Raw genomic sequence first — 68772 nt, 5'->3', positions numbered from 1 at the left:
TGTGAGTGATTGTTTTCCTATTATTTACTGAAGTACTGCAGTGGAAGCAAGTCTGCTGTGCATTAAAAAGGTCAAAGTTAATGGAAAATGACATCCATGGATAATTTTACATCGCCAATTTTCAATGTTGTTTGTGTTCCAGGAGGTGTGTATTTTAGGATGACATGCTGTAATTTACTTTTTCATTATATTATACCTGCCTTATATGTCAGGCTATTCTCACAAACTGTCCATACTTCTTCCTACAAAAGTAAGAAGTCTTTGCTGCTGCTGTCCCTTCCTTAGGCTTTCCATGTAGGCACATGCTATCCTGACTGAACTATAAGTGTTGAAAGGAGATCAAGTTCTCATCACAAGTTCTTGTTTCAATATTGTTAAGACTGTAACAAGCAGCCATGCTAGAAAAGCTGTTCACATTACCCTAGTGAACATTTCAAGTTGGATAAATCTTGAATTTCTAGAAAAAAATCTCACACTAAGTGAAAAGAATTATGTGTAAATGGGTCACTGACAACATGGCTGGTTGTTTTATCTAAATAGAATCCAATGTTAACTTAATGTAGACTTTATAACTCAATTCACAATGTTTGTGTGTATCTGGTTTACTTGTTAATAAAAGCACTACTTTTACATAACACAACAAAAGTAGCTATTTTAAGCTATTTTTTTCTGGCTAGCAGTATGGAGCAGTAGTATATGGAAATAAATTACGGCATCATTGATATTGGTGAGAACTGATTGTAGAGATCATAGCGTTTAACGAAGAATGATGTCGATCTGTGTGTGAGATGAAAAAGGTTAGGGGTGAGAGAGGAATGAATGAGTGTAACGGGTAGCATATTATTTTTGAATTATTAAACAGTATATCTCCTTAGCATGGCTCCCATTTGACATGACGGAGGGTAATGTCAGCGCTGCAGATAAGGAGGGCTATGATAACGTGAATGAGACTGATTACATGTTGAAGAGGGATGTGAACGGAGAATCACGGTGGTGGCAGTGTAGCGGAAAATGAAAGCATAGTGAGGAGATAGAGATGGAAGTATGAGAAGGAGGAGAGAGCCATGACAGAGGTAAGAAAAGGAGATGAAAAAGAAAGAGGGATAGAAAGAGGAATGGAAGTAAATGAGGAAAACTGGGAGGTGAAAGAGGAGGAAGAGTTTAAGGGGGAGCTTTTGAATCAACCAAAACTGAGTCAAACTGATGAAGACAGAAACACACACAAAAAAAGCACAAAATGTAAACTTACATTACCACACAATGGCAACGCTGTCCCCGAGACCTACTCATTTAATCTACTGCCATCTGGGTGACGATAGTGTCCTCATCTATTCTCTAAAAACAGAGCCAAGTCTTCATTTGTTCTACCAGCCATTATGTTTTTAAACAGGTCATGCACTAGCACCTTGTCCCATGCACTGTGGCCCTTTGTCCCTGCCCCAAAATATGTCCAGCTAGTCTGCTCTGGTTCCCCCCTCCTAATATTTGCATGGGCATATGAATGGGTATGTCTGTTATCTCTACATAGGTCTATTGATGATTTTCTTCAGATATATGAATGATATAATCTAATAATATGATATATGATATATCAAACACCAACCAAACCAAAAAGGTTCCACCAATATGTCTACCCTGCGAGGCGGAAAATTGGGCACCTCAGATCAACTCGCCAATCTGGCTCTGTGTGTTTTACGCTTGCAGCTTGCCGGCAAATGGCCCAACATTCGCCGAAAATCTGGCAGTGTAAAAGGAGCTACAGACAGAGACTCATTCCATTTTAGTTAGAGTTGTCTACCATCGTTATTACTATAAACAATAACGGAAAACCTTACAGTCATAGCAACAGTTACTAAGAGGGATAGGGCTTTGCAACAGTCAACTGGCTCTTTGGTTGCAGAATGTGTACTGGCGTGGTGCAGCATCAATACCAATGCATTTTAATAAATTGATGGTGGTTCTTCACTTCAATGAAACAACAATAGGTCACAAAGATAAACGTTGGTTATCTGGAATAGTGACAGCCTTTTCATTACAATACGTCTGATAAGTCAGTATTTGTAAGTGTTATATATACTGTATTATTTTCTTTTCTGGTTGTCAGACAAGTTTATGATTATAAAGACAGATGTGAGATTTTTAAGTTTTTTCCATGGCACAACAGAAACTGTTTCAGGATACTTGGTCAACCAAGGACACAGAGCACAGGGACAAGCTGAGCAGCAAAATATAAATTAAAAGTCCAACAAAATAGGCCAGAGATTATTTTTATTTTTGTTTTTGAATATCCCTCCCCAAATGTCCATTCTTGTTTTGTGTGGAATCAAGGAAGCACCTTTTATTTGCGTGTCTGTCCCTTTGTTTGTTATGCATTTTATCCATCTTATTTTACATGTTCAGTTGTATACTTAGCCATGTGTTTCCATGTGTGTGAGGAACAAGTGAATGTCAGATGTGTTGGTCTGCACAGGTGTGGCTCTGTGTGTACAGGTTCTTCTTTGTGTATTTTTGTGTGTTTGTGTGCCATCAATAACCCCAGCAAATCTGCCATCTGCCCCCATTCTGTCACCTCGGCAGTAAAACACATACACACACACGCACACACACACACACAATAATGCAAAACAGCTCCTGAATTTCTGCCACCTTGTCACCACACAATTGTCTTTTTGAACATTAAGGGTCAGTCTGTAATTTATTTATTTATTTATTTATTGAATATTTCATTAACAACAATAAACCATTAAGGCTGAATGCATGAAAAAAGAAAGTTGCCTTCTGAAGACAACATGTTCATGTCTTTAAGGAGTTATAACCTATACTGTATTGCACATGTTGAATTCACAGTTTGGGTCACATTGCTTTTAAGTTCTATGTTAAGTGAAGTACGCGTTACTGTAATGTGTCGTACACAAAACGCCAACATAATGACAGAATGAGGTTGAAAGAGCTGGGGACGCAAACACTGGCTGTTGCTGAGATTCTATTTGATGCATTTGTGTGTGTGTGTGTGTGTGTGTGTGTGTGTGTGTAACTACATGTATTAAAGTCTGAGAGGAAATTTCCATAAAATGTCTTAAATATTAAGTGCAAATGTTCCATAAGACATATCCAGATGCAATGCATTTCTCTAGGGGAGGTTGGGTGATTTTTTCACATGCTGATATGTGTTTTTTAATCCAAAGTGCACGTGTGAGGGTTTTCACTTCACCTACTTTGATAATAATTATAGAACCAATTATCCACTGTTTCTATACACACTGAGAGGATCTCCCATAGTCCAGGTCACATGTAAAGAAATGTCTCTTTTATGTTTTATGTTTCAAAGTGTTTCTTGAGTTCCTGGGCACACTAACTGGTGGTCACAGAATTAACACAAAAGTCAGTAAGTGTTATATAAATGACTACATTACCCATAAATCTACAAACTAGGAAGGCATAACACTATGTTTGTTGTTGTAAGACATTAGGGAAGGGAAGGCAGACACTTTAAGGCTCACATTTGTTGATAAAGTATAGGAAATGTGGCAGATGTGGTGCAGTGGTTAGCACTACCTCCTCACAGCAAGAGGGTTCCGTGTGGCGTTAGCATGTTCTCCTCTTGTCAGCGTGGTGTTCTCCGGCATCCTCCCACAGAATGGCTGTCTGTCTCTATAGCCTCTTTGCTACTGCCCAAAACACCTGCTCACAGCTGGCTTTTTTAATTAATGGGAAAGGTTACAATGAGCATTCACACCTGTGACAAATGGCTCTGCTGTAGTCAGAGGTATTTATCGGCTCTGGCTTCTATAGTCTCCGACTGGCATTGATGGAAATACAACACCTGGGTAGAGATGCTAATTTTAGCCCCTTTACCCACAAGATGTAGTGATGTAGTGATGGTGATGACATGCCAGAAAAAAAAAAAAAATTAGAAAGGTATACTCATCTACTGCAGGGCCACGTACAAGTCTCTAGTGTTCTGGCAGTTGGAAAGCCATGTATCGTCTGTATTTAGCAGGTGTTCCTGTGTTAAAGAAACCCACATACATTAACTAATTTTGATGGAAAACCATAACGTGTCAGCCCCGTAATAGTCTGGCGACCTGTTTAGGGTGTACCTCACATCTCACCTAATGTCCACTGGGGATAGACTCCAGCTCCCCCATGAATCCAAATAGGATAAGTGGTTACAGATCATGACTCATTGTGAAATATGTTGTTTAAAGGGCTGTACATGTACATGTGCCATTTCTGTGCCCTCAAATTCATTTTTTTTCAATGCAGATGCACTCAAATGGCAGTGTGACGCTGTTGTGATGCTCGCGCATTACCAAGCACCTATTTTTGGGGCGTAGCAGCTGCACACTGAGATAAACTGAGTCCAACTTTTTGAATGAAGCAGCCTGCACCACATATCATGTGACGAGGACCAACCAATCACAGCCAGCAGATATCTCTGGACCCCTCCCAAATCTGACCAGTGATGACATGTTTAGCCGCATGTCATCATTTAATCGCTGGCTGTCCAGATGGTGTCCAGCAAACGATGTGGGTTTCGTTAATAATTGGCAAACTTTCTGGGGAAAACCTGATCTTATTAGGAGAGACGGCATTCATCCCACTTTGGATGGAGCTGCTCTCATTTCTAGGAACCTGGCAATTTTTATTAGTAATTTAAATCCCTGACAACCCAGAGTTGAGATCAGGACTCAGAGTCGCAGTCCTATACGCCTCTCTGAGCTTCTAGTTATGACCTAACAGTCTTTCCACAGAATCCCTTGCTATTGGATCATTATCTGATTACTTTTGATTTCTTTTTACTCGATTACACGCCACTCAGCAACAGTTACTATACTAGATGTTTATCAGATAGTGCTGTCGCAAAATTTAAGGAAAAGATTACTCCGTCGTTAAATTCAATACCAAGTCCCTCAGTAACAGAGGTTTCCTGTACTGACTTTGATCATTTTGTTGATAGCGCCGTAGGCTCGCTGCGAACAACACTTGACTCTGTAGCTCCTCTTAAAAAGAAGTTAAAAAAGCAAAGAAAGTTCGCTCCTTGGTATAACTCTCAAACCCGTAAATTAAAACAAATATCGCAAAAATTTGAAAGGAATTGGCGATTAACCAAACTGGAAGAATCTCGTTTAATCTGGACAGACAGTCTCAAAACTTATAAGAGGGGCCTCCGCAATGCCAGAGCAAACTATTACTCAGCATTAACAGAAGACAATAAGAACAACCCCAGGTTTCTTTTCAGCACTGTAGCCAGGCTGACTAAGAGTCAAAGCTCTATTGAGCCTTGTATTCCCTTAGCCCTTAGCAGTAATGATTTTATGAGCTTTTTTATGACAAAATTCTAACTATTAGAGGCAAAATTCATGACCTCCTGCCCTCAGATAGTACCTATCTAACCTCAAACACAGCTGTAAAACCTAATATATATTTAGATTGCTTCTCCCCAATTTCTCTTCAAGAATTGACCGCAGTGATTTCTTCATCTAAATCATCAACGTGTCTCTTAGACCCCATCCCAACTAGGCTACTTAAGGAGGTCTTACCTTTAGTTAACACTCATATATTAGATATGATCAATATATCCTTATTAACAGGCTATGTACCACAGTCTTTTAAGGTAGCTGTAATTAAACCTCTACTAAAAAAGCCCACCCTGGATCCAGAGGTGTTAGCCAACTACAGACCAATATCTAATCTTCCCTTTATGTCAAATATCCTTAAGAAAGTAGTCGCAGACCAGCTGTGTGATTTTCTCCATGATAATAATTTATTTGAGGAATTTCAGTCAGGATTTAGAGTGCATCATAGCACTGAGACAGCACTACTTAAAATTACAAATGACCTTCTGATTGCTTCAGACAAAGGACTTGTCTCTGTACTTGTTTTAACAGATCTTAGTGCGGTGTTTGACACAATTGACCATCAAATTCTACTGCAGAGACTGGATCACTTAATTGGCCTAAAAGGTTCTGCACTAAGCTGGTTTAAATCTTATTTATCTGATCGTTTTCAGTTTGTTCACATTCATAATGAATCGTCCTTACTTACCAAAGTTTGTTTTGGAGTTCTGCAAGGTTCTGTGCTCGGACCAATCCTATTTACTCTATAAATCCTTCCTTTAGGTAACATCATTAGAAATCACTCTATAAATTTCCATTGTTATGCGGATGATACACAGTTGTATTTATCGATGAAGCCAGAAGAAGGTAATCAATTAACTAAACTCCATAACTGCCTTAAAGACATAAAAACTTGCATGAGCACCAATTTCCTGATGTTAAATTCAGACAAAACTGAAGTTATTGTTCTTGGCCCCAAACAATTCAGAGACTCTTTATCTGATGACATAGTTTCTCTATATGGCATTGCTCTGGCCTCTGCCACTACCGTAAGAAACCTCGGAGTAACATTTGATCAAGATTTGTTAATTTAATTCTCATTTAAAACAAACCTCACGGACTTCATTTTTTCATCTGCGTAATATTGCGAAAATTAGGCCTATCCTGACCCGAAAAGATGCAGAAAAATTGGTCCACGCTTTTGTTACCTCTAGGCTGGATTACTGTAACTCTCTATTATCAGGTAACTCTAGTAAGTCCTTAAAAACTCTCCAGCTAATTCAGAAGGCAGCAGCACGTGTGCTAACAGGAACTAAGAAACGTGATCATATTTCTCCTGTTTTAGCTTCTCTGCACTGGCTCCCTGTAAAATCCAGAATTGAATTTAAAATCCTACTGTTAACTTATAAAGCTCTAAATGGTCAAGCTCCGTCATATCTTAGAGAGCTCATAGTGCCTTATTATCCCACCAGAACACTGCGCTCTGAGAATGCAGGGTTACTCGTGGTCCCTAAAGTCTCCAAAAGTAGGTCAGGAGCCAGAGCCTTCAGCTATCAGGCTCCTCTCCTGTGGAATCATCTTCCTGTTACGGTCCGGGAGGCAGACACCATCTCCACATTTAAGACTAGACTTAAGACTTTCCTCTTTGATAAAGCTTATAGTTAGGGCTGGCTCAGGCTTGCCTTGTACCAGCCCCTAGTTAGGCTGACTTAGGCCTAGTCTGCCGGAGGACCCCCTATAATACACCGGGCACCTTCTCTCCTTCTCTCTCTCTCTCTCTCTCTCTCGTATCCTATTACTGCATCTGGCTAACCCGGCCATTCTGGATGTCACTAACTCGGCTTCTTCTCCAGAACCTTTGTGCTCCACTGTCTCTCAGATTAACTCATATCGCAGCGGTGCCTGGACAGCGTGACGTGTGTGGTTGCGCTGCTGCCGTGGTCCTGCCAGATGCTTCCTGCTGCTGCTGCCATCATTAGTCATTAGTCATACTTCGGTTATTATACACATATGACTATTGTCACACACGTATACTGCCAGATATTAATACATACTTTCAACATATTGTACCACAGTAGCCAGAACTATAACTATAATATTATTACTTTCAATAATGTTGTTGTAAGATACTGTCATTACCTGCATCTCTCTCTCTCTCTCTCTCTCTCTCTCTCTCTCTGTGTCTCATTGTGTCATGTGGATTACTGTTAATTTATCATGTTGATCTGTTCTGTACGACATCTATTGCACGTCTGTCCGTCCTGGAAGAGGGATCCCTCCTCAGTTGCTCTTCCTGAGGTTTCTACCATTTTTTTCCCCGTTAAAGGGTTTTTTTGGGGAGTTTTTCCTTATCCGCTGCGAGGGTCCTAAGGACAGAGGGATGTTGTATGCTGTAAAGCCCTGTGAGGCAAATTGTGATTTGTGATATTGGGCTTTATAAATAAAATTGATTGATTGATTGATTGATATCTTTCCCTTCATCTGTAAATATCAGCCTGTAATAAATATGGAGAGGAAGCTGATCATCTTAGTGCTGGGCTGCCAGAGCTTCACATCTGTCCCTCAGTCTACACACAAAAAGCGCCTGGAAGAAGATCAGCTCTGCACTCAGGATTTCAGGTAAATGGGCTATGATATGGTGTTTGTTCGGGTTGCTTAGCAACCTTGGAAGCAACCTGCCACTGCGCCCTTAAAAACTGGCACAGAAAAGGCACCCAGAGTAGCTCCCAGGCCCTGACCTCACGCTTTCCAGGCAGTTAAAGACGCGGCATGTGTGTTTCCTGTTAATGGGTTTTAGTGGCAATAAAGTTACAATTATAAAGAAAGAAAGGTCTCTTAATTGAATTATTAATAACAATTAATAATAATTTAGTATTAATTATCATGATAACAATTTAATTATTATAATGACAATAAAGTTAAAATATAAATAAATGAACACCTGTTGCCTAATGAGGTAACACAAGGGTTAATAAGCCTGTGGTCCACTGATGAAAGCCCTTGCCATTGCATTATTATCCTGTGGGTGTCTGTGGCAAAATTCCCAGGAAATATCACAAGTGACAGTCATTAATAATCCCCTCTCACCTTCATCCCTCCAAAGAGAATGAAACTATGGTCTTTGAGATTGTAGGTTAAATTCTCAACAAAAAAAAAATCTTTGTTTCCTCCAACCTCATGTGTTTTAGTAACATTTCAAAAGTTTGAGTCAGAAAAAATAAAGACAGCAAAATACAGAAACTGACAAAGCCAAACACATCCACCTAAAAATACACACACACACACACACACACACACACAAGGACACACACTGACAGATGAAAAGGAAAATCCTGCTCTGACCCACTCACATCATCCCTCATAAGTGATTCATTATAAAGACTTGACAACAATGTCAAAATTAAGATGTTGTAGAGGAAATGTGTTAATCACTGATTAGCCAGAAAAATAGAAATTATCCTCCCTTTCAAGGGGACACATAGCCTGCCATGTGACATTTCACACTAACTGGTGTGTGAGGAATTTGACAAGTTCATCCAGCAGTCTGTACACACTGCCGAGGCTGGAAGCCAACGAGGAGCCGCGTTTCCTCCACAAACGTGTCCTTTTGTTCGTCTAAAAATCTGCCTGCCCAATTCACAGTGCAGTGCAGCTTTACACCCCCACAAACACCTTCCACCTTAACAAACACCCACAACCACCTTAACATGCACATGCAGGCAAAACACACTCTTAAGAAAAACCACATCTTTCAGGATGTTTTTATTTTCGTCATAATTCAAAGTGAAAATGCAAGTCCCCAAGTAGTTTTTTATCCATCCATATTTATATTATGACAGTCACTTAAATGTTATTTACAGCTTTTTGGACAGTTAATGCTTAAATTTCCTTTAATACATTATTTTTTAGTGTAAATACTTCCAGTTTCTAAAATGACAGTGTTTTTTCATCTTTTTCAAAGGGTTATAATAACAACAGTATTGAAAAATGACAAAATTACTCCTCATTACTACATTGCTGTCCATCTGGTGTAAACCAATTGTAAGATTGGTATTTTTTTTTCCTCATCTAGATCACTTAAAGCAGTACACTATTTCATGAGTAGCACTGACTGAACTTTCCTTGCCCCTGTCCTGTTTTATTGGAGGAGGTTCTTGTTGCTTTCTGCTGCCTGAAAAGAGGACATGTTGACACTACCCAGGATTGAAATAATAATAAACATCCACTGCATTTGTTGGGGTTTTAAAAAATCTATAAAGATGTTTAAAGTCGCCACTAATCAATCAGCAACACTGAGATGCAAATTAAATTTTATTGATTAAAAGTCCTTTTCAGAACACTCAACATTATATGTATCTGTTAACGTGATGGCATTTAGAGATAGCTGACTTTAAGTCAATGTTCCTGGTGGCTTAAATCAGACATGACAACACATTTAAGGAAAGAGCTCACAGGATGTTTGACCTCTGCTGCAAAGAGAGAGCTAAATATATTAAGATATTGAGAAGAAGGAGTTTTCTTTGCTGTTTAACCTTTAAATGAAGCTCAGCGTAAGTTCAATCAGGAAGACCTCGTGCTCACCCTTTCACATTTCTCTCCATCCCACTCTCACTACTCCCTCCAATCAGCTGACTATGGGTGTTCACTCCTCTAGGTATCCAATCACACTTTGCATCCTCCTCCACCCCGGTCACCTCCAGCCATCATATCCAGAGTGAAATTGCCAGCAGATTAACTTAAAAATCCAAGGTGTAGGATTTAGGAAGGTATATTGGCAGAAAAGAAATATATTCAAACTATGTTTTCTTTAGTGCAGAAAAATAAGAAATAAGAATTGTTATATTTTTGGTACCTAGCGTGAATCATTTATATTTAAATAGGGAGCTGGTCCTCCTCCACGAAGTCCGCCATGTTGCACTGCTGTGTTTACAGTACAGTAGCCCACAATGGACAAACCAAGCACTGGCTCTAGACATGGCAATTTGTGTTTTTGCATCGGCCACCATAGTTAGCAGCCCCACTGTAACAGGCGGGCAGCACTGGAAAAGTGCTGTTTTTTGTTTTTTGTTTTTTTTTCTTTTAAACTGCTTTATTTTATTCAGTGTTTCTGACAGTTTAAATCACTGGATCTGATTGTCTTGGAGAGCAAGAGACCTCCTCCAATAAGTCCACTCTTGGTAAAAACCTCCTGAATGTCTAGATCTTAAGTTATCAAGGAAACAAGGTGAGCACACATTAGCAGGTGCTGGGCTAGCAGCCTGTCTGCGACTAGCCAAACGGCATCAGAAAAATGTTCATTTTTAATGCGAAACTGCTTTATTCAGTGTCTGTATCAGTTTAAATCACTGGGTCTTTTGTCAAGGTGAGGAGGAGACCTCTGCAGATAACTCAGCTCTTGGAAAAAAACCTCCTGAACATATGGATCTTAAATTATCAAGGTAACAAGGCGAGCACACATTAGCTAGTGCTGCACTGGTAGCCAGTGTGCGACTAGCCAAACAGCATTGGAAAAACGTTATTTTTTAATGTGAAAGTGCTTTATTCAGTGTTTTTACCAGTTTGTAATCACCTTGTCTATTTGTTTTGGAGAGAAAGAGACCACTGCAAATAATTCTGCTCCTGGTAAAAACCTCTGGAACAGTTAACACTGAAGGAATTCCAACTGAAAGTTCAAGCTTGGCACATGGGTTTCAGCTGGTTGCAATCTGCAGTCCTCACTGCTAGATGCCACGAAATACTTCAGGCTGCTTCTTCAAAGGGCTGCATGTCAGGGTATCGAGAAAACAAAACATAATTTTTCAGTAGTGTTGATGCATTAATAATGTAGATATTTCCATAACATTCCTATTTTTTTAATGCAGTCATCATGATGGAAATCATGATAACACAGTAAATCATACAGTCCTATTTGCTATATTGATTTGAATGTATATAACTGCAGGGTGTGGTGTTCATTTGAGTTGGGGGGCCTCTATTAAAGACAGATTTATTGTTGATGCAGGAGATTAACAGGAGTCCACATGTAGATGCACACTGTGCAGATTCTGATTTATAGTACAGCGACAGATTTCAACTGCTGATATCACCACGGTAACACAAGATAAATGGATCATATGTCATCAGCCTGTGTTATCCTCTAATCATACACCATACAGTAAGTGTGTCTCTCTTTCATTTAACTTATGATACTGGTGACTGGTTGTGTGTGTGCAATCGGCATGTTTATGTTGTTTCATTCACTGGTGATGATCAAGGTTATCACAAGGTTAGCGGTGGAAATAGCTTTGCTAGCAGTGTGTTATTGAAAAGGAGAAGATGGCTTGTTATCAACTTGCTTCATGCTTTTTTTTCCTCCCCAGCTCAACACTGACGTCAAAATCATGTAGGAGAAAAAACACAAACAGCCCAAGCTCACTAATCACAGTTCTTGCTAACTCCATGTCATCTGTGTAGCTGCAGATTTCATGTGTGGTAACTCAAATGAACACATTAATTTGAAGACCTCCAACAAAACTGAAATAATAAAGCTAATGTGCTGCATCAAAATTATGTATGCTGCATATTTCCAAACCATTTTAATTAAATTAACACAAACCAGCTGGCACACAGTGGTTCCTGGAGCTCTTTGGGTCCCCAAACTTCTTGGGCCCTGGGACAGTTGCCCACTTTGCCCAGTCGGTAATCCTCCCTTTAACATAAATTGTTGAGTTGCACTAAAAATAGAACATTGCTTCAGATGCCACTCTCCCTGCATTAGCTCCCATGTAGTTCCAGGACTCCACTGATCTGTGTCATCATATCGCAGAGTTATAATGTGTTCGGTAATAAAATAGAACAGCAGGGAAGGTTAAAGTTAAGACCTTAAAGTGAACAGGGAAATTAAGGTGGTTCCCCAATGGCCTGGCTTTATTTCAGAATTTCATTACCTCAACAAGGCACGCCCAGAGGTCAAAAACATTTCATCAGTTGAGATTTGCCACTATGGCTGTCAGTTCGTATCCAGCTGTGAAGTTCTTGGTGTGCTGCAATATGTTACATCAGACCTGTATGGAGCCATTGGTGCCTTTGTTTCTGCGGAAGAGGTTCAGTGTTATTTTCTTTTATCTGCTGTCATTGTCATTGAGGGAGGATGCGGCTCTGAAATGCTAACGAACACTTAAGGTTTCAGTGCTTCTGCTGCTTTCAAGCAGCTTGGTTCAGATGTGCTCATTAGGACCACAGGATTTCTGTTTTGTGTGTCACTTTTCAGGTGAGTGAGCTGAATTTACTCTGGGGAAACCACGGCAAAAACGACTTTGAGACACAAACCAGCGTTTATCGAAATCCACTCCCCGAGGCGTTTATTTGAAAAAGTTCCCTTTGTGCAGGTGGACATATCAAATTCAATAATGCTCAGCAAAATGGCTAGCTATAATCATCTGACTGTGATTGTGTCTTCTCTCTTCTCTCTTGACAGTGTTTTGCAGAAGCAAAAGAGCTTTCTTTTTCTTTTTTTTTTCTTTTTTTTTAAAGGCAGAAAATGCCGGAACCACTAACACTGGGATTGCGCCTCAGCTATTCTGACATTGAGTGGAGTCATTTAATTTCCATATCAAAGGGACTCCAGGAAAATCAGAAAACCTGCACAACCTGAGAAGCGCTGCTCTATCGCTCTCAACGAAGCATCTGAAGAAAGAGAAAAGGGGAAGGGAGAGAGTGGCAAAGAGTGATTAGAGAAGCCGGTGAAGCAAAGGGGGGGGGGGGGGGGGGGCAGATAGACAAGAAGAAAAATGAAGCGTTTTGTATCACACATCCAAAAGGTGTCTCCTCCTCACAAAGAGTGTTTTCTCTCATAAAAGGCCTTATTGCAGAGAGGGCCCAGGAGTAAATTAACTAGAGAGGAATCAGTGCTGGGATGCTGGGGTGTGAGGAGGAGGAGGAGTAGGTGTCTTCAGGGGGGATACTTGCTCATTTTTGTGTTCCCATGTAGAGAGCGACAGGGGAATATTGCTCATGTCACTTCCCTGTGGTCCTGACTGTATAGTGGAGGAAAGTGGGCTAATCCCAACGCTGTGAGAAGTGTCAAGTGGCACACGTCAGCCGGAGCTTTGTGGTGTTAGAAGTATTAAACATAAAAACAGACTAGGCCTCTGACTTGAACAATTTGTAAAAAAAAAAAAAAAAAAAAAAAAAAGCTGTAGTGTGTTTAACACTTTCCCCACCAGAGTATTATTTTTAAGTTTTTAAGCATTTTTGATCACTAATCTTCCAAGCCCCACAGAATAATTTTTTCTATTAATATGTAAACAGTACAAGAAAGTAAAAAAGAAACCCTCTGTTTTTCTACACAAAAAACATTTTATTTTATCTTATTCCATTTCTTTTTTTTAATCAACACTTGAATTTGTGCATTTTCATAAAAAAACTAAGAAAAAAGAGAAATTTAAGAAAAAAGCTGAGAAAAATGCATTTTTTCAAAAAATGACATTTTTAAGCATAGAATCAATTTCACATTTTTTCCCCATTTCCTCACGTCAGTTTGAATTGTATATATAAATATATATATTTTATATTGAAAATAATAATAATAATAATAATAATAATGATATATATTCTCTTTGAGTATCAGGAAATATGGTCATATAAATATTTTCAGGGCAGGACTAACATGAATCATGTGAAGTTTGATGGAGATCGGACCATTTACTCCAAAGTTATAGCAATTTCCTGTTTCATGGCGAGGCATCAAAATTAAACCCTCTGCAGCGCGCGTAGACACTAATGATATGTCATGTTTGTGTACATTAAATATAGACCACAGCAGTGAAATTTCAGGTTAATCCAAAGATAAGTGTCTGATAAGAAGTACTTCCTTTCGACACTAGGTGGCGCTATGACTACCAGGAATAATAATATTCTCTTTGAAGGATAGTGGAACATGTTCTCATGTTCAGTGATCAGTGTTGTCTGTTGTCTCCCTCTTTCTGTGGTCGTCTTGTCTGTGTGTCGCTGTCACTGTCATGGAGATCCTGTTTCGTTCCACAAAACTCGTTGCTTCTTCGTTCAAATCAGATTTAGAATGTTTACACATCTTCTTCTGGCTTCCAGCAGATTTTTTCTTTGTTTGTTTTTGGATACGGCAGTGCTGTTCTATTGAACTGCGGTAAACTTCCCTTGCTGCTCAAGCTACAGACTACACTTCAGTATTTTCATATGCCTGCCACCAGGGACACATACACATTGATACAAGAGTATCAAAGCGAATCAAGAGAGGGAGCCACCACTCGGTAATATAAACCCTGGCAGTGCTGATCAACTATAAACCAAGATTCTGTTACTGTATTCAGATGTTATCAGACACATGTTTGCACTGTTTGGCTGTAACATGAAAATTTGTGAACAGGAAATGGATGCCACATTGTTTCCTGTATTGTGAAAATGGAGGCCGATTGTTAAAATAAGCAGTGCTGATAAAATATGAACCAAGATTCTGTTTCTAAATCGTCGATTTCTCTCCTAAAATATTTTCAGGAGCATATTTTACCTGACTGATTAACTGTAATTCAAGATTGTTTGTTGCCAGCCAGTTGCCATATGGTTTTCAGTGTCAAAATGAACAATCTTGCAGTATGTCACACACCAGTGGGAGCCTTTATTGGTCCAATGCAGTGCAGTGCATTTTGGTAGTTGTAGGTTTTCTTTCTCTTGAACAAAAGCAAATGCCACAGCCTTTTTCCTCTGTTTTCTTTGGCAATGTGGCCCCAATTTCAAAATTACAGCACAGACAGCCCAATTCTATTAAAAGACCATCTATTCTATTAAATAAATTAAATCAATTCTATTAAAAGACCATCTTTGCAGCAGTAAAAATACTCCTTTAGGAATGAAATAAATATGAGAAGAGCAGTGTTGATGTGGTTGGTTAATACAAACCACACAAAGCAGAAGAGAATACGTGACACCAGTCCATTCATTCATTCAGTGCCAGATTGCACTCTTGTTAAAGTCACTCATTTATTTTTCATTTAACACTGACAGTTGGCAGTGTCATAGGGTTAGAACAAATTCAACAAGGGTGATCAGAGCTATTTTAGTGATCCCCTGCACTGTAACAAAACCACTCAGGAACATTGAGACTCACCACAACAACAAAAGCCTTAGTTATATTTTCAAATACTCAGAATACTCTCTCCTGACAAGTGACCTTTTGGGGTCATCCAGACAATCAAGATTCTCTTATTGTGCTCGGGGTGGCAAAGTATTATGATGTTTTCATCCAGCCACCCAGGCTTGAACATAACAACGGTAAAATGAGCTGCTTGATTTGTAAAAAGTACGGTGCTGCACCTTTTATTAGCATATGTTGAAAAATGTCAACCTTAAGCTGCCACGCAGATGGTGTTTCGAGTGATGTGACAGTAGTTACATCCACTATTTTGCAGTCTATGATCTTAACCAAGTAGTTTAAGTTGTCTAAACTTTACCAGACATTAACCAGGTGGCAAAACAAAACAAAAAAAAACACTTGAGTCATCTTTTTGAAAGGTCACACAGATGATTTGGATATGAGGATTTGTTTAAATATCAGGACTTGTGGGTAACATTTCAATTCTTAACAGAGCCAACAAGAATGTCTTTTTTCAGCATGTGTAAATGTTGAAATTGAACCAAGAGGTCTCATAGCTTTTTCAAAAGCCTCTGGAAATATTAAAATACATACAACACATTGCCAGTTTCCCTTTGGTTCCTAAAAAGCAGACATTTTAAATCAAAGAGGTCAGTCCAGTTCACATTCCAGTAGAGAGTCTGGCGGGTATAACTGTCAAATCCCTGTGACTTCACTGCATGATGGAAAGTGGGTTAATCCCAGCACAGTGAGGAGTCAAATGGCACTTTGACTGTAGTTTTGCAGAGGGGGAAAACTTGGTATTTTTTATACTTTCAGAAAAAGAAGGATTTGGGGTCTACAGGGTTGTCCAGTAGCTATAACTGCCACTGTCTTACTCAAGAGTCTGATTAATATCCCACGGGTGAGTGTCAAGAGTGTCAAGTAGCACTTTGACTTCAGAAGCAGGCTTGTATAAAGTGGCTGTTTCACATGTCCCTGATGTCAGTTTTCTCCATGTTAGAATAAAAGGTTATATCAGGACTTGAGGAGCAGTCGCACCCATTCACAGTGCCTTTGGAAATGTCAAAATACAGTGGCATTAATGTAAAACTGCTCTCACTCCACTGGAGAGACTCTGTGGGGTATTCCTGCTGTCAAGTTCCAATGAGTTTACCACAGTGTGATGGCAAGTGGGGTAATTCCACAAGAGTACAAACTCTTAGTGACAATCTGATTTGTGAGTTGTAAAACATAGACGTATCCGTCAGCGCTTTGGGGAGTGAGTTCAACTCTATCACTTTTGACACTTTCACTGTCAATGTTTCTCCCCAAGTGCAGGCCAGGGTACATGACGCAGCCGGAGAGGCATCGTAATCGTGTAAAGTCATAAAATTCAGCACTATAAATCACCACAGGCAATGTTCTCCCGTTGACACTTATTCAAAAGGTCATGTGAAATGTCAACAGGGGCAACTATAGCCTGAGGCCATGATCACATAGGAGGCTTTGTGAAAGCTTTTTGTCAGATTTTTGTAGTAATTGGGTTGCAAAGAGTGTCTCCTCCATCATTGTTCATTCATTCATTAATTCCCATCAGTGAAATTATCATTACACTGGACATGCTAATTGCTGAGATCTGGGAACATGACGACAAAGCACAAAAATAGTTCTATTAGGGAATAAACACAAACAGCCGGACTCATCTGGAGGAGAAAACAAAGGTTAACTGTAAAATTACTGCTTAAACTAGAAATTGTAAACATCCATCACAGTGTACAAACCATTTTCAACTATATCCTATGGTACTTGCTGTAGTTGTTGAGGAATTATATGTAATATTTTGGATGTGCTTGCTTAAGCCCATTTCACACATGATCTGCAAACCTGAGATTAGCAAGACATTACTGCCAGTGCCATAATACAAAGTAGGTTTAATGTCCATTTGAGCCCATGTGTAAATGGAGCAGGTAATTGTCCAGAGAATTCACAGCAAGTGAGTGGACGTGTTGATGATGTTGCTATCTACCTAGAGAGATGACAAGATTTGGGAACTCTTGTCATTGAGGGTCAAAGCCAAAATTGACAGACAAATTCAAGGAATGGTACGAGTGTCTGCATGAGGGCAAGATAAAGGAGAGACAATTTGAAGTGAGTCAGATTTGGATATAATGTGACTAACATAATAAATTAATAATAATTCCAAAGAGATTAGTCCCAGGAAATGGGTCCAGTGGTGTTTCCCCATAACACAGAACAAATGCTGAAAACACACCAAGCAAGCTGCCATGCAGTGTCTGTAGAAAGCTGCAGTGGCTGCTCTGAACTGTGGTCATTTGATGGCCAAACTAAAAGTTGAGGATAGTTTAACATTAAGCAACAAATTATGGCCAGAGTTTACAGGCCAACCAGTATACAGAGTCCTGTGACTCCTGTAAAATGCTGACCGATGTTACAAGGAATTTCTTCCCACCCGAAACACATGAACATGCCTTCCAGCTGCACTTTCCCACTGCTTGGTATGTTGTTGGTGCAAGGCGATAGGGAGTAGAGTTCAGCAACCAGACCAAAACCCAACAGGCCATGTGTCGAGATTATAACTGTTCTGACTTTTGCCAAGTTCAGCTAGTAGAAGTTATATACTGTATGTATTGTGCTGGTAGACCACTGTGCATTTCGCATGGATGACTGTTTACAGCTGTATTAATGTTTGAGGCGCTGCTGGAAAAGAAGAAGCGTGCTCAGCAGATCCTGTCAGAATAAAAGAAAAGTTTAAATAATGCATTTACCTTAATGAAAAAAAGAAATGAAATTCACAGTGATAAAAACTGGGCTAATCCCATCAGTGGAGACTTGCAGTTTGACTTCAAAGATCTAAGACATCAATACTATCGTACTGTGTCAGTAATAAACTGCTGAGAAAAAATGCTTTAATGGAAAACAAATGAATCAGCACTGGGTAGATGCTTGGGCTGGGCCAGTTAATTCTTTATTCTGGATTGTCTGGGGAGTATCGCAACAGCTGGGTGATGAGAACTGGGCTAATCTCATCAACAGGATGGTCTACCAAAGGTTTCATTAAACTTTGGAAGGCAGGAGAAGAAAGATGTTCTTTTTGTTGATTAACCTCTACCATAAACTTCAAATCAAGTACTATTAAATCAAAGTAATTGTGTGTCTTTTGTGTAGAAGTGTGCCCTCATGAAGTACCATGTTTTATTAACCCCCTGCTTCTTTTAAAATGCATGTGTGCAAGACTCACTACAAACAGTCCTGTTTATCATTGTTGTTTTATCCACAACATATTTTCAAATTTAGCTGAAGAGTCTTGGGCCGCCATCACGCCTGTAGCCTGAGGCTTTCAACTAAAGAGAGGGAAAATGTATCAGCAAAGCCCAACCGTGGCATTTCCAAGAACGCTAATGAGAAACAGGTTATTTCTACACAATATGGTGCGTGTATAACGAGACAGTGTGGCAGACTTGCTGGTGGAAAAATGATTACATTGCACAATGAGAGAGTTTCTTATTATGCATAGCCCCTGGTAAAATAACTCATATTTTCTGTTTAACCTGTGCAGTGGAAAAGGTTTCATAGAAAGTGTCAGAATCTCAATGGAAATGCTTTCTCTTGGTTGTGAACATGATTGACCTTTTTGAGTTCTTTCTCTTTGCGGGAAGCATGAAATAAACTCATGTCCAATTTGACAGGGGCAATGGGTTTGTGCTGTTCCTGTTCGTCACGTTCATTGCTCCGAACTTCTTTGCCATCTGTGATTGTGCATCTTGCGGTCTGTGCATGGATCTTGTTGTTGGTTTGTTAAAGTGGTGCCTGTGCAGACGAAAGCTGGATTTTCTATCCAACTTCGCTGAAAGGAGTCGGATTTAAAAGTTCAGCCTCAGACATACAGACATTCCCAACCCTCAAACTGTACATCCGATCAGGGTGGATAGCACTGATCTCTTTGGGCAACAACAGACAACACATTCATTAATCAAAGAGTCATTGTGTTATTACACTTATGCATGTCAGGTTGTTCTTGGTGGTTAAATGAAGCCGACACAGAAGTGCCTCAGCCCTGCTAATAGTTTATGAGAAAGATAAGTTGTTTTAAATGCAGGAACTGAAACCCTTATTCCATACTAGGGAGACTTTGAGAGCCAGAACACATAATTATCTTTTGAAATGATGCCATAAAATATGTATATGCCAACACACAGTGTAGTGATGCACAGCCGCTCTCCATTTTGAAAAGGCAGATAAAATTGGCGGTGCTTGCACACAGCCTGAAACTGGCTCATCTACAAATCCTCAGTGGGTATATGTTGAACTGCCTAATTAGATGCACACTTTGGATGTACTATGAGAAAAGATGAAGTTTGAAGTTGCCAGTGCCCCTTAGTTTAACTGGAATTACAGCAAAACTGAAGATAATACACATGCAGTGTTTTAACATGAAAGAAAATCAAGGCAGTAATTATTATATATATATAAAGAGAGGAGGGCACATCCCCCTCAGTATCCAAATATACGTAAAATGCCTTATTAACGTTAATGTGCACTTAATGAAATGTTAACCCGCAGATTTGTTTATTCCTCAATGTTATTTCATGGCTACAGACTTGGCACAATTAATCACTTTATTATATTACCATTTTCCATACACATTCAGGGCCCTCATTAACAAGGTTAGCAATTTGGTGCTGCACATTTCCAAATTCCTGTGAGTGACAAAATAATCTTACAACAAGTACAGTTAGCATAATTATAATAACAGCAGCAGACATTTCAGTAAAATAACAATTTAAATGAAAATCAATGAATGGCCTTGCATAGAATAAAACAAACTGTAATAAAAAGAACAAGGTAGGAAGCCCAATTAGCGTAGTTATAATAACTGCAGCAAAGCACACATCTCATCACAACAATTTCCTTGCAGTCTCTTACTTCCCTAAACTTCAGGACTACACCCATCTTCAAACTTGGCCTCCACTGTGACTTCAAGTGCACATCAGTACGAATCGGCCTCACTCTGAATTCTTCAAATATAGGCGCTCCTGCATCAGACACCCAAGAAAAAACCCTCCTTTTACATCAGCATGATACACAGCCGGTCACTGTTTTTATGTAATGGTGCCCAACGGCGTCAGGTGGAAACGTGGCAGGATAACAACAAAAGTTAAGGGGGCAGAGAATCTCAGTGGGGCAGGTGGGACAGGTGTTGGATGGGTCAAACAATGATTGATCTTCACCTGGGAGGCCGGTGCTCTAATCCCGTACGATTGTAAAGCCAAACCCTGTTATTTTTTCCGAAACCCAACCACCTGCTTTTGTTGCCTAAACCCAACCATGTATGTGTGTGTTTGGCTAAACGTTACCACGTGTCTCAGTTGTTGAAGGAAAAAAATGTCAATTTGCTGTGTTGTACCAACATAGTCTGTTTATTTTAAATAGTATTTATTTCCTGTGAAAATGGAAGTGTATTTTGAAAACAGACAATGCAGTAAGAGACTGAGGTTGACACAGTGTCCCAGAACGTCAACAACCAACACACCCAGGGTACCTTGCATGTCATATGTTGAAGTGGAAAGTCCATGACCAGACAATCAATATGTGACGATGTCAGAATGAGAATGTGTTGACCTGTAAAGTTTTGTGATTGCGTCCTGCAGTGGTGTGATGCTATCACTGTAACAATATCTGTCAATAGACAGACAGATGGAAGACAGAGAAATATAAACGTTTGTCATAGTACTCAAAACTGCTTCTATGGTAGCTTCTGCTACAGTAGGTGTCTCACATTTAGCTATGATTACATACACATAACCTCAAAGGTGAAAACACTGCAAAGTTGTGCTCTCACAGCTGATGAAGAAAAAACAAAACATCCATAGATTGTCTTTAATGCTGATAAAATAAGCAGTAATAATGCTTTCAGACCTTGAGTTCGCTTGCTGTGGTCCAAATCAGGGACAAATTTTGTTAGGAAGTTGCATAATTGCCTAGAGTTGGTTCGTGTTCTCACAGTGGCATTTACAAGTGGACCAGATCAAATGCCTGTGTGAGAAAGCTGCTCTTGATTGGTCAGAAGACCTTTTTAGACAGGAATTGTGCAAATTTGCAGGAAAGCCCAATCAGTCTTTTTTCAGCATTGGCAGTATAAAAATAAAATCGGGGAGCACGGCAAAATGCCACCTACCTACTTTTGTTCATACAGAATGCGCCCTTTTCGGGGCAATGGGGGGCGTGAGCAAGAAACAAAACATGTAGCTCAGCGTGTGACGTAAACAGTAAGGTGGGAGGGAAGCCGCGGCTAGTCAGTCCTTCAGCGATTCTCTCGTAAGTCAGCCCGTCATTCACCGTCCCCGTCACCTGACGGTAATGGCCTCTTCAAGGAGGGTGCGCAATTCCTTGTCTCTCCAGTTGCTCATCTTAACTGTGTCTGCCAGGTTTGCATTTCCCTCTTGCTACTAGCTGCTCACTAATTCCTGCTATCAGCTGTTTCCTGTTTATCTACCGCCAGTGGGTCACACGTGCAGCGTCATCAACAGCTTCTCCCATAGCGGAAGGTCGTCTCGTTCTGTTTAAACCAAAAAGGTTCTGCCAATATGACTACCCTAGAAGGCAGAAAATTGGGCACCTCGGATCAACTCGCCAATCCGGCTCTGTGTGTCTAAACGCTCGCAGCTTGGCAGCAAATGGCCCAACATTCGCAGAATATCTGGCAGTGTAAAAGGGGCTAGAATTTCCATGTGGGAAAAATCCCAGAAGTAAACAAAATGTTGAAGAAGAGTACACTTGCAAGATAAATGTGACACTTTTTAATGTCAAAATGGAGGGTTATAAGGATAGACAAGTTGGGAACCATTGCCCTAGCAGCACCAGTGGGCATTGTAGATTGCCAAAACTTAACATAATCCCATCTGTTCAACAAGATTCAATGGATTTCAGAATGTTTTGAATCAAAATCATATTGAAGCTTTCTTTTTTCACAACTAACACCAGTATTCTGCTGTCCACATATCAAAACCACAAAGCTTCCTATGAAATTGTTCCTCTTCTCTCCAAGCCTCTGTACTCTCTTCATCTGCCTGGCTCAGCCTCTCTCCCTTTTTGTCTGGACATGTCAAATTGTCTTGTCTTGACTCTCGGTTACACTTATGTGCACATAAAAAAAAGACTTGCAAACTCTGTCTCTCGCTCTCATCTCTACCTCTGCTTCCATCTGTCACCTCCTCCTCCCCTGTGATTACCTTAAAATAGTATTGGGGTGTAGAGTGTTTTCAGATCCAAGATGAGTTGGATTTACTTACCTCCATTCTCTGTCTCTTCCCTTTTCTCTCTTTATCACTCATTCTTCTCCTTTGTACCTTCATTCTGTAATTCCCTTTTCTTTCATTATTTGTCTCACATTCATTTCTCTTCTCAATTTGTCTCAGCCTTTTCATTCATGTTCTTTTTCTTTAAGTCCTCAATCTCTTTGTTTTTTCTTCACATTCTCCATCTGCACCTCCCCCTTTTCTCCTTCCCTGTGGATCTAGTTTAAACCAAGTAGTACAAAAGGAAGAGGGCTTGTCTTTAAACAGACTATAACAGTCCTCGCAGTGTTTCTTTTTCTCTTTGTTACAGATGAGCATTACTCTTCTGCTGATTTTATTCTATTTCATACCATTTTCCCCCAGTTGCTCTTTCTCTACAAGATAAAAAGATGGCGAAGAGTAAGAAGAGCAAGATGGATCAAGCCATGCCTTAGTTAGAAAGAAATAGTTTTTGTTGAATTCTCAGTGATCAAATTATCTTTTTACATCAAAAAGACAGCGAGTTTTTGTATTTAGTATTTAATAGGTCAGTTTTCACTGTCATAAGAGGATTTTCCTCCGCTTTCTGGAATTAGATCATTGTAATGGATGGTTAGTAGACCCTGACCAACAATTATTATACTAAATTATACTGCCAGCAATGCACAGTGTTCTTCTCTTGCAGAACCTGTTGTCCTCATATAACAGACTCCTTGTCTTTCTGACAAATAACCTGGTATGCCCAATCACACCAGGTCTTTGGACACCTGAGACCTGTCTTATTTGTCAGACTTTATCTTGGCCTAATGTGGCCACAGTCTACAGGAGACACATATGTCCCTGTAGAGTTAAAAGAAGAAATGCTATCAAGGTCCATGTTAGGATATCAATGATAGATGGCTGCTGCAGGCCCTTGCACATTAAAGTTATAAAGATCACCAGAAATCATACCACTTTTTGATATTTAGGGTTGGCACATTTTCAGCAGTAGCTATTCAATGTATTACATAAGTAGTTTTCACTGTTGGTGTTAGAGTCCACCATTTTCCACTGAAAACAAATGATCTACCTATGCATGGGGGACTCATAAGAAATGATGCAGCATGTAAACCAGTGCAGTTTTATCTCACTGAAATCAGACCTACTATTTACTATTCAGTCTCTTTACACCGTGTCTTTTACTGCTAATGCAACACTACATTTTCTTCTGCTGCAGCTTCACATTTAAATCATTCAACAGGAGAAACACAGAGTGTTTTTTATTGTCAGGCTTTTACAGGACGCACAATGTGTGTGTTTGTGTTAAGGTTAGCATTTGATGTAACCACAGTAACCACAGGAGTTGCCAAATTAACCAGGACTGAAATCTAAGGGGTTACAGCTTTTAATGTGTAAAGAATTAGAACAGAATGTGAATTAGAATACTTACATTGTTAGGTGGGAAAGATAGATCTGTTTCCACCTTAGGGTGCAACCTAAACACTTGATCAGTGATGTAACCTGGGGTCATCCTCGCCCAGACAACCCAGCCAGGATTGATCAGACCCCAGCTTATGTCTAGGTAGCTTGTGTGGTCCACGGATCACCCCTTTTGATCCACAGCCATCTTGATGCCCTCTCAGCAGCATCAATGATGTTCCTGATAGCTCTCTTGCTGTGCAGTCCTCTGATCCACAGCAACTCGAGGGCCCTGAGCAACTGGCTGGCAAATCCTCGACAGCCGACCTCATTGGGGTAGCAGAGGGTCTTCCATCCCCTGCTTTGGCATTTGCCTGCAAGCTCCTCATACTTGGCCTTCTTCCTCTCAAACACCTCTTCCCAGGGCACAGTCAATTGCAGCAGGACCACCTGCCTTGATGATTCTGACACAATCTTAGATTGTTGCATTACCTCTTGCACTCCACCCCCATTTTGTAGCAAAAACGCCTGAAATGACATACCCAAATTAAAATGACTGTAGCATCTGAACCGCTCTGACTACATGCATGCATGAGGTCTTGCCAGAAAGAAAGCTCTCTGAAGTTTCTTGTGAAAGTGTCAGAAACACTCTAGGTGATACAGAGACAGAGTAATGGGCCTCTGAGGTCAGTAAAAAGTTGAAGATTTTGCCTAAAATAAAAAAATAAAAAACGTTTTTCAGGATGAATAACTGTCTGTGGCTTCATCTGAGCAGGTAAATGACACTATGGAGCTGTAGGCACACTATCAATGAACATTTGCTTCAAATTTGAAGAGAACTGCTCAAAGTATGACCATTCTACAGTGTTTTTCCATGAAAAGATCCAGGCGGACCTCCGTATGACAAGTCGGTCACTCGGCTTCAAAACAGTACTATCAGTGATCAAACAACACTCAGCCAGCTTCAGACATGTACCTTACTGAAATCAGGTGTGATTATGATAGCTGATGTTGTTTATGACACAGAAACACCATAAAATATCACCAAATAAAGCCATATGAAACGTGAAAGTTGTGATCCCACTTTCTAGACGGTATATCTCGGCCAAAAATAGTGGTAGGAGTGAGACTGTTACCTTTTATAAAAGAGCTAAGTCCCCGCTAACGGCTCCACATGAGATCACAAGTAATCCTTTAACTTTCCCTGTCGAAAAACGGCATAACATGACTTGTCACCACTCATCGTGATTTTGGACTTTGTGTGTTTAGGCTGCTCTGGTGCGAAATACATAATAAATAAAAGGAAAACGATATTATTTTTGAAAAGTCGAGAGCTTTCTGAATCCAGCAATACCAAACATCACATGGTTTGATGACGTAGTGCGCCTGGGAGATACCATTTAACAGAGGAAGGGGGGAGCGAGGACTTCGGTGTCCTGGCGGAGTTAGAGAGGTTAAATCTCATCTGATCTGGTCTGATTTAATCTGGCATTCCAAAAACACAAGGCAATCCTTATCTGAGGATTTAAGAGTCACAGAGAGGGTTAATGGGATGTATCTCTGCCTTGAGTTTCTCTTCAGTCTTAACCTACAAGTCTGTTGCTGTGTCACCCTGTTAACTTCTTTCACACTGACTCAGGTAGTCAACCTCTACATAAATGTATTTTTAGTGTGTTCATATGCATGCATGATTTGGCACTAGTGTGACCATTTGATTGTGTATACTTTATGCTTTTTGTGTCAGTCTACACAGTCTTGCACATGAATCGACATGTGGCTTTCAAAATTTACAACACTGCAGTCAGTATATAGTTTCCTGTGCCAAAAGCACATGGCTCCTTGCTGACTGCTGTGACCTGTTGCACACTCAGACCAGCAGCCAATCAACTGTATTATTTTGTCCATGCAACACAATCCTGGCATTACGTAATCTGCTGCTCAACAAGACACAGAAAAAAACAAATTTAAAGCTGTATGCCAGAGCACAAAGTCCACAAACTGCTAAAATTTCCAGATGGAGTATAAAATTTATGTCATGACTGGAATTCCATGTTTAGTTCATGTGTTCACAACTGTTATGTCCCCGGTCTAGGGGAACCTAGACATAACATGTTGTGACTCCCCACTCTTCCCACTCCCAAAGAAGGCCAGTTACACAGTATTACAACTAAGTAAGCAGTTTATTTGTCTTCAGAGTAAAGCAGGACCCAAAACAACAAACCAAAATGTACGAATGGACTATTTACAGTGCTCGAACAGAAGAAAACAAGGAAATCAAATAATAACCCTAAAAAGTAATCTGTTGAACAAGACTAAACTCACCTACTCAAAAGTGATCCGAAAGCTTTTCTAAATAACAAAGTTATCAAGTTACCCACACTAGTTTCCACCATCATTCGTTTTTTGCCTGCAGGTTCTCACAAACAAATCAACAGTTATAGTAAAGTACTGGCTTCTTTAGAAGTGGCAGAGGTGAAAGGAGGGGAAGGCATCCATCAGATGGTATTTAAAAATCTTCAGTCATGCCCTGGACCAATCCGGTGACAGTAGTCTCTTCAAATGGTCCAGTCAGCTCACAACACCTGCCTTGCAACATCTAATCACACTCAACCAGATGCACGCACTCTGAGGGGAGGAGAGAAAACATCTGACAGATCACTGCAGACCAATACAAACACATTATGTACAAAAACAATGACCTGGATCATAGCACAACTGAAACATCTGACACCAAAACTTCAACTACTGTTCGCAAGGTCAATAATGAACCCTCAAGCTCAAAATCCATGCTGTAACTCCAAAAAATTTGTAAGTACTCCATCTCAATCAAGTTTTTTTGCTCCTGATCTGAGTCAATAGGTATTGAGTATCTGCCAATACCAAATCCTGATCCAATGCACAGCTGCACAGTGCACACTTCAAGTAGCTTCTTTAAAGTTACTAAAATCCATCCATTGTATATGCTTGACAATTCAATAGCACTTCAGTGCATTAAGAAAAAAATGCCCTGCATCCAAACTGTTCCTTGATGGCTTTTTTGTAGAATAGCAAAGTACAAATGAAATAACAAACTATTTCTTAATCTTTTTGACCTTGTCACTGTCTCAAGAGAATTTAATCACTTTAAAAAGGTATTGTCCAGTGTTTATTGCTTCCATGCAGCTTGAATGAACTGTATTCCTTTTGTTGTGCATAGATTAAATTAATAAATTACTCTTGACCTTTTGTTCGCCAGACTTTTATTGCACTCGCTGTGGCATCATGAGTGGTGATGTCATCAGCTCTAGGGCAGTGAAACACCACGTGCCATAGATGACAATGAAATGCAAGAGACTCTCACACAGAGCTAAAATGAAACAAGTGCTCATAACTCAGGTAAATAACATAAATACACAGTCTCATACTGCATTTTGCTATAATTTATTGCATGTGGTGTTTCACCGTGGGAGCTGAGTGGGGTAGAGGACCAACAAACAGATGACAACAGCTGCACCTTTGCATTGCTGTGCATGGAAGCTTTGCGAGTAAGAACACTTGTGTGACAGCTGACGTAAAACAAAGATACAGCTCAATACAGATGATCCCAACTGAACAGATCCGATGTCAATCTTTGAGATCGGATTAGGACATCCTTCGTAAAAACCATGCTGTAAACATATGGTAAATGGACTGCACTTGAAGAGTGCCTCTCCAGTCTTCCGACCACTCAAAGCACTTTTTACACTGAGAGTCACATTCACCCATCCACACACTGGTGACTGAGGCTACCATACAAGGTGCCACCTGCTACTAAGTTTTTAATACACTCTCACACTGATGGAACATCCACCGGGAGCAATTTGGGGTTCAGTATCTTGCTCGAGGAGGAGTGGACTGGAGGAGCTGGGGATCAAACCACTGATCGTCCAATTACTGGGCGACCTGCTCTGCCTTTGAGCCACGGCCAAATAGGTAGCCTGTGTGCCAAAATGAGGATATATGCTCAGATGTGGTCATTTAAACAGCAATAAATATTCTGCATTGTTTAAATGAATCTTCAGCGTTACCTGAATTTTGTTTTATTGGTTTTCTAACCTGAAGTTCTAATCTCTGATGAATGCAGTAGGCTACTTTCTGTCAGCCTAAAGAGGGTAATGGTCTATATTCTGTTAGTAAAAAGGGACATAATCTGTTTTAGCTAACTCCTATACCCTTGCTGTAATACGCTACTCTCAACCCTGCTAACAATCACTTTCATACTTCAAATCCTTCATATCTGGATCATCTTAAGTGCTTGTAACAGCACTTTCTGTTTATTTTCATCACTAGAATCGCAAAGATTGGGTTGCCTGTTCAGTCATTTATCTTTTCATGAGATGAACAATTCAACTCTTTGCTATGTTTAGCATGTTCATAACTGATTGGCCTATGAAGAGCACTTTATCTGTCTGCAAGTCAAAACCAGGTGCCATATTTGCAGTTTATTGGCCCAGAGGGGGAAGACAGCGACTGCCGTCTTGTTTTCAGTCTCTCTTTGTTTTCATCTCAGCACATTTTGTCTTTATTCTCCTTCCTCTCTCAATGAATCTCTTTCTGTTCTCTTTCACCCTCTCGCTGTCTCCCCTCACTCTTTCTCCCTGTAAATATATGCCAGTCTCACATTAAAATGACTTTGTGAATGTGCTGTGGGCCTCATAGGAAGCTACTACGTTGCTTCTGTGAGCTACTGATATGCAATTCTCATGCAGATAGGAGGCATGGGAGAGGCATGGGAGTAATGAGAGAAAGCGAGAGTGGCATAGGCAGAGAGGAAGGGAAAAAAGAGAGAATTTGCCCTCCAAACAAAAATGAATCGCCACTTTAAATTTCTGCATACTGTATAGGCTTTTCTATCTAGGTTTTTATGTGCCTTGCTTAGAGGCTCATGAATAATGTGATGAAGTCAATATTCTGCCAGAATTTTGAAATGCAAAGAAAAGATGCAGAAAAGGAGTAACACTTAAAGTCGCAGAAACACAGCTTTCCAAATGTTATGCATATACAGCTTTTGTAATTGGCAGTTAGTAACATTAAAAACATATTTAAAGATGTTAAAGCCACAAAGAGGCTAATTGTAAAATGTTAACATGATACAGAACTTAAGATAAAATGTAGTAGTTAAATAATAGTTCATGAACTGTGATAATTTGAAGACAATTGACTTCATATTTGAGTCTGTTTGGCTGCGATCAGGCCAACAGCAGCCCTGCCTGGAAGAAAAAACAGCACAGCACTCTGATTCAAATGAAGGAGACAAGTTCACTGGCAAAGCAGGGTGCAGAGGGTTTTGGCAAAAAAACAGTGTCATCCTGAAAAATAACCAAACCTAGCAGAACTTCACATAAAGTAAACACCTTATGGATAATGATTAAGTTGAGGATTTAGTTTAATACATTCTCTTCGGATGTGAAGTCAAACAATCAAGGAAATTTACCTGGAATGGTCATACTTATGGAAGCAATAGTGTCACGTAGAAAACAGTAAAACTCTGTTTTCCTTATCTAGAGCTTTTCCATCTCTGAGCCACAGCACAACACAAAGTTGTTTGACAAGCCACTGCATTGGCCAGATGGTAAAGTACACATTATTGTTTTGATCGCTCTATATTTTTCTCGTGGGAAAGGGAAGGGCTTCCTTGCAGGTAGTGTGGCCGAGTGGTCTAAGGCGCTGGATTAAGGCTCCAGTCTCTCAGGAGGCGTGGGTTCAAATCCCACCACTGCCATTTGACAGTGTCTGATATCAGATAAAGTGACTCAGGTGGTAGCCTGATGTTGTCCCAGATTGCATGCACCTCTTATTGGTGTACGAAAAGGCTGTAAGACTTGTGGGAAGCAACCTCTGTTACCAAAAGACAAGCGGATGTTTGGCTGGCTCCGTGCTGACCCTACCAATTCCATCCACATTCACATTGCTATGGTTCAAGATGACAAAGCAGTCTTTTGCAGCCAGGCATAAGCAGGCTGAAATGCAAGCAAGTCCAGTTGCCTACAATATAACACTTAAGATTACCATGACTGGAATGACTGAGAATCTTCATTGACAGGGAGCAATAATCACTGAGAGTTGAGTACCTTGACTAGAGTTTGTGAAACACCACTGAGCAGAGCAGGAGCGATACTGAAAAAATGAGGTAGAGGTCAGGCCAGGTGAGAGGATGTTTCTGTCCTTTCCATCCATGCTCACTTTGCCATGTTAGCAGATGACTGGGCTTTCCATTGCCACAAGTGTCTCAAGTGGACACGTTCAAGATTATTGGATGGGATTGGGAAAATCACTAGAAAAAGGATCACCGCAAGGTCCACCAAATGCTTAATTTTTCAGCCTGTGCACTGGTTAAGCTTGGTTGCCACAGGTTCCCAACGATTCGCACAACATTGAACCAAGCATGCTACGCTCATAAACCAGATGTCGGTCAATCCAAACCACCCTCTGCTGACTGCTAAAACTTTGGATCAACGTAATGTCTCTTTACTTCCATGCTCCCATTGCCCTGATTGCGGCATCCATTGCTGCTGAAATCTTGGTTCCCTCAAGTTCCCAAAGGTGCCCACAACATTGAACCACAGGTTTTAAACCCTGGATTTGAAACATCGAGCAGAGTGGCGCAGCGGAAGCGTGCTGGGCCCATAACCCAGAGGTCGATGGATCGAAACCATCCTCTGCTAATCCTAAATGCTCTGGATGAGGAGTATGTCCCTCTCCCTTCCACCCATGTTCGCACTTAGCTCCTGGTCTAAAGCTACTTAAAGCCACTACATCACTGTTTTCACTATACCCCCACCCCAGGCAATGCACAATAAAACGAGGTGCGGACTTCCTCTGTGTCACCGGTAATAAGGAAATACAGTGACCAGGCCCACATGAAGAGTACCGTTTGTGGTTGTGGTGCTAGGGTCTAGCTACCATGTCTGAAGGGTTACCTGTGCTTCCAAAGGTACCATACCGAAGGTGTTTGGTGGAAGCGGGCTCAAGTCTTGGGCCTGGATTTGGGCTCTGGCACCCAATATTCCTCTCCTGCACGTTCCTCAGAAACTAAACAGTCACCTCCGTAGCGCTCTTGCTTTAGGGCTCGTCCGGGATTTGAACCCGGGACCTCTCGCACCCAAAGCGAGAATCATACCCCTAGACCAACGAGCCAAGCGGAAGAGGAAACGTTGCGGGCTGTCTCGTCGAAAACATGCTTAGATCTGCAAGGAACATGAAATGTCCAATGTAGGGCATGTGTCGCACGTGAGTATGGCTTAGCGGAAAAAGGAAAGGGGGGAAAAAAAGCTGCAGACACAAGGGAAGGGCCCCTTGCAGGTAGTGTGGCGAGTGGTCTAAGGCGCTGGATTAAGGCTCCAGTCTCTCAGGAGGCGTGGGTTCAAATCCCACCACTGCCATTTGACAGTGTCTGATATCAGATAAAGTGACTCAGGTGTTGTCCCAGATTGCATGCACCTCTTATTGGTGTACGAAAAGGCTGTAAGACTTGTGGGAAGCAACCTCTGTTACCAAAGACAAGCGGATGTTTGGCTGGCTCCGTGCTGACCCTACCAATTCCATCCACATTCACATTGCTATGGTTCAAGATGACAAAGCAGTCTTTTGCAGCCAGGCATAAGCAGGCTGAAATGCAAGCAAGTCCAGTTGCCTACAATATAACACTTAAGATTACCATGACTGGAATGACTGAGAATCTTCATTGACAGGGAGCAATAATCACTGAGAGTTGAGTACCTTGACTAGAGTTTGTGAAACACCACTGAGCAGAGCAGGAGCGATACTGAAAAAATGAGGTAGAGGTCAGGCCAGGTGAGAGGATGTTTCTGTCCTTTCCATCCATGCTCACTTTGCCATGTTAGCAGATGACTGGGCTTTCCATTGCCACAAGTGTCTCAAGTGGACACGTTCAAGATTATTGGATGGGATTGGGAAAATCACTAGAAAAAGGATCACCGCAAGGTCCACCAAATGCTTAATTTTTCAGCCTGTGCACTGGTTAAGCTTGGTTGCCACAGGTTCCCAACGATTCGCACAACATTGAACCAAGCATGCTACGCTCATAAACCAGATGTCGGTCAATCCAAACCACCCTCTGCTGACTGCTAAAACTTTGGATCAACGTAATGTCTCTTTACTTTACTTCCATGCTCCCATTGCCCTGATTGCGGCATCCATTGCTGCTGAAATCTTGGTTCCCTCAAGTTCCCAAAGGTGCCAACAACATTGAACCACAGGTTTTTAAACCCCTGGATTTGAAACATCGAGCAGAGTGGCGCAGCGGAAGCGTGCTGGGCCCATAACCCAGAGGTCGATGGATCGAAACCATCCTCTGCTAATCCTAAATGCTCTGGATGAGGAGTATGTCCCTCTCCCTTCCACCCATGTTCGCACTTAGCTCCTGGTCTAAAGCTACTTAAAGCCACTACATCACTGTTTTCACTATACCCCCACCCCAGGCAATGCACAATACAACGAGGTGCGGACTTCCCTCTGTGTCACCGGTAATAAGGAAATACAGTGACCAGGCCCACATGAAGAGTACCGTTTGTGGTTGTGGTGCTAGGGTCTAGCTACCATGTCTGAAGGGTTACCTGTGCTTCCAAAGGTACCATACCGAAGGTGTTTGGTGGAAGCGGGCTCAAGTCTTGGGCCTGGATTTGGGCTCTGGCACCCAATATTCCTCTCCTGCACCGTTCTCAGAAACTAAACAGTCACCTCCGTAGCGCTCTTGCTTTAGGGCTCGTCCGGGATTTGAACCCGGGACCTCTCGCACCCAAAGCGAGAATCATACCCCTAGACCAACGAGCCAAGCGGAAGAGGAAACGTTGCGGGCTGTCTCGTCGAAAACATGCTTAGATCTGCAAGGAACATGAAATGTCCAATGTAGGGCATGTGTCGCACGTGAGTATGGCTTAGCGGAAAAAAGAAACGGGGGAAAAAAAGCTGCAGACACAAGGGAAGGGCTTCCTTGCAGGTAGTGTGGCCGAGTGGTCTAAGGCGCTGGATTAAGGCTCCAGTCTCTCAGGAGGCGTGGGTTCAAATCCCACCACTGCCATTTGACAGTGTCTGATATCAGATAAAGTGACTCAGGTGTTGTCCCAGATTGCATGCACCTCTTATTGGTGTCTGAAAAAGGCTGTAAGACTTGTGGGAAGCAACCTCTGTTACCAAAAGACAAGCGGATGTTTGGCTGGCTCCGTGCTGACCCTACCAATTCCATCCACATTCACATTGCTATGGTTCAAGATGACAAAGCAGTCTTTTGCAGCCAGGCATAAGCAGGCTGAAATGCAAGCAAGTCCAGTTGCCTACAATATAACACTTAAGATTACCATGACTGGAATGACTGAGAATCTTCATTGACAGGGAGCAATAATCACTGAGAGTTGAGTACCTTGACTAGAGTTTGTGAAACACCACTGAGCAGAGCAGGAGCGATACTGAAAAAATGAGGTAGAGGTCAGGCCAGGTGAGAGGATGTTTCTGTCCTTTCCATCCATGCTCACTTTGCCATGTTAGCAGATGACTGGGCTTTCCATTGCCACAAGTGTCTCAAGTGGACACGTTCAAGATTATTGGATGGGATTGGGAAAATCACTAGAAAAAGGATCACCGCAAGGTCCACCAAATGCTTAATTTTTCAGCCTGTGCACTGGTTAAGCTTGGTTGCCACAGGTTCCCAACGATTCGCACAACATTGAACCAAGCATGCTACGCTCATAAACCAGATGTCGGTCAATCCAAACCACCCTCTGCTGACTGCTAAAACTTTGGATCAACGTAATGTCTCTTTACTTTACTTCCATGCTCCCATTGCCCTGATTGCGGCATCCATTGCTGCTGAAATCTTGGTTCCCTCAAGTTCCCAAAGGTGCCCACAACATTGAACCACAGGTTTTAAACCCTGGATTTGAAACATCGAGCAGAGTGGCAGAGCGGAAGCGTGCTGGGCCCATAACCCAGAGGTCGATGGATCGAAACCATCCTCTGCTAATCCTAAATGCTCTGGATGAGGAGTATGTCCTCTCCCTTCCACCCATGTTCACTTAGCTCCTGGTCTAAAGCTACTTAAAGCCACTACATCACTGTTTCACTATACCCCACCCCAGGCAATGCACAATAAAACGAGGTGCGGACTTCCTCTGTGTCACCGGTAATAAGGAAATACAGTGACCAGGCCCACATGAAGAGTACCGTTTGTGGTTGTGGTGCTAGGGTCTAGCTACCATGTCTGAAGGGTTACCTGTGCTTCCAAAGGTACCATACCGAAGGTGTTTGGTGGAAGCGGGCTCAAGTCTTGGGCCTGGATTTGGGCTCTGGCACCCAATATTCCTCTCCTGCACCGTTCCTCAGAAACTAAACAGTCACCTCCGTAGCGCTCTTGCTTTAGGGCTCGTCCGGGATTTGAACCCGGGACCTCTCGCACCCAAAGCGAGAATCATACCCCTAGACCAACAAGCCAAGCGGAAGAGGAAACGTTGCGGGCTGTCTCGTCGAAAACATGCTTAGATCTGCAAGGAACATGAAATGTCCAATGTAGGGCATGTGTCGCACGTGAGTATGGCTTAGCGGAAAAAAGAAACGGGGGAAAAAAAGCTGCAGACACAAGGGAAGGGCTTCCTTGCAGGTAGTGTGGCCGAGTGGTCTAAGGCGCTGGATTAAGGCTCCAGTCTCTCAGGAGGCGTGGGTTCAAATCCCACCACTGCCATTTGACAGTGTCTGATATCAGATAAAGTGACTCAGGTGTTGTCCCAGATTGCATGCACCTCTTATTGGTGTCTGAAAGGCTGTAAGACTTGTGGGAAGCAACCTCTGTTACCAATAAGACAAGCGGATGTTTGGCTGGCTCCGTGCTGACCCTACCAATTCCATCCACATTCACATTGCTATGGTTCAAGATGACAAAGCAGTCTTTTGCAGCCAGGCATAAGCAGGCTGAAATGCAAGCAAGTCCAGTTGCCTACAATATAACACTTAAGATTACCATGACTGGAATGACTGAGAATCTTCATTGACAGGGAGCAATAATCACTGAGAGTTGAGTACCTTGACTAGAGTTTGTGAAACACCACTGAGCAGAGCAGGAGCGATACTGAAAATGAGGTAGAGGTCAGGCCAGGTGAGAGGATGTTTCTGTCCTTTCCATCCATGCTCACTTTGCCATGTTAGCAGATGACTGGGCTTTCCATTGCCACAAGTGTCTCAAGTGGACACGTTCAAGATTATTGGATGGGATTGGGAAAATCACTAGAAAAAGGATCACCGCAAGGTCCACCAAATGCTTAATTTTTCAGCCTGTGCACTGGTTAAGCTTGGTTGCCACAGGTTCCCAACGATTCGCACAACATTGAACCAAGCATGCTACGCTCATAAACCAGATGTCGGTCAATCCAAACCACCCTCTGCTGACTGCTAAAACTTTGGATCAACGTAATGTCTCTTTACTTCCATGCTCCCATTGCCCTGATTGCGGCATCCATTGCTGCTGAAATCTTGGTTCCTCAAGTTCCCAAAGGTGCCCACAACATTGAACCACAGGTTTTAAACCCTGGATTTGAAACATCGAGCAGAGTGGCGCAGCGGAAGCGTGCTGGGCCCATAACCCAGAGGTCGATGGATCGAAACCATCCTCTGCTAATCCTAAATGCTCTGGATGAGGAGTGTGTCCCTCTCCCTTCCACCCATGTTCGCTTTGCCGTGTTTTCACTTAGCTCCTGGTCTAAAGCTACTTAAAGCCACTACATCACTGTTTTCACTATACCCCACCCCAGGCAATGCACAATCAAACGAGGTGCGGACTTCCCTCTGTGTCACCGGTAATAAGGAAATACAGTGACCAGGCCCACATGAAGAGTACCGTTTGTGGTTGTGGTGCTAGGGTCTAGCTACCATGTCTGAAGGGTTACCTGTGCTTCCAAAGGTACCATACCGAAGGTGTTTGGTGGAAGCGGGGCTCAAGTCTTGGGCCTGGATTTGGGCTCTGGCACCCAATATTCCTCTCCTGCACCGTTCCTCAGAAACTAAACAGTCACCTCCGTAGCGCTCTTGCTTTAGGGCTCGTCCGGGATTTGAACGGGACCTCTCGCACCCAAAGCGAGAATCATACCCCTAGACCAACGAGCCAAGCGGAAGAGGAAACGTTGCGGGCTGTCTCGTAAAACATGCTTAGATCTGCAAGGAACATGAAATGTCCAATGTAGGGCATGTGTCGCACGTGAGTATGGCTTAGCGGAAAAAAGAAACGGGGGAAAAAAAGCTGCAGACACAAGGGAGGGCTTCCTTGCAGGTAGTGTGGCCGAGTGGTCTAAGGCGCTGGATTAAGGCTCCAGTCTCTCAGGAGGCGTGGGTTCAAATCCCACCACTGCCATTTGACAGTGTCTGATATCAGATAAAGTGACTCAGGTGTTGTCCCAGATTGCATGCACCTCTTATTGGTGTACGAAAAGGCTGTAAGACTTGTGGGAAGCAACCTCTGTTACCAAAAGACAAGCGGATGTTTGGCTGGCTCCGTGCTGACCCTACCAATTCCATCCACATTCACATTGCTATGGTTCAAGATGACAAAGCAGTCTATTGCAGCCAGGCATAAGCAGGCTGAAATGCAAGCAAGTCCAGTTGCCTGCAATATAACACTTAAGATTACCATGACTGGAATGACTGAGAATCTTCATTGACAGGAGCAATAATCACTGAGAGTTGAGTACCTTGACTAGAGTTTGTGAAACACCACTGAGCAGAGCAGGAGCGATACTGAAAAATGAGGTAGAGGTCAGGCCAGGTGAGAGGATGTTTCTGTCCTTTCCATCCATGCTCACTTTGCCATGTTAGCAGATGACTGGGCTTTCCATTGCCACAAGTGTCTCAAGTGGACACGTTCAAGATTATTGGATGGGATTGGGAAAATCACTAGAAAAAGGATCACCGCAAGGTCCACCAAATGCTTAATTTTTCAGCCTGTGCACTGGTTAAGCTTGGTTGCCACAGGTTCCCAACGATTCGCACAACATTGAACCAAGCATGCTACGCTCATAAACCAGATGTCGGTCAATCCAAACCACCCTCTGCTGACTGCTAAAACTTTGGATCAACGTAATGTCTCTTTACTTTACTTCCATGCTCCCATTGCCCTGATTGCGACATCCATTGCTGTTGAAATCTTGGTTCCCTCAAGTTCCCAAAGGTGCCCACAACATTGAACCACAGGTTTTTAAACCCCTGGATTTGAAACATCGAGCAGAGTGGCGCAGCGGAAGCGTGCTGGGCCCATAACCCAGAGGTCGATGGATCGAAACCATCCTCTGCTAATCCTAAATGCTCTGGATGAGGAGTATGTCCCTCTCCCTTCCACCCATGTTCGCACTTAGCTCTGGTCTAAAGCTACTTAAAGCCACTACATCACTGTTTTCACTATACCCCCACCCCAGGCAATGCACAATAAAACGAGGTGCGGACTTCCCTCTGTGTCACCGGTAATAAGGAAATACAGTGACCAGGCCCACATGAAGAGTACCGTTTGTGGTTGTGGTGCTAGGTCTAGCTACCATGTCTGAAGGGTTACCTGTGCTTCCAAAGGTACCATACCGAAGGTGTTTGGTGGAAGCGGGGCTCAAGTCTTGGGCCTGGATTTGGGCTCTGGCACCCAATATTCCTCTCCTGCACCGTTCCTCAGAAACTAAACAGTCACCTCCGTAGCGCTCTTGCTTTAGGGCTCGTCCGGGATTTGAACCGGGACCTCTCGCACCCAAAGCGAGAATCATACCCCTAGACCAACGAGCCAAGCGGAAGAGGAAACGTTGGCGGGCTGTCTCGAAAACATGCTTAGATCTGCAAGGAACATGAAATGTCCAATGTAGGGCATGTGTCGACGTGAGTATGGCTTAGCGGAAAAAGAAACGGGGAAAAAGCTGCAGACACAAGGGAAGGGCTTCCTTGCAGGTAGTGTGGCCGAGTGGTCTAAGGCGCTGGATTAAGGCTCCAGTCTCTCAGGAGGCGTGGGTTCAAATCCCACCACTGCCATTTGACAGTGTCTGATATCAGATAAAGTGACTCAGGTGTTGTCCCAGATTGCATGCACCTCTTATTGGTGTACGAAAGGCTGTAAGACTTGTGGGAAGCAACCTCTGTTACCAAAAGACAAGCGGATGTTTGGCTGGCTCCGTGCTGACCCTACCAATTCCATCCACATTCACATTGCTATGGTTCAAGATGACAAAGCAGTCTTTTGCAGCCAGGCATAAGCAGGCTGAAATGCAAGCAAGTCCAGTTGCCTGCAATATAACACTTAAGATTACCATGACTGGAATGACTGAGAATCTTCATTGACAGGAGCAATAATCACTGAGAGTTGAGTACCTTGACTAGAGTTTGTGAAACACCACTGAGCAGAGCAGGAGCGATACTGAAAAAATGAGGTAGAGGTCAGGCCAGGTGAGAGGATGTTTCTGTCCTTTCCATCCATGCTCACTTTGCCATGTTAGCAGATGACTGGGCTTTCCATTGCCACAAGTGTCTCAAGTGGACACGTTCAAGATTATTGGATGGGATTGGGAAAATCACTAGAAAAAGGATCACCGCAAGGTCCACCAAATGCTTAATTTTTCAGCCTGTGCACTGGTTAAGCTTGGTTGCCACAGGTTCCCAACGATTCGCACAACATTGAACCAAGCATGCTACGCTCATAAACCAGATGTCGGTCAATCCAAACCACCCTCTGCTGACTGCTAAAACTTTGGATCAACGTAATGTCTCTTTACTTTACTTCCATGCTCCCATTGCCCTGATTGCGGCATCCATTGCTGCTGAAATCTTGGTTCCCTCAAGTTCCCAAAGGTGCACAACATTGAACCACAGGTTTTAAACCCTGGATTTGAAACATCGAGCAGAGTGGCGAGCGTGCTGGGCCCATAACCCAGAGGTCGATGGATCGAAACCATCCTCTGCTAATCCTAAATGCTCTGGATGAGGAGTATGTCCCTCTCCCTTCCACCCATGTTCGCACTTAGCTCCTGGTCTAAAGCTACTTAAAGCCACTACATCACTGTTTTCACTATACCCCACCCCAGGCAATGCACAAAACGAGGTGCGGACTTCCTCTGTGTCACCGGTAATAAGGAAATACAGTGACCAGGCCCACATGAAGAGTACCGTTTGTGGTTGTGGTGCTAGGGTCTAGCTACCATGTCTGAAGGGTTACCTGTGCTTCCAAAGGTACCATACCGAAGGTGTTTGGTGGAAGCGGGGCTCAAGTCTTGGGCCTGGATTTGGGCTCTGGCACCCAATATTCCTCTCCTGCACCGTTCCTCAGAAACTAAACAGTCACCTCCGTAGCGCTCTTGCTTTAGGGCTCGTCCGGGATTTGAACCCGGGACCTCTCGCACCCAAAGCGAGAATCATACCCTAGACCAACGAGCCAAGCGGAAGAGGAAGCGTTATGCGGGCTGTCTCGTGAAAACATGCTTAGATCTGCAAGGAACATGAAATGTCCAATGTAGGGCATGTGTCGACGTGAGTATGGCTTAGCGGAAAAAAGAAACGGGGGAAAAAAAGCTGCAGACACAAGGGAAGGGCTTCCTTGCAGGTAGTGTGGCCGAGTGGTCTAAGGCGCTGGATTAAGGCTCCAGTCTCTCAGGAGGCGTGGGTTCAAATCCCACCACTGCCATTTGACAGTGTCTGATATCAGATAAAGTGACTCAGGTGTTGTCCCAGATTGCATGCACCTCTTATTGGTGTACGAAAAGGCTGTAAGACTTGTGGGAAGCAACCTCTGTTACCAAAAGACAAGCGGATGTTTGGCTGGCTCCGTGCTGACCCTACCAATTCCATCCACATTCACATTGCTATGGTTCAAGATGACAAAGCAGTCTTTTGCAGCCAGGCATAAGCAGGCTGAAATGCAAGCAAGTCCAGTTGCCTACAATATAACACTTAAGATTACCATGACTGGAATGACTGAGAATCTTCATTGACAGGAGCAATAATCACTGAGAGTTGAGTACCTTGACTAGAGTTTGTGAAACACCACTGAGCAGAGCAGGAGCGATACTGAAAAAATGAGGTAGAGGTCAGGCCAGGTGAGAGGATGTTTCTGTCCTTTCCATCCATGCTCACTTTGCCATGTTAGCAGATGACTGGGCTTTCCATTGCCACAAGTGTCTCAAGTGGACACGTTCAAGATTATTGGATTGGGAAAATCACTAGAAAAAGGATCACCGCAAGGTCCACCAAATGCTTAATTTTTCAGCCTGTGCACTGGTTAAGCTTGGTTGCCACAGGTTCCCAACGATTTGCACAACATTGAACCAAGCATGCTACGCTCATAAACCAGATGTCGGTCAATCCAAACCACCCTCTGCTGACTGCTAAAACTTTGGATCAACGTAATGTCTCTTTACTTTACTTCCATGCTCCCATTGCCCTGATTGCGGCATCCATTGCTGCTGAAATCTTGGTTCCCTCAAGTTCCCAAAGGTGCCCACAACATTGAACCACAGGTTTTTAAACCCCTGGATTTGAAACATCGAGCAGAGTGGCGCAGCGGAAGCGTGCTGGGCCCATAACCCAGAGGTCGATGGATCGAAACCATCCTCTGCTAATCCTAAATGCTCTGGATGAGGAGTATGTCCCTCTCCCTTCCACCCATGTTCGCACTTAGCTCCTGGTCTAAAGCTACTTAAAGCCACTACATCACTGTTTTCACTATACCCCCACCCCAGGCAATGCACAATAAAACGAAGTGCGGACTTCCTCTGTGTCACCGGTAATAAGGAAATACAGTGACCAGGCCCACATGAAGAGTACCGTTTGTGGTTGTGGTGCTAGGTCTAGCTACCATGTCTGAAGGGTTACCTGTGCTTCCAAAGGTACCATACCGAAGGTGTTTGGTGGAAGCGGGCTCAAGTCTTGGGCCTGGATTTGGGCTCTGGCACCCAATATTCCTCTCCTGCACCGTTCCTCAGAAACTAAACAGTCACCTCCGAGCGCTCTTGCTTTAGGGCTCGTCCGGGATTTGAACCGGGACCTCGCACCCAAAGCGAGAATCATACCCCTAGACCAACAAGCCAAGCGGAAGAGGAAACGTTGCGGGCTGTCTCGTCGAAAACATGCTTAGATCTGCAAGGAACATGAAATGTCCAATGTAGGGCATGTGTCGCACGTGAGTATGGCTTAGCGGAAAAAGAAACGGGGGAAAAAAAGCTGCAGACACAAGGGAAGGGCTTCCTTGCAGGTAGTGTGGCCGAGTGGTCTAAGGCGCTGGATTAAGGCTCCAGTCTCTCAGGAGGCGTGGGTTCAAATCCCACCACTGCCATTTGACAGTGTCTGATATCAGATAAAGTGACTCAGGTGTTGTCCCAGATTGCATGCACCTCTTATTGGTGTACGAAAAGGCTGTAAGACTTGTGGGAAGCAACCTCTGTTACCAAAAGACAAGCGGATGTTTGGCTGGCTCGTGCTGACCCTACCAATTCCATCCACATTCACATTGCTATGGTTCAAGATGACAAAGCAGTCTTTTGCAGCCAGGCATAAGCAGGCTGAAATGCAAGCAAGTCCAGTTGCCTACAATATAACACTTAAGATTACCATGACTGGAATGACTGAGAATCTTCATTGACAGGGAGCAATAATCACTGAGAGTTGAGTACCTTGACTAGAGTTTGTGAAACACCACTGAGCAGAGCAGGAGCGATACTGAAAAAATGAGGTAGAGGTCAGGCCAGGTGGGAGGATGTTTCTATCCTTTCCATCCATGCTCACTTTGCCATGTTAGCAGATGACTGGGCTTTCCATTGCCACAAGTGTCTCAAGTGGACACGTTCAAGATTATTGGATGGGATTGGGAAAATCACTAGAAAAAGGATCACCGCAAGGTCCACCAAATGCTTAATTTTTCAGCCTGTGCACTGGTTAAGCTTGGTTGCCACAGGTTCCCAACGATTTGCACAACATTGAACCAAGCATGCTACGCTCATAAACCAGATGTCGGTCAATCCAAACCACCCTCTGCTGACTGCTAAAACTTTGGATCAACGTAATGTCTCTTTACTTTACTTCCATGCTCCCATTGCCCTGATTGCGGCATCCATTGCTGCTGAAATCTTGGTTCCCTCAAGTTCCCAAAGGTGCCCACAACATTGAACCACAGGTTTTTAAACCCCTGGATTTGAAACATCGAGCAGAGTGGCGCAGCGGAAGCGTGCTGGGCCCATAACCCAGAGGTCGATGGATCGAAACCATCCTCTGCTAATCCTAAATGCTCTGGATGAGGAGTATGTCCCTCTCCCTTCCACCCATGTTCGCACTTAGCTCCTTGGTCTAAAGCTACTTAAAGCCACTACATCACTGTTTTCACTATACCCCCACCCCAGGCAATGCACAATAAACGAGGTGCGGACTTCCTCTGTGTGAGCGGTAAAAAGGAAATTCTGTTAGCATGCCCACCTGATGAGTTCCGTTTGTTGTTGTGGTGCTTGGGTCTATCTAGCATGTGTGAAGGGTTACCTGTGCTTCCAAAGGTTCCAGACCGAAGGTGTTTGGTGGAAGCGGGCTCAAGTCTTGGGCCTGGATTTGGGCTCTGGCACCCAATATTCCTCTCCTGCACCGTTCCTCAGAAACTAAACAGTCACCTCCGTAGCGCTCTTGCTTTAGGGCTCGTCCGGGATTTGAACCCGGGACCTCTCGCACCCAAAGCGAGAATCATACCCCTAGACCAACGAGCCAAGCGGAAGAGGAAACGTTATGGGGCTGTCTCGTCGAAAACATGCTTAGATCTGCAAGGAACATGAAATGTCCAATGTAGGGCATGTGTCGACGTGAGTATGGCTTAGCGGAAAAAAGAAACGGGGGAAAAAAAGCTGCAGACACAAGGGAAGGGCTTCCTTGCAGGTAGTGTGGCCGAGTGGTCTAAGGCGCTGGATTAAGGCTCCAGTCTCTCAGGAGGCGTGGGTTCAAATCCCACCACTGCCATTTGACAGTGTCTGATATCAGATAAAGTGACTCAGGTGTTGTCCCAGATTGCATGCACCTCTTATTGGTGTGTGAAAAGGCTGTAAGACTTGTGGGAAGCAACCTCTGTTACCAAAAGACAAGCGGATGTTTGGCTGGCTCCGTGCTGACCCTACCAATTCCATCCACATTCACATTGCTATGGTTCAAGATGACAAAGCAGTCTTTTGCAGCCAGGCATAAGCAGGCTGAAATGCAAGCAAGTCCAGTTGCCTACAATATAACACTTAAGATTACCATGACTGGAATGACTGAGAATCTTCATTGACAGGAGCAATAATCACTGAGAGTTGAGTACCTTGACTAGAGTTTGTGAAACACCACTGAGCAGAGCAGGAGCGATACTGAAAAAATGAGGTAGAGGTCAGGCCAGGTGAGAGGATGTTTCTGTCCTTTCCATCCATGCTCACTTTGCCATGTTAGCAGATGACTGGGCTTTCCATTGCCACAAGTGTCTCAAGTGGACACGTTCAAGATTATTGGATGGGATTGGGAAAATCACTAGAAAAGGATCACCGCAAGGTCCACCAAATGCTTAATTTTTCAGCCTGTGCACTGGTTAAGCTTGGTTGCCACAGGTTCCCAACGATTCGCACAACATTGAACCAAGCATGCTACGCTCATAAACCAGATGTCGGTCAATCCAAACCACCCTCTGCTGACTGCTAAAACTTTGGATCAACGTAATGTCTCTTTACTTTACTTCCATGCTCCCATTGCCCTGATTGCATCCATTGCTGCTGAAATCTTGGTTCCCTCAAGTTCCCAAAGGTGCCCACAACATTGAACCACAGGTTTTTAAACCCCTGGATTTGAAACATCGAGCAGAGTGGCGCAGCGGAAGCGTGCTGGGCCCATAACCCAGAGGTCGATGGATCGAAACCATCCTCTGCTAATCCTAAATGCTCTGGATGAGGAGTATGTCCCTCTCCCTTCCACCCATGTTCGCACTTAGCTCCTGGTCTAAAGCTACTTAAAGCCACTACATCACTGTTTTCACTATACCCCCACCCCAGGCAATGCACAATAAAACGAGGTGCGGACTTCCTCTGTGTCACCGGTAATAAGGAAATACAGTGACCAGGCCCACATGAAGAGTACCGTTTGTGGTTGTGGTGCTAGGGTCTAGCTACCATGTCTGAAGGGTTACCTGTGCTTCCAAAGGTACCATACCGAAGGTGTTTGGTGGAAGCGGGGCTCAAGTCTTGGGCCTGGATTTGGGCTCTGGCACCCAATATTCCTCTCCTGCACCGTTCCTCAGAAACTAAACAGTCACCTCCGTAGCGCTCTTGCTTTAGGGCTCGTCCGGGATTTGAACCGGGACCTCTCGCACCCAAAGCGAGAATCATACCCTAGACCAACGAGCCAAGCGGAAGAGGAAACGTTGCGGGCTGTCTCGTCGAAAACATGCTTAGATCTGCAAGGAACATGAAATGTCCAATGTAGGGCATGTGTCGACGTGAGTATGGCTTAGCGGAAAAAAGAAACGGGGGAAAAAAAGCTGCAGACACAAGGGAAGGGCTTCCTTGCAGGTAGTGTGGCCGAGTGGTCTAAGGCGCTGGATTAAGGCTCCAGTCTCTCAGGAGGCGTGGGTTCAAATCCCACCACTGCCATTTGACAGTGTCTGATATCAGATAAAGTGACTCAGGTGTTGTCCCAGATTGCATGCACCTCTTATTGGTGTGTGAAAAGGCTGTAAGACTTGTGGGAAGCAACCTCTGTTACCAAAAGACAAGCGGATGTTTGGCTGGCTCCGTGCTGACCCTACCAATTCCATCCACATTCACATTGCTATGGTTCAAGATGACAAAGCAGTCTTTTGCAGCCAGGCATAAGCAGACTGAAATGCAAGCAAGTCCAGTTGCCTGCAATATAACACTTAAGATTACCATGACTGGAATGACTGAGAATCTTCATTGACAGGGAGCAATAATCACTGAGAGTTGAGTACCTTGACTAGAGTTTGTGAAACACCACTGAGCAGAGCAGGAGCGATACTGAAAAAATGAGGTAGAGGTCAGGCCAGGTGAGAGGATGTTTCTGTCCTTTCCATCCATGCTCACTTTGCCATGTTAGCAGATGACTGGGCTTTCCATTGCCACAAGTGTCTCAAGTGGACACGTTCAAGATTATTGGATGGGATTGGGAAAATCACTAGAAAAAGGATCACCGCAAGGTCCACCAAATGCTTAATTTTTCAGCCTGTGCACTGGTTAAGCTTGGTTGCCACAGGTTCCCAACGATTCGCACAACATTGAACCAAGCATGCTACGCTCATAAACCAGATGTCGGTCAATCCAAACCACCCTCTGCTGACTGCTAAAACTTTGGATCAACGTAATGTCTCTTTACTTTACTTCCATGCTCCCATTGCCCTGATTGCATCCATTGCTGCTGAAATCTTGGTTCCCTCAAGTTCCCAAAGGTGCCCACAACATTGAACCACAGGTTTTAAACCCCTGGATTTGAAACATCGAGCAGAGTGGCGCAGCGAAGCGTGCTGGGCCCATAACCCAGAGGTCGATGGATCGAAACCATCCTCTGCTAATCCTAAATGCTCTGGATGAGGAGTATGTCCCTCTCCCTTCCACCCATGTTCGCACTTAGCTCCTGGTCTAAAGCTACTTAAAGCCACTACATCACTGTTTTCACTATACCCCCACCCCAGGCAATGCACAATAACACGAGGTGCGGACTTCCCTCTGTGTCACCGGTAATAAGGAAATACAGTGACCAGGCCCACATGAAGAGTACCGTTTGTGGTTGTGGTGCTAGGGTCTAGCTACCATGTCTGAAGGGTTACCTGTGCTTCCAAAGGTACCATACCGAAGGTGTTTGGTGGAAGCGGGCTCAAGTCTTGGGCCTGGATTTGGGCTCTGGCACCCAATATTCCTCTCCTGCACCGTTCCTCAGAAACTAAACAGTCACCTCCGTAGCGCTCTTGCTTTAGGGCTCGTCCGGGATTTGAACGCGGGACCTCTCGCACCCAAAGCGAGAATCATACCCCTAGACCAACGAGCCAAGCGGAAGAGGAAACGTTGCGGGCTGTCTCGTCGAAAACATGCTTAGATCTGCAAGGAACATGAAATGTCCAATGTAGGGCATGTGTCGCACGTGAGTATGGCTTAGCGGAAAAAAGAAACGGGGGAAAAAAAGCTGCAGACACAAGGGAAGGGCTTCCTTGCAGGTAGTGTGGCCGAGTGGTCTAAGGCGCTGGATTAAGGCTCCAGTCTCTCAGGAGGCGTGGGTTCAAATCCCACCACTGCCATTTGACAGTGTCTGATATCAGATAAAGTGACTCAGGTGTTGTCCCAGATTGCATGCACCTCTTATTGGTGTACGAAAAGGCTGTAAGACTTGTGGGAAGCAACCTCTGTTACCAAAAGACAAGCGGATGTTTGGCTGGCTCCGTGCTGACCCTACCAATTCCATCCACATTCACATTGCTATGGTTCAAGATGACAAAGCAGTCTTTTGCAGCCAGGCATAAGCAGGCTGAAATGCAAGCAAGTCCAGTTGCCTACAATATAACACTTAAGATTACCATGACTGGAATGACTGAGAATCTTCATTGACAGGAGCAATAATCACTGAGAGTTGAGTACCTTGACTAGAGTTTGTGAAACACCACTGAGCAGAGCAGGAGCGATACTGAAAAAATGAGGTAGAGGTCAGGCCAGGTGGGAGGATGTTTCTGTCCTTTCCATCCATGCTCACTTTGCCATGTTAGCAGATGACTGGGCTTTCCATTGCCACAAGTGTCTCAAGTGGACACGTTCAAGATTATTGGATGGGATTGGGAAAATCACTAGAAAAAGGATCACCGCAAGGTCCACCAAATGCTTAATTTTTCAGCCTGTGCACTGGTTAAGCTTGGTTGCCACAGGTTCCCAACGATTCGCACAACATTGAACCAAGCATGCTACGCTCATAAACCAGATGTCGGTCAATCCAAACCACCCTCTGCTGACTGCTAAAACTTTGGATCAACGTAATGTCTCTTTACTTTACTTCCATGCTCCCATTGCCCTGATTGCGGCATCCATTGCTGCTGAAATCTTGGTTCCCTCAAGTTCCCAAAGGTGCCCACAACATTGAACCACAGGTTTTTAAACCCCTGGATTTGAAACATCGAGCAGAGTGGCGCAGCGGAAGCGTGCTGGGCCCATAACCCAGAGGTCGATGGATCGAAACCATCCTCTGCTAATCCTAAATGCTCTGGATGAGGAGTATGTCCCTCTCCCTTCCACCCATGTTCGCACTTAGCTCCTGGTCTAAAGCTACTTAAAGCCACTACATCACTGTTTTCACTATACCCCCACCCCAGGCAATGCACAATAAAACGAGGTGCGGACTTCCCTCTGTGTCACCGGTAATAAGGAAATACAGTGACCAGGCCCACATGAAGAGTACCGTTTGTGGTTGTGGTGCTAGGGTCTAGCTACCATGTCTGAAGGGTTACCTGTGCTTCCAAAGGTACCATACCGAAGGTGTTTGGTGGAAGCGGGCTCAAGTCTTGGGCCTGGATTTGGGCTCTGGCACCCAATATTCCTCTCCTGCACCGTTCCTCAGAAACTAAACAGTCACCTCAGGCGCTCTTGCTTTAGGGCTCGTCCGGGATTTGAACCGGGACCTCTCGCACCCAAAGCGAGAATCATACCCTAGACCAACGAGCCAAGCGGAAGAAGAAGCGTTGGGGCTGTCTCGTCGAAAACATGCTTAGATCTGCAAGGAACATGAAATGTCCAATGTAGGGCATGTGTCGCACGTGAGTATGGCTTAGCGGAAAAAAGAAACGGGGGAAAAAAAGCTGCAGACACAAGGGAAGGGCTTCCTTGCAGGTAGTGTGGCCGAGTGGTCTAAGGCGCTGGATTAAGGCTCCAGTCTCTCAGGAGGCGTGGGTTCAAATCCCACCACTGCCATTTGACAGTGTCTGATATCAGATAAAGTGACTCAGGTGTTGTCCCAGATTGCATGCACCTCTTATTGGTGTGTGAAAAGGCTGTAAGACTTGTGGGAAGCAACCTCTGTTACCAAAAGACAAGCGGATGTTTGGCTGGCTCCGTGCTGACCCTACCAATTCCATCCACATTCACATTGCTATGGTTCAAGATGACAAAGCAGTCTTTTGCAGCCAGGCATAAGCAGACTGAAATGCAAGCAAGTCCAGTTGCCTGCAATATAACACTTAAGATTACCATGACTGGAATGACTGAGAATCTTCATTGACAGGGAGCAATAATCACTGAGAGTTGAGTACCTTGACTAGAGTTTGTGAAACACCACTGAGCAGAGCAGGAGCGATACTGAAAAAATGAGGTAGAGGTCAGGCCAGGTGAGAGGATGTTTCTGTCCTTTCCATCCATGCTCACTTTGCCATGTTAGCAGATGACTGGGCTTTCCATTGCCACAAGTGTCTCAAGTGGACACGTTCAAGATTATTGGATGGGATTGGGAAAATCACTAGAAAAAGGATCACCGCAAGGTCCACCAAATGCTTAATTTTTCAGCCTGTGCACTGGTTAAGCTTGGTTGCCACAGGTTCAACGATTCGCACAACATTGAACCAAGCATGCTACGCTCATAAACCAGATGTCGGGTCAATCCAAACCACCCTCTGCTGACTGCTAAAACTTTGGATCAACGTAATGTCTCTTTACTTTACTTCCATGCTCCCATTGCCCTGATTGCACATCCATTGCTGTTGAAATCTTGGTTCCCTCAAGTTCCCAAAGGTGCCCACAACATTGAACCACAGGTTTTAAACCCCTGGATTTGAAACATCGAGCAGAGTGGCGCAGCGGAAGCGTGCTGGGCCCATAACCCAGAGGTCGATGGATCGAAACCATCCTCTGCTAATCCTAAATGCTCTGGATGAGGAGTATGTCCCTCTCCCTTCCACCCATGTTCGCACTTAGCTCTTGGTCTAAAGCTACTTAAAGCCATTACATCACTGTTTTCACTATACCCCCACCCCAGGCAATGCACAATAAAACGAGGTGCGGACTTCCCTCTGTGTCACCGGTAATAAGGAAATACAGTGACCAGGCCCACATGAAGAGTACTGCTTTGTGGTTGTGGTGCTAGGGTCTAGCTACCATGTCTGAAGGGTTACCTGTGCTTCCAAAGGTACCATACCGAAGGTGTTTGGTGGAAGCGGGCTCAAGTCTTGGGCCTGGATTTGGGCTCTGGCACCCAATATTCCTCTCCTGCACCGTTCCTCAGAAACTAAACAGTCACCTCCGTAGCGCTCTTGCTTTAGGGCTCGTCCGGGATTTGAACCCGGGACCTCTCGCACCCAAAGCGAGAATCATACCCCTAGACCAACGAGCCAAGCGGAAGAGGAAACGTTGCATGGCTGTCTGCCGAAAACATGCTTAGATCTGCAAGGAACATGAAATGTCCAATGTAGGGCATGTGTCGCACGTGAGTATGGCTTAGCGGAAAAAAGAAACGGGGGAAAAAAAGCTGCAGACACAAGGGAAGGGCTTCCTTGCAGGTAGTGTGGCCGAGTGGTCTAAGGCGCTGGATTAAGGCTCCAGTCTCTCAGGAGGCGTGGGTTCAAATCCCACCACTGCCATTTGACAGTGTCTGATATCAGATAAAGTGACTCAGGTGTTGTCCCAGATTGCATGCACCTCTTATTGGTGTACGAAAAGGCTGTAAGACTTGTGGGAAGCAACCTCTGTTACCAAAGACAAGCGGATGTTTGGCTGGCTCCGTGCTGACCCTACCAATTCCATCCACATTCACATTGCTATGGTTCAAGATGACAAAGCAGTCTTTTGCAGCCAGGCATAAGCAGACTGAAATGCAAGCAAGTCCAGTTGCCTGCAATATAACACTTAAGATTACCATGACTGGAATGACTGAGAATCTTCATTGACAGGAGCAATAATCACTGAGAGTTGAGTACCTTGACTAGAGTTTGTGAAACACCACTGAGCAGAGCAGGAGCGATACTGAAAAAATGAGGTAGAGGTCAGGCCAGGTGAGAGGATGTTTCTGTCCTTTCCATCCATGCTCACTTTGCCATGTTAGCAGATGACTGGGCTTTCCATTGCCACAAGTGTCTCAAGTGGACACGTTCAAGATTATTGGATGGGATTGGGAAAATCACTAGAAAAGGATCACGCAAGGTCCACCAAATGCTTAATTTTTCAGCCTGTGCACTGGTTAAGCTTGGTTGCCACAGGTTCCCAACGATTCGCACAACATTGAACCAAGCATGCTACGCTCATAAACCAGATGTCGGTCAATCCAAACCACCCTCTGCTGACTGCTAAAACTTTGGATCAACGTAATGTCTCTTTACTTTACTTCCATGCTCCCATTGCCCTGATTGCGACATCCATTGCTGTTGAAATCTTGGTTCTCCTCAAGTTCCCAAAGGTGCCCACAACATTGAACCACAGGTTTTAAACCCCTGGATTTGAAACATCGAGCAGAGTGGCGCAGCGAAGCGTGCTGGGCCCATAACCCAGAGGTCGATGGATCAAACCATCCTCTGCTAATCCTAAATGCTCTGGATGAGGAGTATGTCCCTCTCCCTTCCACCCATGTTCGCACTTAGCTAAATGGCTTGGTCTAAAGCTACTTAAAGCCATTACATCACTGTTTTCACTATACCCCCACCCCAGGCAATGCACACAACCGAGGTGCGGACTTCCCTCTGTGTCACCGGTAATAAGGAAATACAGTGACCAGGCCCACATGAAGAGTACCGTTTGTGGTTGTGGTGCTAGGGTCTAGCTACCATGTCTGAAGGGTTACCTGTGCTTCCAAAGGTACCATACCGAAGGTGTTTGGTGGAAGCGGGGCTCAAGTCTTGGGCCTGGATTTGGGCTCTGGCACCCAATATTCCTCTCCTGCACCGTTCCTCAGAAACTAAACAGTCACCTCCGTAGCGTTCTTGCTTTAGGGCTCGTCTGGGATTTGAACCCGGGACCTCTCGCACCCAAAGCGAGAATCATACCCCTAGACCAACGAGCCCAAAGCGAGAATCATACCCCTAGACCAACGAGCCAAGCGGAAGAGGAAACGTTGCGGGCTGTCTCGTCGAAAACATGCTTAGATCTGCAAGGAACATGAAATGTCCAATGTAGGGCATGTGTCGCACGTGAGTATGGCTTAGCGGAAAAAAGAAACGGGGGAAAAAAAGCTGCAGACACAAGGGAAGGGCTTCCTTGCAGGTAGTGTGGCCGAGTGGTCTAAGGCGCTGGATTAAGGCTCCAGTCTCTCAGGAGGCGTGGGTTCAAATCCCACCACTGCCATTTGACAGTGTCTGATATCAGATAAAGTGACTCAGGTGTTGTCCCAGATTGCATGCACCTCTTATTGGTGTACGAAAAGGCTGTAAGACTTGTGGGAAGCAACCTCTGTTACCAAAAGACAAGCGGATGTTTGGCTGGCTCCGTGCTGACCCTACCAATTCCATCCACATTCACATTGCTATGGTTCAAGATGACAAAGCAGTCTTTTGCAGCCAGGCATAAGCAGACTGAAATGCAAGTCCAGTTGCCTACAATATAACACTTAAGATTACCATGACTGGAATGACTGAGAATCTTCATTGACAGGAGCAATAATCACTGAGAGTTGAGTACCTTGACTAGAGTTTGTGAAACACCACTGAGCAGAGCAGGAGCGATACTGAAAAAATGAGGTAGAGGTCAGGCCAGGTGGGAGGATGTTTCTATCCTTTCCATCCATGCTCACTTTGCCATGTTAGCAGATGACTGGGCTTTCCATTGCCACAAGTGTCTCAAGTGGACACGTTCAAGATTATTGGATGGGATTGGGAAAATCACTAGAAAAAGGATCACCGCAAGGTCCACCAAATGCTTAATTTTTCAGCCTGTGCACTGGTTAAGCTTGGTTGCCACAGGTTCCCAACAATTCGCACAACATTGAACCAAGCATGCTACGCTCATAAACCAGATGTCGGTCAATCCAAACCACCCTCTGCTGACTGCTAAAACTTTGGATCAACGTAATGTCTCTTTACTTTACTTCCATGCTCCCATTGCCCTGATTGCATCCATTGCTGCTGAAATCTTGGTTCCCTCAAGTTCCCAAAGGTGCCCACAACATTGAACCACAGGTTTTAAACCCCTGGATTTGAAACATCGAGCAGAGTGGCGCAGCGGGAGCGTGCTGGGCCCATAACCCAGAGGTCGATGGATCGAAACCATCCTCTGCTAATCCTAAATGCTCTGGATGAGGAGTATGTCCCTCTCCCTTCCACCCATGTTCGCACTTAGCTCTTGGTCTAAAGCTACTTAAAGCCATTACATCACTGTTTTCACTATACCCCCACCCCAGGCAATGCACAATAAAACGAGGTGCGGACTTCCCTCTGTGTCACCGGTAATAAGGAAATACAGTGATCAGGCCCACATGAAGAGTACCGTTTGTGGTTGTGGTGCTAGGGTCTAGCTACCATGTCTGAAGGGTTACCTGTGCTTCCAAAGGTACCATACCGAAGGTGTTTGGTGGAAGCGGGCTCAAGTCTTGGGCCTGGATTTGGGCTCTGGCACCCAATATTCCTCTCCTGCACCGTTCCTCAGAAACTAAACAGTCACCTCCGTAGCGCTCTTGCTTTAGGGCTCGTCCGGGATTTGAACCCGGGACCTCTCGCACCCAAAGCGAGAATCATACCCCTAGACCAACGAGCCAAGCGGAAGAGGAAACGTTGCGGGCTGTCTCGTCGAAACATGCTTAGATCTGCAAGGAACATGAAATGTCCAATGTAGGCATGTGTCGACGTGAGTATGGCTTAGCGGAAAAAAGAAACGGGGGAAAAAAAGCTGCAGACACAAGGGAAGGGCTTCCTTGCAGGTAGTGTGGCCGAGTGGTCTAAGGCGCTGGATTAAGGCTCCAGTCTCTCAGGAGGCGTGGGTTCAAATCCCACCACTGCCATTTGACAGTGTCTGATATCAGATAAAGTGACTCAGGTGGTAGCCTGATGTTGTCCCAGATTGCATGCACCTCTTATTGGTGTACGAAAAGGCTGTAAGACTTGTGGGAAGCAACCTCTGTTACCAAAAGACAAGCGGATGTTTGGCTGGCTCCGTGCTGACCCTACCAATTCCATCCACATTCACATTGCTATGGTTCAAGATGACAAAGCAGTCGTTTGCAGCCAGGCATAAGCAGACTGAAATGCAAGCAAGTCCAGTTGCCTACAATATAACACTTAAGATTACCATGACTGGAATGACTGAGAATCTTCATTGACAGGGAGCAATAATCACTGAGAGTTGAGTACCTTGACTAGAGTTTGTGAAACACCACTGAGCAGAGCAGGAGCGATACTGAAAAAATGAGGTAGAGGTCAGGCCAGGTGGGAGGATGTTTCTATCCTTTCCATCCATGCTCACTTTGCCATGTTAGCAGATGACTGGGCTTTCCATTGCCACAAGTGTCTCAAGTGGACACGTTCAAGATTATTGGATGGGATTGGGAAAATCACTAGAAAAAGGATCACCGCAAGGTCCACCAAATGCTTAATTTTTCAGCCTGTGCACTGGTTAAGCTTGGTTGCCACAGGTTCCCAACGATTCGCACAACATTGAACCAAGCATGCTACGCTCATAAACCAGATGTCGGTCAATCCAAACCACCCTCTGCTGACTGCTAAAACTTTGGATCAACGTAATGTCTCTTTACTTTACTTCCATGCTCCCATTGCCCTGATTGCGGCATCCATTGCTGCTGAAATCTTGGTTCCCTCAAGTTCCCAAAGGTGCCCACAACATTGAACCACAGGTTTTTAAACCCCTGGATTTGAAACATCGAGCAGAGTGGCGCAGCGGAAGCGTGCTGGGCCCATAACCCAGAGGTCGATGGATCGAAACCATCCTCTGCTAATCCTAAATGCTCTGGATGAAGAGTATGTCCCTCTCCCTTCCACCCATGTTCGCACTTAGCTCCTGATCTAAAGCTACTTAAAGCCACTACATCACTGTTTTCACTATACCCCCACCCCAGGCAATGCACAATAAAACGAGGTGCGGACTTCCCTCTGTGTCACCGGTAATAAGGAAATACAGTGACCAGGCCCACATGAAGAGTACCGTTTGTGGTTGTGGTGCTAGGGTCTAGCTACCATGTCTGAAGGGTTACCTGTGCTTCCAAAGGTACCATACCGAAGGTGTTTGGTGGAAGCGGGCTCAAGTCTTGGGCCTGGATTTGGGCTCTGGCACCCAATATTCCTCTCCTGCACCGTTCCTCAGAAACTAAACAGTCACCTCCGTAGCGCTCTTGCTTTAGGGCTCGTCCGGGATTTGAACCCGGGACCTCTCGCACCCAAAGCGAGAATCATACCCCTAGACCAACGAGCCAAGCGGAAGAGGAAACGTTGCGGGCTGTCTCGTCGAAAACATGCTTAGATCTGCAAGGAACATGAAATGTCCAATGTAGGGCATGTGTCGCACGTGAGTATGGCTTAGCGGAAAAAAGAAACGGGGGAAAAAAAGCTGCAGACACAAGGGAAGGGCTTCCTTGCAGGTAGTGTGGCCGAGTGGTCTAAGGCGCTGGATTAAGGCTCCAGTCTCTCAGGAGGCGTGGGTTCAAATCCCACCACTGCCATTTGACAGTGTCTGATATCAGATAAAGTGACTCAGGTGTTGTCCCAGATTGCATGCACCTCTTATTGGTGTACGAAAAGGCTGTAAGACTTGTGGGAAGCAACCTCTGTTACCAAAAGACAAGCGGATGTTTGGCTGGCTCCGTGCTGACCCTACCAATTCCATCCACATTCACATTGCTATGGTTCAAGATGACAAAGCAGTCTTTTGCAGCCAGGCATAAGCACGTTAATGTAGTGCATGCAGTTCAATGCAGCCAGGAATGCACAGATTTGTACATTAGTAGACAAAACAACCACTCCACAATTGCATGGAACAGCGCAGACGAGCCAACTCGTCAGGTCAAGACTCGGCTGTCCACTTACATCTAAAGGAGAGGAGACACTCTTTCCAGGACAGCAATGTTCACATCTTGGCTAGAGAAGAAAGATGAGCCTTCAGTGAACCTTACAGATGTCTTGCTGAGCAACTGACTGGTGGGCCTAACCACAAAAGCATTTAATCTCACACAGTCCACGTCACATCAACCCATCCTGAAGACCATCATAAACGTGGCATTACTTCCCTTAAATAAGACCCAATTATTACCAGGTTTTCTGTCACAAACTATTCTCTAACAAGTACCACTGTGCTTTCAGATGGGAAATGTGGACTTCCATGCGCTCAGTGACGTGCTCGAACGCTATGCCCTTGCTTGGCTTGCGCTCATCATAGTGGAGCCACACAGCAGGTGATATTGTTAACTTGAATTTCCTCTGATGAAATTATTCATTTTCATTGATTTGTCAACGGCATCTATCAGATCCTTTCTTAGTAGTAAGACAAGAAGGTAGCAACATTTTTAATTCTGCTTTTCCTGTTTGTGCCTATCATCGCAGAAGCACGTACGTGACCACAAGGTTGACTTTTTGTAATGAAAAACCATGCTTTTCAAATAGTTTCTTCAGTTTTCCAAGGATAATGTCTCCAGTGGCATTACCTTCCAGTGGAATCAAAGTCTTCACAATCTTTTCCATTAAAATATCTGATCACTGAGATATGTCTGTGTTGTCAGTTGTCAAACAGTCACCATAGCCCCTGTTTTGCTCTTGGGTTCGGAACCCCAAACTTCCTCAACCTTATGCCAGAATCATAACCTTAGAGCAATGAGCCATGCTAAAGAAGCAGCAGTCTGTGTCCCCTTGACGAAAGCCTGGTTAGATAAGCAACCCTTTGTTGAGGTGTCTTACTGAGTGACTAACTGGTGGGTCCAATCAAGACAGCATTTGGTCTCACATGGTCCAAGTTTCATCATCCTATCCTGAACTCCATCATACACCAGACACAACTAAGTGCCATATATCACTGCATTTTCTGTCACTTAACTACTCTCTAGCAAGTTCTGTTGTACTTTCTGGTGAGAAAGGTGATTTGATTTCATAAAATTAAAAATGCTGATAAATGACTGGCAGACAGACATAAATGCATTGACAGTTGAATTGTTATACTTTTACAAGTGTTTCACTAATTTTGTTGTCCGTCTCTATGTGCAGAAAATTTTGCTCTACATTGTAATTTGTATGCAGCTGCAAAGCATAAATAATAAAACACTTGCCTCTACAATCCATATTCCCATTACAGTCAAATGTATGTTAACATCGTCTGAGCTATACAGCTACAGTCTTGCTAAAGTATGCATTCTCGTACAGATGGACATACATGAGGTAATTGATCCTGAGTCTCTTAACAGTATCCTTTGTCATTTTTTCCCCTCCCAGCAAAAAACAGAGGTGGCGGTTTTAAGTCAAACAAGTTTATATTGATTACATGCTGAAATAACAGAATCATCTCTTCTCCAAATGCTCCCCAGTTGAACAAAGAAAGAGAATCATTGAGAACCAGGGAGACATAGTCTTTCTTCTCTCTCTCTCTCTCTCTCTCTCTCTCTCTCTCTCTCTGTGCCACACAGTATTGATGGACACAATAGTCTAATCGTTAAGTGAAAAAGGATTGGCCTGAGGAGAAAAGAGCAATGTAGGGAGAGATGAGGAAAGCCCTTCTTTGTCTCCAATTGGATCACAATCCTTGAGGAAATCTTTTTAATTTCTTATCTCATTTTGATCCTTTTCTCACTCCTTTAATTTAATTCAATTAAAATTACTTTTTTATTCATGAAAAATAAAGATGGTTATTTGCCAAGCATTTAGTGCAAACAAAACAGATAACAGCACATGTAGTTAAAACCACTTGTGTATTGCATGTATGAATGTAGTAGGATGGAATAGAGGGAAAGGGTATTATACAACAAAATAAATACATTTGCCAAAAGAGTAAAATTATAATGATAGAGATGAGAATATTGAGGACACCTGATCAGTCATTGATAATACTATAGACTGTATAACATAATAATGGATGTAGCCATCGAGACATCACCCATTGGTTTGTGGAGTCCCATATACAAGTCTTGAGATTGGCATTTTGGTCATTGCCAGGTTGGATGTTTTGAGACAGGAGTGACCATATTTGGTCGAGAAGGTGGAGCTAACCCTAACACTAGCTGCTGGCTTGGTTAGCATGGTGCATTTAAAGCCATATTTAACTTTGATAATGTTAATGCTAATTTTCACTATTAAAAAACAGGCCTAAAATCATTAAAACAATGTACTTAGTCGTAAAAAAGACATTGTTAGGTGATCAAAATGTTACCATTAACTTTCATGAACTGAAAACACAAAACTACCATCAGCTATGGCTACCTATACTTTGTATATCTGGATTATGTCATGGTTATGTAACTTAACCAACGTTGTTGCAGTCGCAGTGACTTGTCAATTGATGGCACCCACTTGTCACTCAAAGTGGCAGTGTCATTAGATATGAGTAACTTAAATCATAAATAGCATTTAAATGGGTTAGTTATAAAAAAAAATCAGCCTGCACTGTTGTCATGAAAGGGAATTAGTAAAAGTATACTGAACAAAAATATAAACGCAGCACTTTTGTTTTTGCTCCCATTTTTCCCTGCTTTTGAACTCAAAGATCTAAAACATTTTCTATACACACAAAAGACCATTTCTCACAAATATTGTTCACAAATCTGTCTAAATCTGTGTTAGTGAGCACAGATTGCCGAGATAATCCATCCCACCTCAGGTGTGGCATATCAAGATGCTGATTAGACAGCATGAATATTGCACAGGTGTGCCTTAGGCTGGCCACAATAAAAGGCCACTCTGAAATGTTCAGTTTTGCTTTATTGCGGGGGTCTGGGGGGGGTCAGAAAACCAGTCAGTATCTGGTGTGACCACCATTTGCCTCACGCAGTGCAACACATCTCCTTCGCATAGAGCTGATCAGGTTGTTGATTGTGGCCTGTTGGTATGTTGGTCCACTCCTCTTCAATGGCTGTGCGAAGTTGCTGGATATTGGCAGGAACTGGAACACGCTGTCGTATACGCCAATCCAGAGCATCCCAAACAAGCTCAATGGGTGACATGTCCGGTGAGTATGCTGGCCATGCAAGAACTGGGATGTCTTCAGCCTCCAGGAATTGTGTACAGATCCTTGCAACATGGGGCCGTGCATTATCATGCTGCAACATGAGGTGATGGTCGTGGATGAATGGCACAACAATGGGCCTCAGGATCTCATCACGGTATCTCTGTGCATTCAAAATGCCATTAATAAAATGCACCTGTGTTCGTTGTCTATAACATACGCCTGCCCATACCATAACCCCACTGCCACCATGGGCCACTCGATCCACAACATTGACATCAGCAAACCGCTCACCCCCACGACGCCACACACGCTGTCTGCCATCTGCCCTGAACAGTGAAAACCAGGATTCATCTGTGAAGAGAACACCTCTCCAACGTGCGAGACACCATCAAATGTGAGCATTTGCCCTCTCAAGTCGGTTATGACGACGAACTGCAGTCAGGTCGAGACCCCACTGAGGACGATGAGCATGCAGATGAGCTTCCCTGAGATGGTTTCTGACAGTTTGTGCAGAAATTCTTTGGTTATGCAAACCGATTGTTGCAGCAGCTGTCCGGGTGGCTGGTCTCAGACGATCTCGGAGGTGAACATGCTGGATGTGGAGGTCCTGGGCTGGTGTGGTTACAAGTGGTCTGCGGTTGTGAGGCCGGTTGGATGTACTGCCAAATTGTCTGAAACGCCTTTGGCGATGGCTTATGGTAGAGAAATGAACATTCAATTCACGGGCAACAGCTCTGGTGGACATTCCTGCAGCCAGCATGCCAATTGCACGCTCCCTCAAAACTTGCGACATCTGTGGCATTGTGCTGTGTGATAAAACTGAAAATTTTAGAGTGGCCTTTTATTGTGGCCAGCCTAAGGCACACCTGTGCAATAATCATGCTGTCTAATCAGCATCTTGATATGCCACACCTGTGAGGTGGGATGGATTATCTCGGCAAAGGAGAAGTGCTCACTAACACAGATTTAGACAGATTTGTGAACAATATTTGAGGGAAATGGTCTTTTGTGTATATAGAAAATGTTTTAGATCTTTGAGTTCAGCTCATGAAAAATGGGAGCAAAAACAAAAGTGTTGCATTTATATTTTTGTTCAGTGTAGTAAAAAAAAATATATATATTTTTTCACCAGGCTGTAAATATGCTTATTTCTGGTGTAAAGTTGGGCATTTTAACATAACTATCAATAGGGATTGACTCACTGTTGAAGCCAGCCTCAAATGGCCGTTCCAGGAGCTGCAGTTTTTGACACTTCCACATTGGCTTCATTTTTCAGTCTCGGAGGTTGCCTCTTGGAAAATACAAACCTCGTACAGTTTCTCAAGGTCCTCCTCCCTTGAATCTCTTAAAGTGAAAGTTCACCACCTATTTTTGTGGATGTCCAATTGGTGTTTAAGGTAAATGCAATGAATTGAAGCAATATTTTCTTCAGTGCTATATTAACTTAGAAAGCTGAGTTCACAGCTGAAAAATCTGTTGTTCTTCCTGCATCCAGTGCAAGAATTTATGCCTGAAGAAACACAACAGAGAGAGGCCGAGGCTGCGGCTGCATTAGCTGTGCGAGAGGACATAGCCAGTGGAGACCCTCCAGAACCTGAGCTGCTGAGAGCAAACAGACTGGTTCTGCCTTCCCTCAAATTGCCCTCCAATGCCAACAGAAACTGAATCATTCTGCTACTTTGAATTTCAGTGTGGGCAGTTCTTGTTGAATGCTGTCACAGATGCCAGCCCAAAGAGAGCTTGTGTGTGCATTACTATCCATGATGAAGCTGGTGAATTTCCCCTTTAACTATAACCCCAGTTTACTCTTAAGGTGTAAGTCTGCTTCACACAAAGTGCTTGTGTGTTCATCAGAGCCAGTGTATGGAAACCTGATTTTGATTTGGGGATCTAAGGTTGCTGTATCTGACAGTTTTGGGGACTTAAAGAAATTGATACTCTGTCAATAACGCCCTCTGTGCTCAGCAACTGGCCGGATGTGTGGAGGTGAGAAAATCATGAAGGTTTGAACATTTTTCTAAAGTTCTGTTTTTCCCTCATATGACTGTCACCAATCTCTTACTTGGAGAGATCAAGGAGGCAAAGTCTTGGTGCCTAGAAGCAGCTGTCATGACAAGTTTTTCACCCCACCTTCCTGTGATTGTGGCCATTCAGAACACGTAAGTGCTTTCACCTCTTGACATTGTTAAACAAAGTTTATTTGAAGTAAGCCTTGAGAATGGTGTAGCTCTTTCTGATACAGTCTCATTCACTTAACAGGAGACTGTCCCCAACACTAAATACGCCCAAATGCTAATGGTAATTTCAATCAATATTTTTGAAGGTGCCATAAACAACAACATATATGCTCCCCAGAGAATAAACCCTTTCAATTTTGAACATACCATGCATACAATTTAACTATAATATTAAGACTGTTTAATTCCATTAAACAATTACAATTTACAAATTACAATTGCTGATCAGACTCACTAGTGAACCCTTTTGGTTTTATTGACCCAATGACTGTTCCTCTAGTGTCACCCTACTGCAACTGGTAAGACATTAAAAATGCAGAATGCAAGTATGTTGTTTGTTCTGTCCAACTCTTTTGTATCGCTGGCTGTAATGAACACTGCAGCCTGTATGGGCCACTAGCAGTGCTTTGGAGACATTCAAACATGTTGCCAATCAATTGCATCACCACCCTTTCTCCCTTCCTCTTTGCTTCTTTCTTCTTCTCTGTTTCGCTCTCCCATACACACACACACACACACACACACACACACACGCACACACACACACACACACACACACACACACACACACACACAAACACGAACAGTCCTTTGCCTCAGTCCATATTGATGACCAGGGTGTAATAACAGAGGTGACATGGTTGACTTGTCTCAAGCAATTATCCTCTGACTCATTATTGGCAGGTAGGGATTGCATGTACAGGATCTCTGTGTGTGTGTGTGTGTGTGTGTTTGTGTGTGTGTATGTGTGCATGTGTTGGAGCTGTGTAGGTGGTAAATGTACTTACTGATACATGGGCATGTGTGCTAAATTCAACTTGCATGCAAACATGTCTATACATGCTGATTCGTGGTGTGTGTGCGCGCATGGGTGTGTGTGTGTATCTGTGTCTGTGGATATACCTAAAAAGGCTAATGGTAATTAGCAGTATTAATGGTGTTAGCCAATTACCCAGCGTGCCCTGAAGAACACTGAGCATTGAAGCAAAGGGCAGGGGAGCTATCTGTCTTCCCAAGGCCAAGTTAGCAAGAAAGGTGCATAATCCAGAGAGCACGCACAACACAGCACAGGAGGAGGCACAGAATCAGACAAGAGGTAGCTGATACACATACTAATGCTACGAGCAGGCACATGACCACACTTAAACACACACACACACACACACACACACACACACACACACACACACACAGATGGCCGTATTTTACTGCCACAGACCAATTCCCATTGACTAGGAGCACTTTACTTCCCCTTCCTAATTTAGTTGTCATGGAAGGGGAGACAACAATTCACAGCTGTTACTCCCTTGTTCCACCATATCTACATTTAAGTAAAAGTATGAAGAGGGAATAATTTATTTGTACTGGTTCATACATCAATGTTACACTAAAAGTTCAGAGGACTTACTCAATAGCTATTGGGTAATTACACTATAAGTTGCAGGCTGTATTATTAAATGTTACCTCTGTTTGTGCTACAGAAATAACACCTACATCATGTCACTAGTTTCTGTCACATTTTGAACACACTGGCTAAAGAGAGCTTCAAGATACAGAAGGGAATGTCAGATATGTTACAACCATCCCTGGTCTCCCCTAATGCAGAGAGGGCCAAAAACCATCTCAGTGCAATCTGGGAAATTTTGAAAAGTAAAGAAAAAGAAGAGAAAGAAGAAGATGTTATATGTTGTTATTAGGGTTTTATACAAATTCAAATTAGACTTGTGGGTAAGAAAGAGAAAAAGAAGATTGAGAAAGTTGAGGTGAATAATTAAATAAAAATATTTTCAAACCATATTTCACACATCAATTTCCCACAATTCAAATGACAGCATTTTCAAATGTCAGCCTCAGTTTTTTCATAAATTGTATCTGTCAGACAAAGCTGCCTGAATACACCTGTGAAGGTATATTTGTGTGGATGGGTGGATTGGTGTGAGTGTGTGTGTGTGTGTGTGTGTGTGAGAGAGAGAGTGTATACACATGCCTGCCTTATTCTTTCTCCGTGTGTAAAGGCCAGTTCGGCAGTGGCTTGTTCCTAGGAGAGGTAACCTTTGCTTGTATAGAAGACAGAAACTCACTCCGACAGCCTGAGGTAGAATTCCCTGGAAACATACGCACACATGAATGCGCACACGCAAACACACATATGAAAGCTTACACTGTACACAAAGAGAGGCCCATGCAGTTACACACACAGACACACAGACTGCCAAAGGGGGGAAAAAAAACTATTTGACCGCTCAGACAGACTGAAAACAGCAGCTTGGCATCAGGGCCACAGAGTCTCACACACACGCACACACACACACACACACACACACACACACACACACACACTTGAATCATCTGTAAGAAAATCACACACGAGCCTGTTCCCCAGCACAAATCGCAGTTGTTCACCAAATTTGTTGCTTACATTTCATCTGCTGCATTACTTCGTGACATGCATTTCCTATATGCAGTTACTTAAAAGGATTTTTATCGACTACTTATAAACCTACGTAGGTAAAATATTTCTTATTTCATGTTTATCTCCTTAGGTTTAGGCCACAAAAGCACATGTTTAGGTTTTAAAAAAAATAATAATTGACTTAAACTCAGTTACTGTTCGTAGAAATGTCAAGTCACGCTAATTTGTTGGTCACATTTCATCTGCTGCATTACTTCATGATGTGCATTTGCCACATGCAGTTACTTGAAAGGGTTTTATCAACTGCTTATAAACCTATGTAGGTAAAATACTTCATTTTTATGTTTATTTCCTTAGGTTTAGTGACAAAAGCACGTAGTTAGGTTTAGAAAAAAACATCAATGTTTGTCTTAAAGGTACGGTTGGTAGTAACGTCACTTCACGTTATGTCAAATACATCATGTGGCACCCGTTACTGGTGTAGCATGTTACACATACTAGAACATTATGTTATTAACACTTTCCCCTCAGAGTATTATTTTAAAGTTGCCAGCCACCACCAGCATTTTTGATCATATTCACAAATCTTTCAAGACCACAGAATAATTTGTTCTATGAATATGTAATAAGTATAAAGATGAAACTAAAGAAGAGACCTTCTGTTTCTAAACACAAAAACATTTGAATCTATCTTATTCCAGTCCTTTTTTTATCAACACTTGAATTTGTGCATTTTCATTAAAAAATTAGTTATGTCATAGACAATCATTTTCAAGTACAAAATCAATTTCACATTTACATTTTTTCTTTAATTCTTCACGTCAGTTTGAATTTTATAAATGAAAATAATATTCTCTTTGCGATATACAGGAACATGTTGCCATGTTCAGTGATCGTTCAGTGTTCTGTTGTTTCTCTCTCTCCTCTGTGGTCGTCTTGTCTGTGTCGCTGTCACCCTCATGGAGATCCTATTTCCTCCCACCAACTTGTTTGCTTTTTCATCCAAATCGGATTCAGAACGTCGATCAAAACAGGAAGTATCAGAATCTAAGTCCATCAGCATCTCCAACTTGCGCAACCGTAACTTTTGCATAGGTGCCGACATTTTTGTGCAGTTTACAAGTGGCTACATTTCTGTAAACATCTTCTTCTGGTTTTCAGCGGATCTTCTTCTTCGTTTGTGTTTGGACATGGCAGTGCTGTTTTATTTCACAAGAAGTGTAACAGCACCCCCTATCTTATAACAGAGAAAACACAGATTGCCGGAAAAACTTGTCAACGGTGGGTAAAGTGTTAAAATAACTTTTGGTTTCACACTGGAAATTTTGAACAGATTTGAGCATTTAGTTGACTTTATTCTCTGTGGCAAGATTAATAAAAGATAAACCTTCACTGGTCCCCTGAGGAGAATTTAGATAGCAGGCAAATCTTAGAAAACAGAGCAATTCAGAAACTGCATTTTTCTAGCTTTTACACTATCATACACTATCAAAAGTAATTCCAAAGCTAATCGAGCACCATATACGAAAGCATTTCAACCCAAACACACACACAAACAAACATGCACTGACAGAAATATAGGTATTCCTCAAAATACACACACCCCCAGTCTCACTCACCCCCATGCATGACTGCACACACAGGCTCTAAAACGTGCAGGTAAGCAGGTGCCTGGCTATTGTACGCACTTATTCAGTGCTATGCAAAGAATCACACATTTTAAAATGCACACACACACACACACACACACAGGAGCCACACAATCATACGTACATACACACACACACACACACACACACATACTTTAGGTTCCTGCCAGAGTGTGACTGATTGAATTTCAACCTTCTCCATGTCTGCAGGCCAAAGGCAGCAGCAACCGCTGAGCAACGCACATTTTACTGCTCTCTCTGCCTGCATCAGTGTGTGTGTGTGTGTGTGTGTGTGTGTGTGTGTGTGTGCGCATCTTAATTCTTTTTGTGCCTGGACAGACATTTTTTCTTTGGCATGCATGCACAGGACACCATCCCGGTAGCATGTTTGATTTGTGCAGAGCTTCCACCAGATTTTGTCATTCCACCTGTCCATATGTAAAGGTCACACATATGTTATTGTGTTCTTTAATTCTAAGAAAAACTCCTGATGCTTCCAGTATTCCTAAAACATCCTCTTCTGGAAATGTTTGGTATATTGTTTTCCTCTTTGTGTCATGCAGTGTATGCACCTACTCCAACACTTTGGTCATTTGTAGCATGTGCTGCTACTTTTTATGTATGCAAATTAAACTTTTGATTTAAGCAAAAGGCTCATCAGTGTAAGATAATGACTAATCATGAGTCTCATCTCAAAAGGCCAAAACAGAATGGAAAAGCCTTTAAAGCAGCGTTTAAATAATCAGACACTGTACTACTGCACTGACAATTAATCAAATCAAACAGTGAACTTCATTTCCATGGGTTAGCAGCAAGCACGCAGCACCACGGCCCAATTGTGACGCTTGCACAGAAGTGCTTCAAAACTCAGCCCATTGAACAGCTGGTGTGTGGTGTGTCTGAAATGTAGGATTCCCTGCACAAAGTCCCTGCTTATTTCCCAAAGTTACTATTTCCTCACACAAGTGGTTAGGCTCTTAACAGCTAATTTTGCTTCTAGCTTCTTGATGGCAATTGTAACAGTAATTCTGCCATTATGAAGATACTGAGACATAAAGGGAAGTCTCTTATGGACACTTCTGGTTGAATGACAGGGATCTCAGCCTGTTAGAATCAGGCTGTGGTGGTTACCTCTTCCTTGTTCTCCCCAAGGAAACTAAATAAGAAGTGGGGTCATTACGTCAGCGGCAGCATTCAAATTTTGCATTTTAGTAAAGTTAACTGGGCGGACTGTTTTTTCTTACAACTTCTCAAGGATTATTTCTTACTGATATTTAGGGTGTTATCTTCAAAGGCATCTCAACAGAGATATTGCTGGCTAACATTAGCTAAACAAAGTGCATTGATAAACAAAGTAAAAAATATAAGTTATAAAGGTACAGATTTATAATAATTTGGTAATAAGCGTCACCCCCTGACAATAATAGGAAACATTCTGAAGAGAGATGGCTGAAGTTAGCCCTCCTGAGTATTAATTAATGTAATTAACAGTTTGAAGGTTGGTTATTAATTTATAATAGAATACATACCTGCTGTAAATATGTGCTACACAGTAAATGAAAGCTACTACTGTCTACACAACTTACATATGCATCGTAACATATATGATTGACATTTAACTCAGATTTCACGTGGGCTATCTGACTTATATAATGTGTTAAAGACATTTTATGCCCCCATACCAACAACAGCCATGGCCACTGACACTATGTTTTCAGGTTGTCTGTCTGTCCCATTCTTGTGAATGTGATTCCATCTGCCCCAGTCTTGTTAACACAATATTTCAATGTTTTGAAGCAATGTCTTCAAATTTGGACTTAATGATGAACTGATTAGGCTTTGGTGGTCAAAGGTCAAAGGTCAAGGTCACCGCAAGCTTGTGTCCATCTTATTCTGATGAATCTGATATCTCAAGAATACCTTAGGCAAAAATGTCCATTTGGATTCAACAAACTGAATCCATTTGATTTGGTGGTCAAAGGTCAAAGGTCACTGTGACTCTCACACCCCTAGTGTTCAGCAGCGATCATCAACATTACTACATGCTTTCCAAACTGAAGCGTCTGAGTAAAATGTCATTCACAATTGTATTATGGTGGCAGTAGATTAAAACGACGCCAGTCCTGACCCCTCCACAGCTTCTTACAGAGATTCATAGTGAGTAACAGTGTGAAACAACAGCAGTGTATTTGACCATTTCTACAACTTATTAGCTGTTTACAGTACACTTTCTTGGCTCAAATATAAAACAACCCTGATTGTATGATGAACTAAAACCCTTAAATGAAAGCTGTCAGATTTGGTCAATCTTTTTGTTATCCTGACATGAAGCGACAGGTAATTCTTAGCTTTGTGACTAATGATTCAGTTCAGATTCTGATCCCATTTTCATCCACTTATCCGTGGGCCGGGTCGTGGGCGCAGCAAGCCGAGCAAAGCACCACAGACATCCCTCTTCTCGGCAACGCTTTCCAGCTCCTCCTGGGGGATCCCAGGGCGTTCCCAGGCCACACAACATATGTAATCCCTCCAGCGTGTTCTGGGTCTGCCCCGGAGCCTCCTACCAGTGGGATGTGCCCAGGACACCTCCAGCGGGAGGCACTCAGGAGGCATCCTGATCACATGTCCGAACCACCTCAACTGACCCCTTTCGACGCGAAGGAGCAGCGGCTCTACTCCGAGCTCCCTCCGGATGTCCGAGCTCCTCACCCTATCTCTAAGGCTGAGCCCAGCCAACCCACGGAGGAAATTCATTTCTACTGCTTGTATCCGCAATCTCATTCTTTCGGTCACTACCCAGAGCTCATGACCATAGGTGAGGGTTGGGACGTAGATGGACCAGTAAATCAAAAGCTTTGCTTTCCAGCTCAGCTCCCTCTTCGCCACGACGGACCAGCGCAGCGCCCTCATACTACAGAAGCTGCACTGACCTGCTGATCCATCTCATGCTCCATTCTACCCTCACTCATGAACAAGACCCCAAGATACTTGAACTCCCTCGGTGTGATGGAGCCAACAGAACCACATCATCTGCAAAAAGCAAAGATGCAATTCTGAGGTCCAGTGGAATAACATCTGACTCATTTTTACTCGTCAGGACTTTATTTCTTCCATGGCAGCAAAATATCTTACACAAAAATTCCTGTAGGTTAAACCAGGCTAACTAAACATTGTTAGGGCTGATTAGATTTGAAAAACACAATGGAAATGGACTACAAAAAACTTGCTAGCAACAAGTACGGCTTCAAACAACCCTTAATGCAATACTCTCTGTAGTAACTGGTGTAACACTGGCACCCTCTCCATTCAAAACAATGACGTGCTGATGTTAATAGGTACATCTTTCATCATTCATATCATCAGATATAGGAACAATCCCTCCCTTGTTGTGAATAATTCCAGAAAAAATAGCTCTTTTTTTTCAAGTCAGTGCAGTACTGAACATGCTGGAAAAGTTTATTATTCTACAAGGGTAGTTTGGGAAGTCTCGAGGGACATGTTTTTTTTCTGCTGTGAAAAATTCACAATTGCCATTAAAACCAACCAGATTGAAAGTGGACAAAATTTATCCTTAAACGAAGCAACTGCATCACGTAACTTATACACATTGCAATGGTTCAAGGCTAACAGTTACAACACACTGACCTCAAAACCGAACACAAATATAACCTCTATGTATGAGCTCTAATTAACTAATAATGAGAGCCAATTAAGTACTAAGTGATCATACTGTGTAACCTCAGTTTCAGGCAAACAGCTGATTAAATCATCTACATAATGTTAAAGAACAAATTACAGTACATAGTGTTTCATCATGCACAGTGAAAGGAAAATATCTGTATAAGGAAGAAGTCTCTCCTCAACTCTGTCAGTATTGACAGTGCTGAATGGCAACTTGGCAGATTTTGTCCCGACGATAGGGCAAAAGCACAGCTGCTTGAGCCACTTTTGCCACCAGACCCTGCATGCGCCTGAAACTAATCCATTGGTCTATAACCCTTTTGTGCATCCTCATTCACAGGCAGATGGGTCATCAGCCTTTTTGCCTTCTCTGTATCAGTCAGCTAGAGGGGCACAGGGACAGTAATTCAGACGACAGCCACTGAATGGATGAATGCCCCATCTTCCTCATCATGACCTCTAGCTTGTTTTCAGATTCAATCCATTACAGATTATGTTTGGTCCCATTTACCAATCTCCATTCCCGCTGAGAGCAATACGGACCACTGACCACTTCAGCTGTAGATTGATTTGCAGGACGCCTGGGGGACAGTA

General features: G+C 43.4%; 37 non-coding genes across 37 annotated transcripts; 26 read left to right on the top strand and 11 right to left on the bottom strand.

Moving 5' to 3' along the window:
- The first annotated feature begins 29777 nt into the window (after positions 1–29777).
- On the top strand, positions 29778–29859 carry trnal-aag (transfer RNA leucine (anticodon AAG)). Its single transcript has one exon. It is a non-coding gene; the product is annotated as a tRNA-Leu (tRNA).
- Positions 29860–30730: 871 nt separating this feature from the next.
- trnam-cau (transfer RNA methionine (anticodon CAU)) lies at positions 30731–30802 on the top strand. The gene has a single exon. It is a non-coding gene; the product is annotated as a tRNA-Met (tRNA).
- A 400-nt stretch (positions 30803–31202) lies between these two features.
- Positions 31203–31274, bottom strand: trnap-ugg (transfer RNA proline (anticodon UGG)). The gene has a single exon. It is a non-coding gene; the product is annotated as a tRNA-Pro (tRNA).
- Positions 31275–31438: 164 nt separating this feature from the next.
- trnal-aag (transfer RNA leucine (anticodon AAG)) lies at positions 31439–31519 on the top strand. Its single transcript has one exon. It is a non-coding gene; the product is annotated as a tRNA-Leu (tRNA).
- Positions 31520–32385: 866 nt separating this feature from the next.
- Positions 32386–32457, top strand: trnam-cau (transfer RNA methionine (anticodon CAU)). The gene has a single exon. It is a non-coding gene; the product is annotated as a tRNA-Met (tRNA).
- Positions 32458–32858: 401 nt separating this feature from the next.
- On the bottom strand, positions 32859–32930 carry trnap-ugg (transfer RNA proline (anticodon UGG)). Its single transcript has one exon. It is a non-coding gene; the product is annotated as a tRNA-Pro (tRNA).
- Positions 32931–33095: 165 nt separating this feature from the next.
- trnal-aag (transfer RNA leucine (anticodon AAG)) lies at positions 33096–33177 on the top strand. The gene has a single exon. It is a non-coding gene; the product is annotated as a tRNA-Leu (tRNA).
- A 1334-nt stretch (positions 33178–34511) lies between these two features.
- trnap-ugg (transfer RNA proline (anticodon UGG)) lies at positions 34512–34583 on the bottom strand. The gene has a single exon. It is a non-coding gene; the product is annotated as a tRNA-Pro (tRNA).
- A 165-nt stretch (positions 34584–34748) lies between these two features.
- trnal-aag (transfer RNA leucine (anticodon AAG)) lies at positions 34749–34830 on the top strand. The gene has a single exon. It is a non-coding gene; the product is annotated as a tRNA-Leu (tRNA).
- Positions 34831–35687: 857 nt separating this feature from the next.
- Positions 35688–35759, top strand: trnam-cau (transfer RNA methionine (anticodon CAU)). Its single transcript has one exon. It is a non-coding gene; the product is annotated as a tRNA-Met (tRNA).
- Positions 35760–36407: 648 nt separating this feature from the next.
- On the top strand, positions 36408–36489 carry trnal-aag (transfer RNA leucine (anticodon AAG)). Its single transcript has one exon. It is a non-coding gene; the product is annotated as a tRNA-Leu (tRNA).
- An 865-nt stretch (positions 36490–37354) lies between these two features.
- trnam-cau (transfer RNA methionine (anticodon CAU)) lies at positions 37355–37426 on the top strand. The gene has a single exon. It is a non-coding gene; the product is annotated as a tRNA-Met (tRNA).
- A 401-nt stretch (positions 37427–37827) lies between these two features.
- trnap-ugg (transfer RNA proline (anticodon UGG)) lies at positions 37828–37898 on the bottom strand. The gene has a single exon. It is a non-coding gene; the product is annotated as a tRNA-Pro (tRNA).
- A 158-nt stretch (positions 37899–38056) lies between these two features.
- On the top strand, positions 38057–38138 carry trnal-aag (transfer RNA leucine (anticodon AAG)). Its single transcript has one exon. It is a non-coding gene; the product is annotated as a tRNA-Leu (tRNA).
- Positions 38139–39462: 1324 nt separating this feature from the next.
- Positions 39463–39533, bottom strand: trnap-ugg (transfer RNA proline (anticodon UGG)). Its single transcript has one exon. It is a non-coding gene; the product is annotated as a tRNA-Pro (tRNA).
- A 165-nt stretch (positions 39534–39698) lies between these two features.
- trnal-aag (transfer RNA leucine (anticodon AAG)) lies at positions 39699–39780 on the top strand. The gene has a single exon. It is a non-coding gene; the product is annotated as a tRNA-Leu (tRNA).
- Positions 39781–40641: 861 nt separating this feature from the next.
- On the top strand, positions 40642–40713 carry trnam-cau (transfer RNA methionine (anticodon CAU)). Its single transcript has one exon. It is a non-coding gene; the product is annotated as a tRNA-Met (tRNA).
- A 632-nt stretch (positions 40714–41345) lies between these two features.
- trnal-aag (transfer RNA leucine (anticodon AAG)) lies at positions 41346–41427 on the top strand. The gene has a single exon. It is a non-coding gene; the product is annotated as a tRNA-Leu (tRNA).
- Positions 41428–42293: 866 nt separating this feature from the next.
- On the top strand, positions 42294–42365 carry trnam-cau (transfer RNA methionine (anticodon CAU)). Its single transcript has one exon. It is a non-coding gene; the product is annotated as a tRNA-Met (tRNA).
- A 401-nt stretch (positions 42366–42766) lies between these two features.
- trnap-ugg (transfer RNA proline (anticodon UGG)) lies at positions 42767–42838 on the bottom strand. The gene has a single exon. It is a non-coding gene; the product is annotated as a tRNA-Pro (tRNA).
- A 165-nt stretch (positions 42839–43003) lies between these two features.
- On the top strand, positions 43004–43085 carry trnal-aag (transfer RNA leucine (anticodon AAG)). The gene has a single exon. It is a non-coding gene; the product is annotated as a tRNA-Leu (tRNA).
- An 862-nt stretch (positions 43086–43947) lies between these two features.
- trnam-cau (transfer RNA methionine (anticodon CAU)) lies at positions 43948–44019 on the top strand. The gene has a single exon. It is a non-coding gene; the product is annotated as a tRNA-Met (tRNA).
- Positions 44020–44655: 636 nt separating this feature from the next.
- On the top strand, positions 44656–44737 carry trnal-aag (transfer RNA leucine (anticodon AAG)). Its single transcript has one exon. It is a non-coding gene; the product is annotated as a tRNA-Leu (tRNA).
- Positions 44738–46073: 1336 nt separating this feature from the next.
- trnap-ugg (transfer RNA proline (anticodon UGG)) lies at positions 46074–46145 on the bottom strand. The gene has a single exon. It is a non-coding gene; the product is annotated as a tRNA-Pro (tRNA).
- A 165-nt stretch (positions 46146–46310) lies between these two features.
- On the top strand, positions 46311–46392 carry trnal-aag (transfer RNA leucine (anticodon AAG)). The gene has a single exon. It is a non-coding gene; the product is annotated as a tRNA-Leu (tRNA).
- An 866-nt stretch (positions 46393–47258) lies between these two features.
- Positions 47259–47330, top strand: trnam-cau (transfer RNA methionine (anticodon CAU)). The gene has a single exon. It is a non-coding gene; the product is annotated as a tRNA-Met (tRNA).
- Positions 47331–47964: 634 nt separating this feature from the next.
- Positions 47965–48046, top strand: trnal-aag (transfer RNA leucine (anticodon AAG)). The gene has a single exon. It is a non-coding gene; the product is annotated as a tRNA-Leu (tRNA).
- Positions 48047–48910: 864 nt separating this feature from the next.
- Positions 48911–48982, top strand: trnam-cau (transfer RNA methionine (anticodon CAU)). Its single transcript has one exon. It is a non-coding gene; the product is annotated as a tRNA-Met (tRNA).
- A 403-nt stretch (positions 48983–49385) lies between these two features.
- Positions 49386–49457, bottom strand: trnap-ugg (transfer RNA proline (anticodon UGG)). Its single transcript has one exon. It is a non-coding gene; the product is annotated as a tRNA-Pro (tRNA).
- Positions 49458–49622: 165 nt separating this feature from the next.
- On the top strand, positions 49623–49704 carry trnal-aag (transfer RNA leucine (anticodon AAG)). The gene has a single exon. It is a non-coding gene; the product is annotated as a tRNA-Leu (tRNA).
- Positions 49705–51044: 1340 nt separating this feature from the next.
- Positions 51045–51116, bottom strand: trnap-ugg (transfer RNA proline (anticodon UGG)). Its single transcript has one exon. It is a non-coding gene; the product is annotated as a tRNA-Pro (tRNA).
- A 199-nt stretch (positions 51117–51315) lies between these two features.
- trnal-aag (transfer RNA leucine (anticodon AAG)) lies at positions 51316–51397 on the top strand. The gene has a single exon. It is a non-coding gene; the product is annotated as a tRNA-Leu (tRNA).
- A 1332-nt stretch (positions 51398–52729) lies between these two features.
- trnap-ugg (transfer RNA proline (anticodon UGG)) lies at positions 52730–52801 on the bottom strand. Its single transcript has one exon. It is a non-coding gene; the product is annotated as a tRNA-Pro (tRNA).
- A 162-nt stretch (positions 52802–52963) lies between these two features.
- On the top strand, positions 52964–53045 carry trnal-aag (transfer RNA leucine (anticodon AAG)). The gene has a single exon. It is a non-coding gene; the product is annotated as a tRNA-Leu (tRNA).
- An 878-nt stretch (positions 53046–53923) lies between these two features.
- trnam-cau (transfer RNA methionine (anticodon CAU)) lies at positions 53924–53995 on the top strand. The gene has a single exon. It is a non-coding gene; the product is annotated as a tRNA-Met (tRNA).
- A 402-nt stretch (positions 53996–54397) lies between these two features.
- Positions 54398–54469, bottom strand: trnap-ugg (transfer RNA proline (anticodon UGG)). Its single transcript has one exon. It is a non-coding gene; the product is annotated as a tRNA-Pro (tRNA).
- Positions 54470–54634: 165 nt separating this feature from the next.
- Positions 54635–54716, top strand: trnal-aag (transfer RNA leucine (anticodon AAG)). The gene has a single exon. It is a non-coding gene; the product is annotated as a tRNA-Leu (tRNA).
- Positions 54717–68772: the final 14056 nt, after the last annotated feature.

Source organism: Epinephelus fuscoguttatus, linkage group LG9 (assembly GCF_011397635.1).
Source record: "Epinephelus fuscoguttatus linkage group LG9, E.fuscoguttatus.final_Chr_v1".
Taxonomy (NCBI): domain Eukaryota; kingdom Metazoa; phylum Chordata; class Actinopteri; order Perciformes; family Serranidae; genus Epinephelus; species Epinephelus fuscoguttatus.
The sequence above is the reverse complement of the archived record's forward strand: the minus strand, read 5'-3'. Positions and strand labels throughout refer to the sequence as shown.